We start from the raw sequence: 72,089 nt of genomic DNA, 5'->3' as shown, positions 1-72,089 counted from the left end.
CGACGTCACTCCTGAAATGTTTTAGCTTCATCGACGGGCTCGAGGCTTGGTTCGAGCCGTACATCATCGCCAAGATCGCCATCCACGAGTATAAGGCACACACTGGAAAGGACCTGCCGACAGATTGGAATGAAAAACACCGTGCAGAGTTCGACAAAGCTGCTCAGCTTATTCATAATATGAACAAATTACCTCTGGTAGAAGGAAAGAATTTCGCGTAAGTAGACCAACCGAAAAATCTGTTTTCTGGGGGGGGGGGGGGGGGGGCGCGGGGGGGGGGGGGGGGGTGTTAACATTCTGTGGTCCGATGTCAAAGGTACATTTTTGCATGGCCATGATTTTTGTTTATTCTTTAATAATTCAATCTATAATAAAAAGAAAAAACCTGTACACTTTGAAATTATTACAAAAAGTGGCCAACTTTTATGAAGATTCTCTTACATCTTCCTGCTGGCAATGAAATAACATGATAAAGAAAACATTAATGAAGCAGACCACGTCAATGCCCGAACACGAGGTGGCGGGCTTCAGAACATTGGTCATTTCTGAATTTTCTGGAGGGGGGGGGGGGGGTCGAAGCCCCCTAGCTCCATTCCTCATCCGCCTATGTGCATTTTCAGAACTTGAATATACATTTTGCTGGTGCATTCAGTACGATCCACATTTTTTTAAACCAATGCTGCAGAAAGAGCATCCAAGAAAAGAAAGAGAGAGAAAGACATATATATATACAGAGAGAGAGAGAGAGAGAGAGAGAGAGAGTTTGCACTATGGACAGATGAACGATACAAGTTCTCATTGCATGGATCCTCTCCATTCATTTTGCCAAATGTTCGCTAACTTCTTCTCCCAACACACAACCAACCAACCCCCGATAAAAATGATTTAACATTTAGAGAAGAGAAGAAGAAATTATGGCTTCCATTGTCAAAGTAATCAAAACCTGACAATTAAGAAACTCGTACAGTGTTTGATCCAATCGAATTATAGTAACCAGTAACGGAAGAAGAAAACCATCTATCCCAACAATCTTGAATTAATACCTAATATTTAAGTTTTATACAAATTTGAAGTGCGTCGTGATTTTTATTCTTAAGCCTGTGATTTTTCGAGAAATCAGCAAGTAATATATAGGTTTATCATTCTTTTCAGTCTTCTTGATTTAGAAATAAATGATTTAGAGCGGATAACATCGAATGGTACAATACAATTAACTGATATTACTAACTTTCAAATAATCTTTGTCGGCAGGTTTTCGGAAGTCAAACGATCCATTGACAATCTTGATAGTCCCCAGGTCGTCGTGAAGGACATGGGCAGCTCATTCTGTGGTCCTCGAAAGCGGTACCTCCCTTCACGTGATAGCGGCTTCAAGTATGTCTTCATTATCCGCGACCCTCAGCTTGCCATGTCGTCTTACAGGAGAGCCTCCCTGCAGACCTCCCTCACCATGCCCGGGTACAACACTGGCAAACCAGAAGAGGAATTCAATCTCCGAGTAGATGATCCATATTACTACTCATCGGGAGGCCACTACTACAACTTACATGCGGCGTGGAAGCACGTGCGAGAGAACCTGGACCCAGACCCCTTGATTGTAGACTGCGAGGACTTCATGGCCAACCCGAAGCCATTTCTGCAGAAGATTTGCCAGGTTGGAGGGCTGGAGTTCCACGATGGCCTTTTAAAGTGGGATGCATCTACCGATATCATCAAGACTTGGAAGAATCCTGGAGGGGTACCCAAGATGCTGGCAAATAGTCTTGGGTATTTCCATCAAACGGCTATCAATAGCTCTTGCTTTCATTTCAGTAAGAAGGAGAAGCCACCGCTTTCCTCTGCGACTAAAGACGTACAGAGAGCAGTTGCAGACGGGACAGAATATTATAATGAGATGTATGAGCTTCGATATAAGCCGTGATTAAACTTTACAGTAATGTCACTCTAAATCTCAGATCGTGTCGAGAAAAATGGGCTTTGTGTAAAGGACCGAATAGTGTTTGTATTTCTTTTTACTTTTGAACAAATCTAGAGAACTTTCATCATTATAGCTTGTACTTTGTAGAGTAATAGTAGGGTAATATTTTCCTGGGTTATACACTGATTATTTTATCATGTATAGTCATCAGTGGCTCGATTATCAACTATCTTATATAAGATTTTTAGACAGGCTACAGTCATTATTACGTTAGCCGATTAATTTTCAAATAGAAATCAATATTCTGGTAAAGCTTTTGAAATTATGTATAGTCATATCACTTTACATTGTAAAAACGGCGGCTGGTGCTTGATGTTTTACATTGCTCTTTAATGCCAAAGATGACAAGTCTCAAATCTTACATTATGGACATCTGAAAATGAAAAATCTAAGTTGTCGATAAATTTCTGACAGTTTTGAATAATTAATTATCACCCTGATACTGATAGAATGGAATAATGTCATATTTAATAATGCATAGTTAAATCGAACACAAATTTTTCTTAGAAGCAGTACTCTTTATTTCGCATCTCGGCTGTTCAATCATCTATCTCAGTTAACCAGAAAAGAAACTCGGCTTTCAAACTTTGTAAAGGCGATCGATGGTATCCCCCCCCCCCACTGGCGTACTGGTGGGGGGGGGGGGTCTTGGGGGCGCCACCTCCCCAAATAAAATTGAACCATGACTTATTTTCACAAGTAATGTATAAATGTTCGTGATATCACATGATTTTCAACAAAATGCTAGTTTCTCCATTTTTGTTTGCAAACTGACCCATTCCCAAATAGCCAGGAAGAGCATATGTTTTTTTATAGTCACTAAGGGCCTTATAGTGGCCACTAACAGTAACACTAATTCCTTTCCAGAAGCTACTGTGCAAAGCACTGCCGGGAGATAACATGCTACCCACCACTCGGGCTGAGCATGCACAGATTTGCGAACGAGCGTTCCATACTTACATCATGTAACACTGCCGTTAAGCGTCATATTACTCCAGGAAGTGCCTGAAAATGCGTCTAATTTGGTTCTAAAATTACAAATGCTTCTTACTCTGGGAGTAACACTGCCGTTAAGCGCCCAGTGGGGGGAATTGAATTCAGAAAAGATTAAGAGTAGAGAACGGTACAACGAATCGTCTTCTTTCTCTAATAATCTAATGAAACGGCAAAGCTTCCGCGCTTCGCGCGGGAGGGGGGGGGGGGAAGAAAAAAAAAATTCAGACTAGGATTAAGAGTCGAGAACGATCCAACGAATCGTCTGAATCTTTCTCTAATAATTAATGAAACGCGAAAATGATTTCAGACAAGGATTAAGAGTAATAATTACATGAAACGACAAAGCTTCCGCGCTTCGCGTGGGAGGGGGGGGGGGGGGAAACTGAATTCAGACAAAGAAACAATAAAACAATTCGTCTTCTTTCTCTAATAATTTAATGAAACTTGAAAGCTTCCGATTTTCGCGCGGGATGGGCGAAAATGAATTCAGACAAGGATTAATAGTAATAATTTATTGAAAAGCAACGCTTCCGCGCTTTGCGCCAAGGGGGGGGGGGGGGGGGGGGAGGACGGAATCCAGACAAGGATTAAGAGTCAAGAACGATTCAACGGTGCAATGAATCGTCTTCTTTCTCTATAAATTTAATGAAACGTGAAAGCTTCCGCGCTTCGCGCAGGGTGGGCGAAAGTGAATTTAGACAAGGTTTAAGAGTAATAATTTATTGAAACGTAAAAGCTTCCACATTTCGTGCGGGCGGCGGAGGGGAAACTGAATTCAGATAAGGATTAAGAGTCGGAACCGGTACAATAAATCGTCTTCTTTCTCTAATAATTAAACGAAACGTCATAGCTTCCGCGCTTTGCGCGGAAGGGGCGAAACAAGCTTTAAGAGTTGAGAACAGTACAACGGATCGTCTTCTTTCTCTATTAATTTAATGAAGTGTCAAAGCTTCTGCGCTTTGCGCGGGAGGGGAAAAAACTGAAAAATAACTTAGTTCTTGGCCCAGGGATTATAGGGTTAAATTTGTCGACATCTGGACATTGGCATTTTTATATTTGTCGGTGATAATATTGGTGGCTCGTTTTGTCGGTAATCGGCGGCCGCTTCACACCCCCCCCCCCTCCATAGGCGCCGGAAGTGGGGGGGCAGGGGGGGCAGTTGCCCCCCCCAGTCAAAAAAGTGGGGGGGCAAAACGCATTTTTGCCCCCCCAAAACGCCCCCCCCCCCCTCCAAAAAAAAAAAAAAAAAGCAGTAAAGGAATAAACATGGTTTGTATTTTTAACCCAAAAGAACATAACAATAATAAAAACCTGAATTAAAGCACATATACCATTCCATTCAAAGAAAAGGAAAGTTCACAGGAATTAAATTTTTATAAACATTGCGCATGCTACCTATACGGTTTATAATAGCGATACGCGCATATCGTGGACATATTGTGCGAGAATGGGAAAACGTGTCTGTTTTTTTGGTTTTGTTATAGGGGTGAGAAGACATGAGCCCTGAACGCTGGCGTACTGATGGGGGGGGGGGGGTATATCTATACGATACCAGTGATTTACACATGTTGCTGTTATGACATGATTTTCCGGTATTTTTTCTTCATTTTTTTTTAAGTCATACCTTTTTATGCGTTTGTTGGAAAATAAGAAATTCCCAAATTACAGTCGGGCGAAAAATACGCTTATTTAGAAGCCTTTATGACATGGTCTGCAAAGTGGCTGGGCTCGAGCCCCTCCCCCCTCACTTTTTGAAAAAGTATGTTAAAGAGAAAAAGAAAGAAAGACGGAGAGAAAAAATAAGTGACCTGCCAATGTCACAAATAAGGGATAAAAAATGCTCATCTGACCGTAATTAAATGCCTAAAACCCCAGAGCTTACGGGTGCTCCGCCCCCGGACCCCACCAAGGGCCCTATAAGGCGGGCCCCTGGATGCTCATCTGACCATTATTCAATACCTAAAACCCCTGAGCTTCCGGGGGCCCTGCCCCCTGGACCCCACCAAGTGCCCTAGGGCGGCCCCTGGTTGCTCATCTGACCGTAGTTAAATACCTAAAACCCCTGAGCTTCCGGGGGCTCTGCCCCCTGGACCCCACCAAGGGCCCTATAAGGCGGGCCCCTGGATGCTCATCTGACCATTATTAAATACCTAAAACCCCTGAGCTTCCGGGGGCTCTGCCCCCTGGACCCCACCAAGGGCCCTATAAGGCGGGCCCCTGGATGCTCATCTGACCATTATTCAATACCTAAAACCCCTGAGCTTCCGGGGGCCCTGTCCCCTGGACCCCACCAAGTGCCCTAGGGCGGCCCCTGGTTGCTCATCTGACCGTAGTTAAATATTAAAACCTCTGAGCTTCTGGGGGCTCCCCCCCCCCCCCTCTGGAACACGTCAATGGCCTTAAAGAGGCCCCTGGATGCTCATCTAACCGTAATTAAATACCTAAAATCCCTGAGCTTCCGGGGGCTCAGCCCCTTGACACCCTGCCGAGGCTGGACCCCACGCCAATTTACGCTCTACCTGATCGTTAATACTTCACTTTGAAAAACGTTCCGCTGGACCTGCATGTAACGTGTAAGACTGGTGGTGATGCAGATTTTTCGTCTGCCCCCCCCCCCCTTCCGAACGTTTTTTCTCATTACGTCACTGCCCTCGGAAGGTGAGCCCCCTGGAATGTTTGCCCCCCCAATCCCAAACTGCTTCCGGCGCGCCTGCCCCCCTCCCCATTGACAAAGATCTAGCGACGCCCCTAATAACGACACAGTTTATACACTCGAGATAATTTTTGCAAGTACTACTGGTGAAGTACCGGACCACCGTCTTTGTGCATTGTGCAGCATCAAAGCATAATTTATACAACGTCTCACGACGCGACAAATCACTTTTCTCTAATTTCTAACTAATCAGAAGGCCTCTTTTTTCCATGAAGTGCTGGTGGACATTAATGGGCCAAATATGGTTCTCAAATTGCAAAAGATCCCTACTCTTGGAAGGGGTAGGAAAAAGCAATTTTACGTCATATTACTTCAGGAAGTGCCTGAAAATTCGTCTAATTTGGTTCTAAAATTACAAATGCTTCTTACTTCTTACATCCCCTGCTTGGTCGCTCCGCTCCCTCGCTGTTGAAGCCTCGTTCTGTCGCTTCATCGTTTTACATATATTTCACCCCTTGCCATTTTTTGCCCCCCCCCCGGTAAGAAATTCCCGGATCCCCCTAGACCCCACTTTGAGAAACGTTCAGCGGGGCCTGCATGTTAGAGTGGGGTGATTCGGATTTTTTTTTGTCAGCCCCCCCCCAAACGTTTTTGCTCATTACGCCACTGCCCCCCATACACTCTAATTGTTATTGTCTTTCTTTCTCTCTCTCTCTCTCTCTCTCCCTCTCTTTCCCCCTCTCCCTCGCTCGTTCACTCAATCTACCTCTGATGATTCGTTTTTTATGATAAGGTGCTTGTGATTGACTTAATTGTATTTCTTCTTCATAATTTCTGATGTTTAAAATACTAAGTGTAATTGTTACATGGCAACATTGTTCAGGTAAGAGAAAATGGTGCTAATGTAGTGACTTCAATGCTAGATGAATTAAGGATAATCTGAAAGACGACCTTTGTTAGTATATTGTATGTTTTGCTATCCTTGCAGTCGTTGGCCGTTGATAAAGGACAATCCTACCTTAATAGACAAAATAATACTCTAAAAGAAAGAAGAGCAATCAGAGAAGCAGGCTAGTGAATGTTATCAGACCTTATCAGACCAAAAATAGGAAATTATGAATCTCTGAAAGTTGAAATCACTCTACGCATTGGCACCTTAAATGGGCTGAATCGTTAGAGTCACCAAGATGTAGTAGGAGACAATCTTCTGGGATGTTTCAACTCAACAATGTCTAAAATAACAATTTTTCAAAATGTATGTCTTACGAGGGTCTATCCTTTGAGATGACCTATACAAATAATTATGCTATCCATAATGTTGAGTCACTGCACCAATTTCTTTTTTAAACTAAGGTTTCCTACGGAATTTAGAATTCATTTTCAAGGAGGGTTGTACGAGACATGCTTCAGCTACACAATAGACCAGTTTACCAACATATTCAAATGTGTGGAATCACCAACTAATTTCCGAACATCACCTAAACCATACCCAGCACCCCGAACCGAATCTGAACCCCATTGCAACCGTAACCCTAGTTCAGATTCAGGCCGTTCTTTATTTTTATTCTTCTATCACATGCATCTATGTACACACAGTGCGGTTTCTCCACTGATCGCGCAATCGAGGTCCAGATTTAGAGGAATGGCTAGGTCCACTTTCAACGTTGAGGGTGTGTTATTTTATCAGCTGATTGGGTGCGCTAAACGGAAACGGTACAGAAGCTGGACTACCGTATCCCTTACCCTATATCTTTGATAACATAAAACGAGGATCAACAGTGACCGGATTGAATATCAGAGCACCAGTCAAGGATAAATGAAATTATAACATTTTACCTAGAAGGAAATATTCAGTGTACTTCAGTATGAATCTTTTTTAAATGCCGTACACCATGTGAGACATAGACAACAAACCGTTTTGTAAGGAATAATTGAATGAATCAATGAACATATCGCAAATATCAGGCCAAAATACTATGTAGAATTCAAATGGAAACCCATCAAAAGGGTTCCTCTAGAATTTGTTTTTCATCTTCAGATAGTTTGGGGATATCTAAATTATCAAACAGTTCTTCATTAAGATCTTCATTTTGTATATCTCTACCAAAATTAGAATATAGGTTAGAATAAAATAATTGTATTTCTTTAAAATTTTTATCTGGGTCTGAAATTATATTGCCTTGTACATCTTGGACTCTACTAATGGTTTTCTTTTGCCAGGATCTATTTTCTAAATTACAAAAAAAAATTGAACATTTTTATCCTTCTTCTAGCCATCTTACCCTTGATCTTATTATTAATCCTTTTGTTTCAAAATCATAAATTTTATTCAATTTATCTTCCAATTCTTCGAGTTTCAACAATTGAGAATCATCATTGGATGTACTATTACCTAACTGTGATTTAATTATATCTATATCATACATGAGCTGATCTTTTTTCTTTCTTTCCCTCCTTTTTCTTCCTTGTAGAATACTCAATACTAATTCCAGTTAAAGGTAATACAAAGTTTTGGGAAATTTCGAAAATTGGGTGGATAGGGAATCTTTACAATTTTGATATATTTGGATGCCCCTGTGGATGTATTATAAGCACCAGAAAATTTAGCCCCTCAAACACTTGTGTTTTCGAGAAAAATTGAATATAAAAATTTACCGGTGCTCCCGGTAAATTGTGATAAATTTCAAATAGCGCATACGGCCAAACAATGGTAGCTGCGACCATGAAAATCTCAGAAATTGTAGTTTTGATATATAATTTCCAAACGGGAATAGCCAACCGGTCGATTTTAGTCAAGAAACATTGTTTTATAGCTTAATTAATATCGTGACCTTGAGAGGGAGCTATACATCATACAGAGTTTATTATTTACAATTTCATAACTTAAGACTCGGTTTCAACCGCGACAACAATCACTGAATATTGTAGGATCGCATATGCTTCCAATATGTTCATTTGAACCAAATTCATGACCCCATACCAAAACTTTGTATTACCTTTAAGGTACATGTACATTTCAGTGAGTCCCATAAGGTGTTTGGATTACATTCTGAATCTTTATGAATTTGTTTGAATTCTTTTATTTTATCTTTTATCATTTTAATAAAATCAGTGTCATGATGTAAATAAGAACAGTTAAGTTTCCAATAACTTCTACCTCTCAAAGGTTCATTACATTGAACTGGATAAAAACAACTAAATGATCTGATTGGATGCCTGGAAGAATTTTTGATATTGTTTACAAAATTACTCGAAACCAAAACGTAATCCAACCTTGATAGTACCCGAGGTGTTTTTTGATGTCTTGTATACTGTCTTAATGTTGGATGATAGTGTCTCCAAACATCGACTAAATTATAGTCATTAATGATGATTGATAGCATGTCGCTGACCTTACTATTATAATGTTGTTGTCTAGTACCTTGATAATCTAAGTGGCCAATTACTGCATTAAAATCTCCACCAATAATCAGAGAGGAATTGTCAAATTTATCTATTTCAGCGAAAACTTCCAATAGAAAATCAGGGTCATCAGTATTTGGGGCATAAATATTCACCAGGGTCACTGGCACATCGTTTAACTTATAATTTAATATTAAAAATCTACCATTGGGGTCATAAAATGCTGAAATCACCTTGAATGATATTGGGTTTCTAATATATGGCTACACCTCTACTATTGGAAGAAAAACTAGCGAACCAGGCAGATTCACCCCTTTGGGACTTCCAAAAAATCTAGTCTTTTTTATCAGAATGTGTTTTTTGCAATAATATGATATCATTTTCAATATTTCTCATATAATGGAAAATCTTCCTTCTGTTGACATAGTCCTGCAATCCCCGACAATTAAAAGAGCTCAGTTTTACTAACATGGTTGTTGTATTTCTAGAACTTACACGCAAAAATACCTTTCTAAACAGCCTACAAGTACAAGTACATAGAATATAGTGCTTTGATCAACAAACAAGCAAACAAATATTTTCAAATCCAATCCTAAGCTAATCTTGTCACAAAAAAGAGAAGAAAAAAAAATCATTAAAGAGAACAAAACAACGAAAATGTGCAAAGGCACAAAGATTAAACTAAACCAAAGGCTTTAAATCAATCACAGCCTTGATCAATAGTACAAACAACGTAGAAAACGTAGTACCGATTTGAAGTGAAGTCAAACTAAAACTTTAGACTCAAATCCACCTCCCCCCCCCCAAAAAAAAAAAAAATAAATAAAAAAAAAAAAAAAGCAATTACTACTGCATAGTGCAATGATGGCATTCCTATGGTGCATAATACTTACAAGGCAAATGATAAAGAGTATATACCTGTTCTAGGGGCCAGAAGGGCACCAACATGCCCCACCCCTTCATTTTGCATCTTTAAGGACCGTATCAATGTACTAAAAAAATAATCAAATCACAAATCACAAAATCACAGGAGGGATTAGACCGCCCTGCAAGATCACTGGACAGGTGGTTATCTCATCAACTCAGCTCTCAGTTAACATAAGAAAAAGAGGATCATGGGGGACCAATGGTCACCGATTAGGCATTGTTTGTTATATAGAGGGCGCAAGTAGCTACAAGTAGTGCAGTGGGCCTTTAATGCATAACATTGCATAATGCAAATCCAATTTTAAAGACTAATAAAAAACAAATTTTCAACATGAGTAATACATCCAAACTACTTTCAAGGTTCCTCATCCCCTTTGTTGTAATAACAAAGATCAAAATGTTTGAAAAACTTAATGTTTCTAACCAGTATGTATTTTCAAAGTATGTAACATTAAAAGTAAAAATAAAAAACAAACATTTTGAACATAATAGTTATTCTCTTCTGGATAAATTGAGAAGTTCACTGATGGTGTACGAAAACTGTTTTTATCTAATTGTTCCTTTCATTCAACATAGTAAGATCAACAGGTGACATCCCTTAAAGGGGAAAAAATGAATACAATGAAATACAACGTTTCAGATTTGTTTCTCCCTTTTTCTTTCTCACTGAAATTAATATGTATGGATCTCAAAATTCCTCACAATCACCGTTTGTCACAAAATTGTTGGTTAATCCTCCAGATTGGTCTCACATCCCAGGACAGGATACTGATAAAAACTAGAATATCAGAAAGATCCTTCATCATGATAGGGCTATTGAATCTGGTCACTCCTTTGACTTGAAAGTGATTAATCTTTCACCTTCGTAGTACTTTATTGTAGATGGGTAGACAAAGAAAGCCTTTTCCCAGACTTCCTCAAGCTATGCAGGTGTGGGAGTAGTTTCTTCCTCTGCATCCGAAGACGCTGGCTCAAATCTTCATCCACATATATTTTTTCCCTTCTGGTCTGCCAGCCTTGAACTCCTTGATGCATGACTTGCGTGATGCCTCCTTCGTTTGATAGGACCAAAATGCAACATGTATGGGTCTCACTTTCACCTTCCCATTCACTGGCTGTGGTGGAGGGCTGGTGGGGGTGCGATGGGCACGTTCTATGTCTGCGAGCTGAAGCCCGCCGGGCTCGAATTGTGACAGGAAGCGATGCATGAAATTTATCATATTATTGACGCCCTCTCCTTTCTCTTCTCCTTCTGAAATCCCGAAGAAGATTAAATTCTTCCTCCTAGACCTGTTTTCCAGGTCATCAAGTTTGTCATAACATTTGTCAAGTTCGTTCTCTAATTTCTGCACTTTCTCTGCACATTCTTTCTCATGAAACTGAAACGATTCACGTACCTCCCATACAGTCTGCATTCTATCTTCAAAGTCAGACAGCCATTTTAGCAGGTTGCCCTCGATGGCGCTGCTAGTGCTACTACTGTTCATCTTCTCCATCTCCGAAACTTCTTCTGTTGCTTTATCCGTCTTAAAAAGTTTCTTTTTGGGATTTCCTTGTAATTTGCTAGGAGTGTCTTGCCTTTTTTTTTAATGAAAGTCCGTCAATGCAGCTTAATAATACAAGATTCTTCGAGGTGGAAATGAAAACGTGTGTTGCTACGCGAGCGCCATCTTCCGTCGATGGACCTCGCTTTGATGGAGTCTGTTAATTCTGGCGAGCGAAGCGAGTCAGAGAAACCGAGCACGAGCGAGGGCCTGCCCGATTTCCTACTGAATTATGCATGCATGCATGTCTAGACCGCAGCGATTGTGTGTGTGTGTGTGTCAGGTGTAGTGTGTTCCGGGATTGCCCAACTAGGCTAGTCTGCAAGCACAGACCCTAATTTGACACTTTATCAAAAATCATTGTGCCTTGAGAGAAGCCTAGCCAAGAAACCTACTGGTACCTACTGGTTGTACCAATATAGGTCAGGAGCAGCTTTAGTACATGGCCTATGGTAGTCTTATAGTGCAGACTCCCTTTTACGACTGACCAGGGTTTGTGCTTGCAGACTACAACTAGGCGGCCAGTCTCGCTCTCACGGAGGGGTTGATATTACGTAATAGTAGCTCTCTCTGATTGGATGACTTTCACAGACTTCACTTGGGTCGGAATATTCGCCGAACAAAGTAAAACATAAGAAACTCAGATTACTTGTCAAGAGGCCCTTGCTCGCGCTCGGTTTCTGACTCGCTTCGCTCGCCAGAATTTACGGACTCCAACAACTCGAGGGCCATCGACAAGAGGCTATTCGCTACCTTGCTTCCCATCTCTCCCTTCTTGGATAATTAAACATGGATATCCTCAGTACTCCACGGTCAGCTCACTGGCTACTTTTATTGATCTGTATAGTGTCCCAGTGTGGGGCAGACTTCCAACTGACTGTACTTCACACGAACGATGTCCATTCGCGGGTGGAACAGTTCAATAAGTACGGATCAGAATGCTACCCCGAGGAGGCGCGGGACGGGGAGTGCTTCGGAGGGGCTGCAAGACGGGGCACCAAAGTCCGAGAGATAAGAGAAAGTGATCCGAATGTTCTTCTTCTTGATGGAGGTGACCAGTTTCAAGGCACCTTTTGGTTCTACATCTTCAAAGGGGCAGTTGTGTCGCATTTCATGAACATGATCGGCTATGATGCCATGGTGAGTTCAGTGCAGAGCAATAACCACCTTAAAGCTATAGACCAGTTTTGGAAACGCCCCCCCCCCCTTTTAACAAATGAAAGGGAAGCTCTCATTACCAGTAATGTAAAAGAATATGTTTTGACTAATACGTGAAGATACAAATGTTGCCGCGAAACCCCCTTCTAATATTGATATATTTGGTAAATTATCATATCGATCCGGCCTGGTAGATATCACGAATGCACTTGAACCTGTTATTAATGAGTTAATTACAAAACTCATTAATAACAGGTTAATAAAGTAACGCGTCACTAGGTCCCCAGTAAAGAAACATCCACACATTTGAATATGTTGGTAAACTGGTCTATATTGTGTAGCTGGAGCGTACTACTTGGAATGAATCCAGTCTGCATGAATCCAGTCTGCATTCATTACTTGTTATTTTGTCTTGCAAGCGTCTGACAAGCTTTCAGGTTGGCAAGAACAACCTTTATTAAAAAAGCATGCACAAAATTTGAATATGTCAGCAAACCGGTCTATTTCTCCTCTGTTAATACCCTATATACACTAACCAATTTCCCAACATCACCCAAACCAATCACTGTGCCTAACCCTACCCAGCACCCCGAACCGAACCTGAACCCCATTACCCCCGTAACCCTTACCCTTTAACCCTTACTCTATGACTTGGATGAAATCAAACCAGGATCGATTGTCATCGGATGGAATATCAGAGCACCAGTCAAAGATAAATGAATTATAACATTTTACTTGGAAGAAAATATTCAGGTTACTTCAGTATCATTCTTTTTAAAATGCCATACACCATGTTAATCAGATCCAAAACTCTACCCCACGAAAAAAATTCTCTCATATTCGCCTAATCATTCGATTATGATGTTGATTGAGATTGAAAACATCACTCTAAATACTATGTCTCAAGCGGATGCACGCTAGAGTTATAGAATATGAATATTCTGACATGTAGGATGCTAATTTGCAATTTTTATGGTCGATCTCTTAAATAAACTCTTATTTATAAGAAATTTTTGTTGGGTAAATTGTAATAATCATTTGAATTTAAGACATATTTTATTTGTTTGTTTGTATGTATGTTTAGTGTCTTTATTTGTGTATTGTAGTATGTTTAGAAAGGAATATATTTCATATTTTTTTATTATAAAAAAGGGTCAACCTTTATATAAGGATTATGTTTCCTTTCAGGTAACAACCTATTCCGTTTGTTTGATGTGCTCGTCAAATATGTTCTTAATGTGTATTTTATGTTATATAGCTGATTGTTATATGAAATGTTGTCTTTTTAACTGAATGAATAAGATTGAATTTAATTGAATTTGAATTGAACATAATTATATGCTGATGTTTATACCTTAGTTACACCAACGAGACCGAAACCCGACCGACACCAGACCAAAAATTAATTACACCCCCCCCCCCAAAGAGTAAAAGTAAATCGATTAGTTTGAAGTCTGTTTGACGGTGTGATTGAGGTCTTAATGTGCCGGTAACAAGGTCACAAGTATCATTTGGGGTTTTAGTTAATCCGTCTTGACTGCCCGGTCCAATATAGTCTAGTTCTGGACCCTATATGATTTTTGTTATTCGCCGACTATAAACGTTAAGCCGAGTGATTGGCGCGATCCTTATTGACCGCCATATCCCCACTATTCTCGCGCGATTAGTGGTGATATGGCGGTCAATAAGGATCGCGCCAATCACTCGGCTTAACGTTTATAGTCGGCGAATAACAAAAATCATATAGGGTCCAGAACTAGACTAGGTACAATAAAGAAATGTGTCTAAATATACATGTCTATATTTGATTAGGCTTCAATACGTCCTCTGAATGGACCCTTTCTAAACGAGGCCTTTTCCCAGTGCCAAAAAGCATTCCGTGCCCTTTTATATCGACTTATTGACTGGGTTCATACTGAAATTACCCTCTATTGATTAAATAATTCGAAACGTCCCTTTATAACGGAATAAAGCAGAATATACACTCTTATTTCCACGGCGTCAAATTTCACTCTAAATGGCGTCAGCTGGGAGTCAACTCTATTCCTAGTTAAAGTGACACGGATTCCGAATCAATTTGACTCGGATTGTGTGGCATCAGCTGAGAATTGACTCAATTCAGAGTCAAGATGACTCCTTTTCCGTGTCACTTTAACTAGGAATAGAGTTGACTCCCAGCTGAAGCCATTTAGAGTGAAATTTGACGCTGTGGAATTAAGAGTGTTATATGGAAACGTTTGCTTTGATTTGTCCCCGCCCCCCCCCCCCCACTCAGTGTTATTTAGGGTACGCATATGCGTGTACCAACCGACCCCCCTCCCCCCCCCCTTTTCAGCAAAAGTCCGGTGTGTAAAGTCAATACGGGTCGACCTTTTTCTTTTGTTACGAAAAGGACATTTTGACAACACGCATGGGGTCCGTCCGTTCTCGGAGTGGGGGGGGGGGGGGGGGGGGGGATTGTCTCATAAAAGAAGTTGACCACAAACTGACTCCCACACGGTGTTGAGTGCTCAGGGGTCACGGGCCACTGGCTTCACCGGGCAGGTAGTTCCATGATGTGAATGGGTAAATTAACTATTACAACATGAGGGGACACATTACATTGTACAATAGGGACACACATTGTTTTTATTGTGCAGAACATACTCTTTTATTGACTTACTTATTGAATGAAACTATAAAAGCAAAATGCATATTTCATTCTAACAATTGGAGTACAAAGAATAATAACAGGTGAATGAAATGCATAAACACCACCCCTGGGAAAGAAGCATTCATAAATTTGAATACATATAGTTGATAAACGACTCCGCATGAAACTATAAAACCTAAATGTAATTTGCGTTCTGGCAATTGGAGTACAAAGAATGATAGCAGGTGAATGAAATGCTTCAACAACACAAACACCAGAGAAGGAAGTATCCATAAATTTGAATAATATAGTTGATAAACGATTCCGCATGTGGACGTTTGGTGGAGCAGAAAGCAGTGGATTCTTAACAACACGAACCCATTTAACAGAATGTCGGAACTTAAATTAAATTTGGCACGGTTGGAAAATGCATCTTTCTACCCTACGACTTTAATGGTACGATCCAGTAAATTAAAACAGTTAAATAGCTCTTATTTTAAAATTACTCATTAAATAAAACCCCAAACTTCAGTGATATCAGACAATTTTTTCAAAATATGTTATATCTTACTAATAATTAAAAAAGATGTATAAACATTGTGAAAGAGTAGCATTTTACGATAAAAGACACCGATTGAGCGAAGATGACGTCATTAGAACCTGTTTATGTGCGCTTGCATCAGGGAATTCAAGGTTAAAAGGTCAATTCAGAAGCTGATAAGTTATTGGTCAAGCCTTTTTGTTTCCTCTATTCCGACAAAATTATACAATCAATAAAAACAAGTTTACTACCAGAAGAAAGCTAACAGTTAGTATTTTCATCAACCGCGTGCCCCAAAGTCACTTGACCACAGTGAAACGAGTTAGAGCTTGCGAGAGCGGCCAAAGTATGATTGAAACTAGCTTTTTACTCTTCTCCAACGCAAAAAGAGACGACATTGTGCTGGATAAATCTATTTTTTCCGACAAAAGTACAGAAAATTTGCATATGGTCTTTTTATATTATACTTTATGAAATGTTACCCGAGTGACTCCCGGGCGCCCCAATGCTGGAAAGAAACGCACATTTTAGAAAACTTCACTTTTTCATGGAAAAATGCTTATTTGTTCTATGCACGTCGCAAGTCAGATTGAGCGGATGATACAACGTTTCCATATGCTACGAAACAATAAGCAAGATAAAGAGAGATAGAGAGGAAGAAAGTGAAGTCGAAAATAATTTAGAACTGTCTGTGTTAAAAAGTGGAATAAGTTGTATCAAGCCATATTATGTTCATGAAAATGTATGATGAAAAAAAGAAAAAAGATGCAGAAACCAATAAATCAAATCAAATCAAATCAAATCAAATCAAATCAAGTTACCCATAATATAATTAGTAGTACTACATTGTCTTGGTTTAATATATCTTGTAAAAAACACCTTTTCGACAGATTGCTATCAGATACATGAATGTATAAAACAAGATGAGGTAGCCATATATGAAGTGTACGTTATGTGTGTGTGCGTGTGGGTGTGTGGGTGTGTTTGTGTATGTGTTGTAATTGGGGGTGGGGGGGGGGGGTATACTCATCTGCATAATCTGTTATGTTGTTACATTGTGACATACACACGAGTTATACTCGTAAAAATGTTACTCCTTGCCATTATATGCCATTATATACCTACTGTATAGCCTACTGTGTACAGGAGCCCCATTCACAAGCTGTGCTTCACTGGGGTCCCAAACCTATCATTCTTGTGTTCCTTGCTGTTATATCTTATACTATTGTTTATGTTTGATTTGGTTTGAATAAACTTGAACTTGAACTTGAAGATACGCACTGTGTGGAGTGTATGAATAGAGAAAGTGTAGTACATATAGCGCCCTCTATCATGGTCCCATATATAGCTTATGTCATAGCAGACGACATTCGGCATTATTTCATGCACTACAGGATTGTAGTACCATCACCAAGGTGGGATATCATAATTTACGAAGGTCATTATACTGTTTGTTCCTAGAGATAGACAGTCTTCAGCTGAATCTCAAATAACATCATGATATGGATTGTTTTCCTTGCTGATCAAAGTCCGAAAGTGCCATTACATTGTATAACAAAACCAACGGATCTTCAAAATAAACTCTGAGCTATATAGCTGCGGCCCATCATTCATTTTTAACTCAACGCACGCTGCTCCTTCTCAACCGGAGAGCTAGCCATTGTCTCCTCCTTCGGCTGGTATTGACTTTCAAGTTCAGTCGTGGATATACGAACCATCTCGCTACCTTGCTTCCCGTCTCTCCCTTCTTGGATAATTAATCATGGATATCCTCAGTACTTCATGGTCAGCTCACTTGCTATTTCTTTTGATCTGTATAGTGTCCCAGTGTGGGGCAGACTACCAACTGACTGTACTCCACACGAACGATGTTCATTCCCGGGTGGAACAGTTCAATAAGTACGGCTCCGAATGCGACCCCGATGAGGCGCGGGACGGGGAGTGCTTCGGAGGGGCTGCAAGACGGGGCACCAAAGTCCGAGAGATAAGAGAAAGTGTTCCTAATGTTCTTCTTCTTGATGGAGGTGACCAGTATCAAGGAACGATGTGGTTCTTCATCTATAAAGGAGCCGCTGCGTCACATTTCATGAACATGATCGGCTATGATGCCATGGTGAGTTCAGTGCAGAGCAATAACCACCTTAAAGGTATAGACCAGTTTTGGAAACGTCCCCCCCCCGGGCCCCTCTCAAAAAACGAAAGGGAAGCTCTTATTACCAATCATGTGAAAGAATATGTTTTGACTAATACGTGATGATACAAATTTTGCGGCGAAACCCCCTACTAATTATTTGGTAAATTATCAGATCGATCCGGCCTGGATAGATATCGCGGATGCACTTCAACATTGAACATTTGGGCATTTATTTCTGCTTTTTGCGAATTTAGATTGAAGTATTGTCATCTAAACCTATGAAGGCAATATTTAAACAATATTGAATGGATATTTTGCACCCACAACTCCGGAACCGCAATTTTACCATGCACTATACCGGTCTTTACCTTAAAGGTAGAGACCAGTATTGGAAACGCCCCAATTTCAAAAAATGAAATGGAAGCTCTCATTACCAATCATGTGAAAGAATATGTTTTGACTAATACATGATGATAAAAAATTTGCCGGGAAACCGCCTACTAATTGATATTTTTGGTAAATTAGTATATCTATTTGACTGTGAGAGATATAGGGTAGTCCCATATACATCTTTCTGTGTATAGTGCTTGTAACTTTACGAAGAATGATGATTGGAGTACACACCAATACTTATATGCTAGATGATCAACCTTTTCTGATCGATTCCACAACGTTTCTTTCACAATGCAATCGCATGACCATAACTGGTCTTTACCTTTAATTGTATGTGAAATGATACGCTTTGGTGGGATAGATAAATATTTTTGTTATGCCTCGTGATTTCTGATCATCGCTTTTACCCCACAAAGATTCATGATTGGTTCCGCGTTATTCGTCTTCTTTGTGAACTTTCTATCGCTTGTAATATTTGCTGGTTAATTGAGTAACGTCATCATGTATCAACTATCATATATCGCTAACTGGAATGATCAATCATTCCAGTTATCAAAATGATGCTAGAGTAAAGGTGCAATGCAACATTTAAAAGCCGAATAAGAATGTAATGACCATGACTATTAACTCATTTCTTGGCACCCGGTCGAATTCGACATTATGTAGTTCGTAATACCCGGTTATTTACTATTGTTTAGTGTTAGATGCACCACTTTTCCTCATACAAGTAATATTTATGTTTTAAATACGAATTAACTTCATCTTTCACAAATGTCTAATAGTATGCATGCCTATGTATCACTCCTTATTCAAGTAATGTTTATGTTGCACATTCGATTTTTCTACAGTGTTGACAAACATATTACGTCGGCCTTATGCCAAAAGGGCCTTAACCTGCTTTTGACCATTCCGAGATAATCGCGTTTGAAGTTTTGGCCTCTCTAATAATCAAAAGTTTGTGGTCGTTTTTGTTTGTTTCTGAAGTCAATTTCGATAAATATGTTAAGTTATTAAGTTTTACATGAAATGTGTTAAATTTGTTTTAAAATATACAGAAGTATTCATGCTATGTGCCAAAAAACATGTTAGGGGCTTTTTGGCATATGGCTTGAAAGTAGCGTATTTATGCCAGAAGGGCCGTAACCTACGCGTACCCCACGCGGCGTTCTGCCAAAAGGGCCTTTATTCAATTTTAGAAAAGGTATTTTTGATATCTGAATATTTTTATTAATATAATGCAGCTTTCGGTGAAGTTATTTTTTAGAGATCGTACATTTAGGACACCTTTTTCGTTGTTTATTTTCATTTATTTATTTATTTATTTCTGATATTTTGACAGGGTAGCCCATTCACCAACAAGTAGTGGTCTTCCATGGGGCCCTGAATGAACATATTTACATCGTTTATAACATTTATACAGAACAGTTACACAAATAATACTCGTTTGCAAAATAAACATAATCATTAACCTAGTAAACAGTAATGTCAATAGGAAAATATTAATTAAGTCGCAGTTATGTGAATAAGTCATGTAAATATTACAAAACATGCACGTAGTGTATGTACGGCTGAGCCATTCACAAATTACAACTTTGTTTAAACAATCTCTTAAATGAATTGACAGAGGAAGCCGTTCTCAATGAATTATCTAGCTTATTCCATTCAAATATGGAAGAAACAATTGGGCTACACTTATAACAATCAGTGTGAAATCTAGGCACACGTAAACATCCACTGTCTATTTGCCTTGTATGATGCTCATGTACATCATTACAGTCCCATCCGTTGACATCTGTGTATTTCATGAGTCAGTTGCATTTCATGCATCCACATCTAACTTAAATGTCACTCAGAATTCATGATCTAAATTCATGACATATACTTTCAGTGATTATTTTAAGTACATTGTGTCTATCGTAGACTAATCGTGTTTTTAATGGTGTTTCTACTGATATTTATTGAATTAAATGGAAACTACGAAATAATCTGTCATTGATAAAAAATAAATAAATTGCCGTGTAGGTTAAGGCCCTTTTGGCGTAAGGAAAAAGATGAGATACGCGTTAAGGGCCTTTTGAAATTCATATTTATCTTCCTACAGAAATCGAATTTCAACAAGTGAAGCACATCATTTTAAAGAGAATGATGAAATCTACAAGGTGATGTTAATAACTCAATAACCCCCAAAATCGGGTTAAGGCCCTTTTGGCATAAGGCCGAATTATGCCACTCTTTCTATTTGTAGTTGCGCTCGATGCTCACCTAAGCTTGGGATATTAATATCATTTTCATTTTATTTCCCCTTTTTTCTCCTTTGGATTGTGTGAATGGGATTGAATTGTAAGCCTACAAATTACATTATCAACGATGACCCATATTACATTATCAACGATGACCCATATTACATTATCAACGATGACCCATATTACATTATCAACGTTGACCTTTATAACATTATCAACTATGACCTACAGTATGTAACATTATCAACGATGACCTATATTACATTATCAACGATGACCTATGTTACATTATCAACGATGACCTATATTACATTATCAACGATGACCTGTATTACATTATCAACGATGACCTATATTACATTGCAGGCCTCGGGCAATAGCACGATTGTAACCTCCTCTTGAGCGTATAAAAACAACTATGTCTCTCAAAGCAGTCATTATTACTATACAGTGCGTCCCAGAAAAAACGAAACCGAGAATTATCGATGTTTTATCATAACTTAGTCCCATTATAATTGATAAATGACACATAATTATTTGGAAAGCTTAGATTCCCCTCTTTCATTTGATGCAACTCATATGATGCATATTTCACGATGTGTGATTAAAATGAATTTGTAGAGAGGAAACCAAAAAGTAATTTTGACTAAGTTATGATAAAACATCGATAATTCTCGGTTTCGTTTTTTCTGGGACGCACTGTATATCAACGATGACCTATATTACAACTGGAAACTTGCTCTGTTTTATACGAACTTCATTCATTCTGCGGAGTAATGAACAAAAAACAATGAATGAATTGACCTGCATGCATGTACCTTCTATTTCATATGAACTTGAGCCCGGAAGATCACGTCATCATTGGGAGGTTAGTATCTATGCGATCAGATTATTCTGGTCCAGAGGATTTCCCGTCGATCGATTGTTTCCGACCGACATCCGTGTCAAGACCACATTCTATAAAAGGTACATTGCTCATTAATGACTACATTATTCTACTGAATAATATCAACGACTGAGGGCTTTACCAATAGGTTTAGAGTGTATAGGGAGAAAGTGTGGGAGGGGAAAGAGGGGAAGGAGAGAATGTGAGTAAGGAGAAGAGTGGAGGGGCAAAATAAATGAGAAAGCGTTGGAGAGTTTTTATTTTTATATAAGTATGTATTCATTATATAAATACGATTTGATCGGGATAAGAATGTTACCATAGCAACAGTACCTCATCTCCCATCTTATTTAAGACGAAGCTGATTATTATCGCAATCCTCTTGACGATATCATCCGAACTGATTATTTTCGCCGTCGAAACGATTATTTTCCGGAAGATTAGGTCTGACTTTGTATGTCAATAATTTTGTCATTTCGGCGACCCAATCTCATAATTGCCTCAATAAGCCCTCTCTACGTTTTCTCATACGAGAGACTTATGCAGACGAATGCATGGAGAAACCTGTTATTAATATGCATTTATTTGATTTACCTCAGTTGTAAGTGTAAAAAAAGACCCATCGCAGTGGCCTAAATTGGAAATCAATTGAACGATGTTTATAAATTCATATCTTTGTATGTGTTTAATTGTAATGAATACATGTGTCATTATGAAGCGGTCTTAAATATTTAAACTATGTAGTAAAACATGAGTTCAAGCCCTGGTTCGGTTAGAAAATAAAAATGTATCTATTTTTGACAATCTGCACTCAGGTGAGACATGGGGACATGGTATGATTCCCCAAGTCAATGGAAACTAAATTGCCCCATGCTCACACCGCGTCCATGTAGTGAGAATAGCCCCAGGGAAATTGAGATGGTCTGATGATTTTGGGTATTATTATTTTATTAAGCATTTAGAGACATATTTGTACTTCATATTTGTGTGTATGTACACATCCAAAAAATGGCGCTTAATATTAAATTGATAAACATTTTACATCCCATATCATAGCCATAAGTGTACAGCGCGGACCTTGAATAAAGAAACTAATATTACTTTTTGACAGACTAATCGGTTTCTGTCTCTTTTTTGATACACGTTCATGAATTTTTCTTCATTTTCCACTCAAACTTTAAAACATGTTGATACTAAGAAGAGCGCGATCTGATAATATAGACAATTGTATTGGAACCGAAAGCATTCAAAGTTTATCTCCCCACACGTTCACGTTCTACTTTTATTGAGATAGATAATTATGTTAATCGTTTGCGGGAATATAGTTTCATCCACATTCTTCTTTGTATTTCTTGGGGTTGATTTACCGATCGTATATACAAATGATGTCCGGAGCAAAAGTATGACCACTAGGGGCATTCACACCCACAGCGATCTACATTTGCCACACTCCACCCAGGTGAAGTAAATGGGTACCTGGTAGGAATTTATTCCTTGAAATGCTAGAACGCCGTATGGCAGCCGTGCTTAAGCCAGGGTAATAATCGGGAGCGCCAGGAGGGTCAAATCTGACTGACATGAGCGCTATACGAGAACCCATTATTATCATTATTATAATTACAGAAAAAAGTAAGATTTAAAAGTCGGTTTTTGTGCTAGGCTGATGATACTTTAATTTAGAAAAAGTAAATTTCCTGTTTGAGGGGAATATTTGTCATTTTTTTGAGCGTCAAGTATAACGCCTGGCTGGAATGCTCCCCAGGGAGTGGAGATTGTGCACACAGTGAGTGCGGGCAAGCACTGAATCCAATGACCGGGGTAATAGTATATTTGTAAAGCGCTTAGAGAGATCGTAGATGTATTAAGCGCTATGTAAAAGCGGAATATTATCATTATTCTAATTAAAATGAAAAACAACACTCCCCATATCATCTCTACTCACCGCATCCTTATATCGTTATTACTTTTCTTTGCCATCGCTTCCTTTTGGTATTATTTATTAGCGGCATTGTTCATGATGTTTATCTTACTTTGTTCTCGAAGATGGATCCACAGCTAGCTTTATTTCCATGTTCTACTCTCCTCCGAGTGTCTAATTCATATTTTGAATTCTTTCCATTAAAATTTCATCGACCATTTTCTGTTTTGAAAAGACATTTTCACATTTTACAAACTACATTATGCTAATACTTTAACATAGACCTACTGAGAAAAATGAAACAATTCAGAAGCATGGTTTAAATACTGGGGAGAGGGCGTCAGATAAACCAAGGGGTTGTGAGAGTTACACATGAGTGCCTGACATGAATATAAACATGTCGGTGAAGAAGAAATGGGTGATGAGAGGAAGAGAATAAGAGAAACGACTGTAAGTAAAGAAATAAAGAAGAAAAAAATTAAGGCAAATATTACGTATCTGCGGCAGGACGGGAATGACATGAATAACAACAAATCGACAATTTATTAGAAATATAGACTGAAGGGACAATAGCAGCTGATTCTACGAACTCAGTCTTTATTTTTCCTGTAGTGGATACGGTTCGAGTGATTGCGTGGACTCAAAAGGACGTCGATCGTAGCAACCCCATTGTCTTCGTGCGAATCTAAAAGTCCCTATTATTGTATATTGGACGTACAGCATATAAAGGCTGAGTGCCACCACGCACATAAGAAAGAAAAAGGTAAAGAATATACTGATAAAGAAAGCAATGCTTTTGTGATTTGATGAGATAGTAAAAGTTCACGGAATATTTTGTTCAAGAAATAGCGCTTCCTTCTCCACAGTACGACGTTGTTTACCCTTTCCGCCTAGTGACCGCAGTAGGTTTACAAGATATGGAAACAATGGAAAACCCCATTTTGTGATAAACAAACATATTTGACAAGGATATGAAACAAAACAATTTAGTAGAGAGAGAGAGATAGAGAGAGAGAGAGAGAGAGAGAGAGAGAGAGAGTCTGAACATCTATCTCTTGGCCATTAAATCATTACGATAAAAAGGTAATAAATCCACAATTATTGTAATAGTAACAAGGATCATTGAATTGAATTATTATTTACTTCATCTACGAAGAAATAAAGTAAGCAAACGACAGTATAAATCAAAATGGTGCTCATTGTATACTGCAGCAGTACAACGAGGGCGATGAACAGACTGTGCGTTGCCTTTCTTGCTTGGTATCAGACTTCCAATTGTCTGGGCCACTTGTAATACTCTGGTTTTATTTGTGAAGGATCGGGGAATGACATGTTATAAATGGAATATGCACGACTTTCAGGTCATCGCTAAAGGTCGTCCATGGTCATACCCCCTGAAGAAACTAGATCTGTCTTTGACCTTTAACACTCCATTACACTGTCATCTTTCATCCAAGGTGTAGGTCACTTTCAAAGAGGGCATCTTGGTGTTAAAGGCATTAGTTAACATTTTCACAAGGATGTGAAGTCAATCAAATTTATTTATAGAATGTAGGCTACCCCCCCCCCTCCCCACCACACACGAAATTTTTAAAATGACCAACCATCAATATCTCAATGATGTACCCTCCACATAACGGTATGTAAACGCTCGACTCGTTGTAAATCAAGTTACACCTATAGAAGCTTATACATCCTTGGTTATTACGGGGTACTGAAACAAGGAGGCTCCTGGGTTGAATCAAATAATCGCATATTCTAAAGTTAGTTTGCGTAATTGTTTTCACCACAAATTATTATTACACATTATATATAGGGGAAAATATATTGGGGACCTTTCGACACTATATTATAGAATATCTTTTACTAAACATTGTCACTGCAAAAGCTATTTCTCTTATTGTATCTTTTATTTGAACATTATTCACTACAAGGTGTATAAATTGCAATCCTTGTATTTCAAATGGTTCAAGACGACCGGCTTCATTCATGTACAGGTCATTGTGGTGTCAGTATATTCCTCAGATCTTCTCAACTTTCACTCGTCCTCTGTCAACGCCATCGCCATCGCATCAGGTAAACAGATGTTGGGATTAAAAGAGATGGTTTGGTTTTGGTGTAAACAATAAAAAAAAAAAATGATTTGGGAGTTCCCCTTTTTCTTTGTTTTTGAAAAGTGATCCAAATGTGAGATCACCTTGCAATAAATTAGCTAACACTTGAGATCGACAAGCCAGTTCTTAAATACTATCTGCGCATGGGCAGATAAAGGTCATTTGTTCTCAAATGGTAAAACCCATCGAGGCGAATACTGGTATCGTGCTCATGAATGAAAGTTATATAATCCCTAATCAGTATTCATTTTTGCACCGACAGTACATTTATTTGATACACAGGTGGAAGTATTCTTCTCAAGAGGCAAACAAAAGGTATTCATGAAGCACCTCCATCACTTTGGCAGTGATTATTCTAAAATGCACAAGTGGGGCGTATTCATCGTGTAAAAGATCTGTGGATATTTTGGGATTATACGCGTTTCTATGCTATTTAAGAACTGGCTTATTGTGGTACGTCTTGCAAATTAGCTTTCTTTAAAGGCACACTGCCATACTTGTAGCTACTTGCTCCCTCTATATAGAAAACTTCCCCAATCGGTGCCTGTTGGTCCCCCATGATCCTCTTTTTCTTATGTTAAATGAGAGCTGAGTTAATGAGATAGCCACCTGTCACAGTGACCTCGATGGCTCTCTGTGTGGTCTAATCCCTTCTGGCCCAGTAGTGGTGACGGTCTTTAAAAGTTTTGATTTCAAATATGTAGTTGTGGCGGCTTATGATTAAAATATCTATTCATTCCCCTCACATGCTTTGCAAGTCTTTATAATAAGGAAGGCATACAGTGCGAAGGTTATAAAGATTATTCCATGCTCAATAACAACCATTTATTTTGTTACAAAAGGAAACCATATACAATCCGGAGAATAGGCCACTTTCGTAATGAAACCATATTTCATGCATACGATTGTGCCTCGTTATCGAACATTTCATTCATCTGTTACGAATAAATGTAGTTCAATTGTCAGAAAGCATAATATTGCACTGTATTACGTTATTGTTAGTAGGGCGAGCCATAATGTTTGTCCTACCCGGCAACAACTATAATGATATTGGCATTCCGGCTATTGAGATAAAATTATTAGTGACATTTAAATGAAATAATTCGAAACGAGGTCATTTACAAAGACGTATGCATTAGATTGATACATTACGATAGGATTCGTATTGATATGCCTTCACTTGAGACTCGAAAGAACTCAAAGTGTAGAGGCTCATTATGAAATCAGACGGTTTATACTTGAAAGGTCCAAAAACAGAAGGAGGGTGGGCTGGATAATGTCACATATTCTATAAAGTTAGAAACAAATAATAACAATAGTGTCAAAGTTCAGTTTAACGGCGAATTTATAGCGTACGAACACAATTCTAGGCGTTTTGTTTAAATGTTCAAAGTCTGGAATTTAGATTATAAATATTAATAACACGAACTGATTTTTGTTGATTTTTGACCTGTTCAAATATGATGGAAGTGGTGTGCTATTCCAAAATATAAACGTGTCTCATTTCCTTGGCATGTCATCTCTTATTCGAGCTTTTAAAGCCCTACCGTACTACTTGTAACTACTTGCTCCCTCTTTATAGACTAGCAAGGCCTAATCGGTGACCATTGGTCCCACATGATCCTCTTTTTCTAAATGTTAATCGAGAGCTGAGTTGGTGAGATAGCCACCTGTTAGTGACCACCCTGGGTGGTCTAATCCCCCTAGCCAAACTAGTACAGACGGCCTTTAATGACGAGGGCTGTTCAGACAGAGCAACTCGAGAAAGAGTCTGGCTGGATAGGTATTGTAATACTCGTTAGGGTGAGAGGGTATCAATGTGACCGTTGTCAACTTGAGCTTGGAGCCGAAGGGAATGTCAAAGGTCAAGGGCTTGATATTAACCTACAAACTCTCGTGTCATGACTTACTGACGAATCTCACTTGAAGATTTAAAGAGATTTATATCATATCATGTGAACAAGTGAATAGTAACAAGCGAATCTGATTTGATACATGTGTCTTATCCCTTTCCTCTCATTCTCTCGAAATGGTGGATGAAGCCAGTGACAAGATGGATGATAATGATACATCCTCATGAAGATGATTTTATTATTCATAGCAATGACATACTACAATAAAATATAATTATGTGGAATGTCAGAGTTACCGCATTAAATGATTTGTATGGAATGTCAAGTCTTTGAACCGTACAAACGGAATGCACTATTAAAGATACAGACCAGTTATGGTCAAGCGATTGCATTGTGAAAGAAACGTTGTGGAATCGATCAGAAAAGATTGATTGGTGTGTACTTCAAGGTTCTGGAATCATCAAAGTAATAAGAAATTTGGCCCAGTCTTCGTAAAGTTACAAGCACTGTACACAGAAAGATGTATACGGGACTACGCACACGTGCGCGACACGTGCGTTTATCTCTCACAGTCCAATAGATAAACTAATTTACCAAATATATCAATTAGTAGGCGGTTTCCCGGCAAATTTGTTATCATCATGTATTATTAAAAACATATTCTTTCACATGATTGGTAATAAAGAGCTCAGTTCAATTTCATTTCTTGAAATTGGGGCGTTTCCAATACTGGTCTTTACCTTTAACATGGTTAAGGAGAAGATGATAACATATATTATTATTTTTTGATATGGGGTCAATTCATAGCACTGTATAGTTAGTATAATGTATATCTTTCTCGTTTTTTCGAGCAGCATTAGTAGTATCGCACCCGTCCTCCTAGTTCTTTCTATCTCCGACTCTGAATTACTTCGTATTTCTGTGACAACTAGAAATAAAGGGCTTCCCTTCTGAACTCTATCTGGCATTATTTCGAGGGCTTTTGGCTGGATTAGACGCCTTGTTTTAGATTGCTGCTGTCTTATGAAGATGGACAAACGACGCTCTAGACAATAAAGAACCCAATAAACGTCGGGATCGGAACCGATGACTGGAAAATTGAGCCTGATTAAAGAGAACCTCGCATTGAAGTAGGTCGTATCATCTACGCTATATACCCCATACAGGCCCATATTATTAAAGTTATTTGAGAGCACTATGGGAGATGTCTTCTCATCTGACTGCTATCGTGACTACACCATATTCAGTTCCGTTCAATTCGAATTAAAATACATTGTATATACGTTTCCGAAAGATCTCATACAAATATCAAGAATATTAACAACGCTCTACGGAATGAGTACGGTAAAACACACAGCGGCAGAGGGACAAACATCCTAGTTATCACTTTTCACTTGCTGAATATTGTTATTACAACAACAGAAAATCCAATTGACAATAAAAGAATCTGTCTTGTACTTGTAGGTTCATCGACTCAATTGCTCTGCTTGCATCTTTGTAAACCATGCGTAATTGTAGGAATGGTAGTCGAAAATGGAAGTGCATTAATTAGGCATTGTTTGGAATGAGGTGTCTTAATTGGTCAAGTGGCTTAAACATTAAATCGGAAATGCAAAGGTTGTGGATTGATCTATACTGCTCTCTCCACCCACATGACCCCGGTGGAATGCTTAAGTCATCAGTTTGCATTGTTTTGGTCTGTAATATGGTGCCTGATTAAAGGAAGGAAGCGGAGAACGTACAAAGGTCACTATCATGTTTGACAATCCTAGATTAGAGTATTTCGTTTTACTTTATTACCCCAAAACAAGAAAGATCAAAAGGGCAAGGAAAGCAACCTATATAGCCGGGATAACAGTTATATCTGAATTACAGATTACTATACTAATGCATATTTAACATGGGCAAAGTATATATTGTAAACAAACTATATCCGATGCCTATCATCGCAAATGGAGTTTAAAGTGCGTATAGGCTTAATCAAATCATTATCTTCGGTTATGTGGCAAATTACGGACAGCGAGTTAGCAGATTGAAGGTACTGCGACAATTTCAAAGCCACTCTTGTAGCGAATTTGCAATCTCCATCACTGAATACAAATTAAATGAACTGAAATCCAAATTAGCTTTGAAAGTTGTCTATTTCATTGACTTAAGGTCTAGCTTTTTGCTGACCTTTACAGCTTCACCACCACCAGTTATATCACTTTCCGTCCATTCATCTTTGATGGGTCAATAGATGATACCTAAGCGTTTCTCAGGTCTACACAACAAAACTTCACAGCTTAAACCGGATGTAACAGGCATGACAGGTGGATTTCCTCGACCTATGGTGTGAAATTCAAACGCGCATGTGCTTCCCCATATTCATGCTCGGAGTACCAATCTGTAATAATTATCGCTGTGGTAATATATCATTACAGAGATGTTATACAGTAGACAGCTTATGTTTTATGTATTGTTTGACCAAACTCTCAATTGTACAATAATAATGTAAAAACAAACAAATACATAAACTAGGTGAAGTGGTGAACACACTCTAACAAGCCGCAAACCTGGCTTTCATTTTGTTCACCATTTTCCAGTTATCCACTAATGTTTGTTTTATGTAGTAGTCTGTCAATACTGAATTATCTATTATACGGTCTACTTTTCCCCTTCCTTCATCTTGTTTCTCATTGAATGATATACCTGTTTTGCCATAGTTTTATAATGTTTTATTGCCCATTGACTGTTTATTGGAAATAAATGATTTGAATTGAATTGAATTGAATTGGAATGAGATAGAGGAAGGGGTTTTGATGATTTTTTCCTTTCAATTTGGGCATGACGCGAAATTTGTTATATATGCTCTGAGCATCATATTGTCCTACGTTACGTTAATGTTTCATATCAAGAATCATTATTATGATCCACGACTGAAGTGATTACTATTGTATCATTACATCATAATAGAAAAATTTAAATCATGGTATATATTCAAACACTTCATTACATAAATACATAACCATGATAACTGTTCGTTACACCTATCTATCTATCTACATGCGTAAGTTTTGTTTGTTCGTTCATACGTCAATGTGGTTCATGTTTATGTAGAATATTTATATGGGGAGGGGGGGGGGGGGGGAGGGGGTGAGGAGGAAAGGGAACACGAGAAGAAGATGATACCCCCTCCTACTACATTCCCTCCCTATCCATGGGCTTATATCTATTCGTATTTGATGGGCCTGGTAAGACAGGTGCCCCTCCCCTTCAACGCTGATGTCTGTGTCCGCGTCATAGCAAGATCCTCGCCACACCACTGTCCACAGACAATGTTGGCGCGATTTGATTAGCTCTTAATGAGATGACTTTTATCGACTCACGCCCTGACTCACTCATTATATAAGAGGGAAACATTTAAAGAGAATGTTGAGATATTGGAAAGGTAAACAATGAATTGTTGCGCTTTTTGGTATGGAAGAGTAGCAGAGAGAAACGGTCCCCTGGTGGCCCTTCAAATGCCCCGATATTCGAAGTATGACAAGTATTAGCCAAGATCGTGGACCACTTTTATGCCACATGTTTGTGTAGTCCCATACAGTGCATGTGACTTTGAACAAGACTGGGCCAATTTCTTATCATTTTAATGGTTTTAAAACCTCGGTATACACCAATATTTACGTGCTTTACGTTATCAACCTTTTCAAATCGCTTCCGTACATTTTCATTCATTAATAAATCGCGTGATCAAATCTCAACTTTACCTTTAACTAGGTGATTAACTGTAATTAGGTGAATGCCATGAGACCTGTTATTAGGGACTTTTAGATTCGCACGAAGACAATAGGTCTATGCTACGCTCGACGTCCTTTTAAAGCACTGCCTAATTGAATGGACGTCACACGTATTAGTCCACGCAAATCTAAAAGTCCCTAATGAGCCAGTGTCACCGAACCATTGCGATATGGTTTGTCATGGTGGTTGGTTCAGTGTCACGGTCTAGAAATAGCAATTAATTGAAACGATAATGATGAGGGCCAGATATAGAATGATGAATGTGAGGAGAGAGAGAGAGAGAGAGAGAGAGAGACGGAGAAAGAGAGAGAATGGTATTAAGGGAGAGGAGAGGAGGGAGATAGAGAGAGAGAGAGAGAGAGAGAGAGAGAGAGAGAGAGAGAGAGAGAGAGACCGAGAAAGAGAGAGAATGGTATGAAGGGAGAGGAGAGGAGGGAGATAGAGAGAGAGAGAGAGAGAGAGAGAGAGAGAGAGAGAGAGAGAGAGGTGAAGTGCATTAAAATCAAACCACTCTTGCATCACATTTTTAAGTCGTAAGTTCCCATGCACTCACCATGCATTTCATTGACTCGAATTTCTAAAGGAAACCTTTAAAATAAATTATAAAGCTGAAGTGCATGCATTTGTGCATGTTTAAGAAAAGGAAACTAGGTCCCAGAAATACGGAAAACAGTCATTAGCACATCATTGTAAAGGAATGAAGGAAATGAAATATTGCTGATCCGTTTACAATCAAGCAAACCTTGCTTTTCATTTCATCCCTTTCATACATCAAGTGCGGTTTTCCCGTTTCGATTATTATTATTATCATATCATAAAGGGTTCATAAGATATTTTTAACAAAGTACGTAAATACATACAAGGACAACTGACGCTGAAATCAAGTGGAGAAATACATGTAAGATGAAATGATTTGCCAGGATGTAAATTGGTAAAAAGTAGCGAAACATGAACATTTGTGCAACATTGGAATGAGTAAATCACGAAAGATATATTTGTCGTGTTTATTTTAAATGGTGACACATTATGTCGCCGAAATCGTAATGTATATGACTAAGTTAATATGTTGATAAGACGTGTCTTCAGCAGACCAACTCTTTCTCGTAATCAAGGAAGCGTATAAACATTAGTTTCCAACCTTCTTCATGTATATCACTCTCATTTTCTCTCGTAGGCCCCATTTCACAAAACGGGTCATCAGTGACAAATGAGTGTCTGTTAAAGGCTAGTGAAATCCTTGCTTCTGATTAGTTATCAGCAAAATTATCACAGATCTTTGCCATTTGTCATTGAAAAAAGGCTTTGTGAAACGGGTCACTGGTTTCCCTTCTTCTTTTAAACGTAATACAAAAAAAATTGGGAAATTTTGAAATTTGGGTGGATAGTGATTCTTTACAATTTTGATATATCTGGATGCCTCTGTGGATGTATTATAAGCACTAGAAAATTAAGCCCCTAAAACACTTCTGCTTTTGATAAAATCTGAATATAAAAATTTACCGGTGCTCCCGGTAAATTTTGATAAATTTCAAATCGCGCCTACGGCCGGACAATGGTAGCTGCGACCATGAAGATCTCAGAAAATGTAGTTGTGATATATAATTTCCAAACGGGAGCAGGTAATCGGTCGATTTTAGTCAAAAACATTGTTTTATAGCTTAATAAATGTTTGACCTTGAGAGGGAGATATACAACATAAAGAGTTTATTATTCACAATTTCATAACTTTAGACTCGATTTTAACCGCGACAACGATCACTGAATATTGTAGGATCGCATATGCTTCCAATATGTTCTTTTGAACCAAATTCATGACCCCATACCAAAACTTTGTATTACCTTTAATCTAGCTTACAGACCCATGTCTTCTTGATCTAAACAAACTATAATCTTACTGTAGACTGTGTTTAGGTATAATCGTCTTCCCGTGTGGGTTCAGTAAATAAATGTTAGCGGGAAAAAAAACACATTACTCAGTGATGCACAAAGTCTTTGTTATTGGTGACAATCGTCGAATCCTTGCTGATCTTTAACTCTATATACATGATTCGGTGAAATCTTGAAATCGAGATCTTTCTCATACCATGCCCAAACCACTAGCGAAATACCCACATGTAACTCGTAAATAGTTGGTATGGTTTTAGTTTCCGTATGAAAACATTATACACATACATATGAACATAAGAAAATAATTAATATTTTAGAAATAAAAAAATGTATGCTGTGTGTATTACAAGTACAAATGTTTCATATGCAAATTCATATTTCTTTGCAGTACAATGCAAATCTCAAGGAATAGGCATAGCTGATATGCATTTAGAAGCGGAAAGTTGAAGGTAGAGACCAGTTTTGGAAACGCCCCCTCTCAAAAAATGAAATGGAATCGTGTTAAAGAATATGTTTTGACTCATACGTGATGATACAAATTTTGCCGGGAAACCGCCTACTAATTCATATATTTGGTAAATTATTATATCTAACCGGACCGGATAGATATCACGCACGTGTCGCGTAGTCCCATATACATCTTTCTGTGTACAGTGCTTGTTACTTTACCAAGACTGGGCCAAATTTCGTATCATTTTGATGATTCACACCAATACTTATATGCTAGATGATCAACCTTTTCTAATCGATTCCACAACTTTTCTTTCAAAATGCAATCGCATGACCAGAACTGGTCTTTACCTTTAAGACATGTAGAGAGATCGATAAATTATAGCGCTTAGGGAAGGCAAGGTTTTAGGATGGTAGTATGTCGGAGTCATCAACCGCAAAACATGAATGAACGAAATCGCAGCACACGTTCGCATTTACCATCTACTCATTAGGGACTCTGGGGAATGATGAATGAATGGGGATTGAACCGGGGGGTAACGTCATCTCTTTAATGATCAATGAGGGGGTAAAGCAAGGGTTATTAACAAAGGGGCAGGGAGGGGATTTGCGAAAATAATCTTAATTAAACATGCTCAACTGCTCATATTGATTTGACTGCTTTTCTGTACGGAGTTCTCTGCAGGAGTTGCGTATATTTAGAACTGGCGCCTCTTCCCCGCTTAAACAAAGAGTAAACAGGTTGCATTGCACTCCGCAGGTATCAAAGTCAAGTGTTTTATTGATGTTTCGAGACTCCTTTATGCTTTTTGTTTATTTGAGAGTAAATATTGTTAGATCTAGGCATTTTATGTGTGTGTCTTCTCAATTCAAAAGACAAATAATTTAAGCTTATGTACAAATCTCGTAAGCTTACAAAAGAGATTTCCCGAGTTCTTTTTGTCTGGCTAGTGTAAGCTATTCCTCAAAGTACTAACACTTCCAGGCTATTCCTATTTCGTCTTTTTAAAACAGTAAAAAATAAATTTGGGTAGCAAGAGGATGAGAGATGGAAGATAATTTAGCTCCTGATAGGGACCCGACCGTTCTCTCTTCTTTATCTATTATCTTTTATTGTATTACCCTTAGGAGCCTTCAATCAACAAGCTATATGCTTGTACTTTGGGCTTCTTTGTATTCTCATTTCCAAGTTTACTTAGTCCCTATTTTGCAAGTAACTACAACTTACAAGCAAAACAAAGTGATATATTGTATCACCTTCTGTTTATTGAGAATACATGTGTATTATTCTTATAACTAGTTCGCCTTGTAAACAAAACTGACAGTGTGCAACATGAAATGTGAAATATGAAAATAAACCGAACCTTCAACCTACATCCTTGATTCCTTGGCATGGCTCTAGGCTTTCAATCCTTTCATTTTGAATAAACGATGTTTGAAAATGTTCATATCCGATAGATCATGTTGTACTGCATGCCACGACTGTACGCATTGCTGTTTAAACAAACCTCCGTTTTGCAAGCGTACACCTACCCTTTAAATAGCTTGTTGTTTTTCTTTGTGTATTGTTTGCTTCTTGTAATATTACTCTCAATTATCATCATTAATCTTTTTTATGCCTCCGCCACCGAAGGTGGTGCCGGAGGCATCATGTTTTCGGGTTGTCCGTCCGTACGTCCGTACGTCCGTCCCGTTTGACCGTTATCACAATATCTCAAGAACCATTTAAGATTTAAACTTAAGACTCGGGAATAGTATTTATCACCATAGGAAGACGATCTGATTAGATTTTGGAGTACGTAGGTCAAAGGTCACAGGTCACAGAGGTCGACTTATGAAATTCCTTGTATTGAGTTTGTTAGCGCGATATCTCAAGAACCATTGGAGATTTTCACTTCAAACTTAAGGATAGTATGTATCACCATAGGAAGACGATCTGATTAGATTTTGGAGCACGTAGGTCAAAGGTCAAGGGTCACAGAGGTCAACTTATGAAATTCCATACATTGAGATTGTTATCATAATATCTCAAGAACCACTGGAGATTTAAACTTCAAACTTAATGATAGTGTGTATCACCATAGGAAGACGATCTGATTAGATTTTGGAGCACGTATGTCAAAGGTCAAGGGTCATAGAGGTCAACTTATGAAATTCCATACATTGAGATTGTTATCATGATATCTCAAGAACCACTGGAGATTTTCACTTCAAACTTAAGGATAGTATGTATCACCATAGGAAGACGATCTGATTAGATTTTGGAGCACGTAGGTCAAAGGTCAAGGGTCACAGAGGTCAACTTATGAAATTCCATACATTGAGATTGTTATCATAATATCTCAAGAACCACTGGAGATTTAAACTTCAAACTTAATGATAGTGTGTATCACCATAGGAAGACAATCTGATTAGATTTTGGAGCACGTAGGTCAAAGGTCAAGGGTCACAGAGGTCAACTTATGAAATTCCATACATTGAGATCGTTATCGCGATATCTCAAGAACCACTGGAGAATTTTCACTTCAAACTTAATGATAGTATGTATCACCATATCATAATATCTCAAGAACCACTGGAGATTTAAACTTCAAACTTAATGATAGTGTGTATCACCATAGGAAGACAATCTGATTAGATTTTGGAGCACGTAGGTCAAAGGTCAAGGGTCACAGAGGTCAACTTATGAAATTCCATACATTGAGATTGTTATCATGATATCTCAAGAACCACTGGAGATTTAAACTCCAAACTTGATGATAGTACATGTATGTATCACCATAGGAAGACAATCTGATTAGATTTTGGAGCACGTAGGTCACAGGTCAAGGGTCACAGAGGTCAACTTGTGAAATTCCATGTCTTCAGCTCGTTATCGCGATATCTCAAGAACCATTTGAGATTTTAAACTTCAAACTTAAGGATAGTATATATATCACCATAAGAAAACGATCAGATTAGATTTTGGAGTACATGTATGTCAAAGGTCATAGAGGTCAACTTGAAAAATTCAGACTACATGTATAGGACTTGTCATGATATGTCAAGAACCACTTGAAATATGTTCCGTGTCTTAACCCGTACTTAACTGGGCTATTTTGAGCACCTCCCTGACTGGGGGGGGGGGGGGAGGGGCCGATTGCCTCGAAATTTGGCACGCGTCTTGAGAAATTGCGCAAAGGAAGAGACCTCACTATTATTTTGCTGAAAATTGCTTATTTTATCAATTATGCTAATTTATGCAATTGCATAAAGGAAGAGACCTCACTATAATTTTGCTGAAAATTACTTATTTTATCAATTATGCTAATTTATGCAAATCAAATTCATGAATAATGATTTTTATTAACAATTACATACATAAAGCTTTTACAGAGTTGATTTTGTGGCAAAAAGTTTCTAAAAAGCCTATCGGGCATTATCACATAAAAAAATTGTCCATGTCTATTTCAATTCTTATGTATTTCATTGTTTTATGAACTTCTTTTGTATTCTATTGTTATTAATTCTTAATCTTATGTATTGTATTGTTTTAGGACTTCTGATACTTGAGGTTGTTACGTATCAATATTTTGCTTGAATAAATGATAACTAAACTCTAAAGAGTAAAATTATGCTGATTTATAGACCAAACTAGAAACTTCACTTTGCCTTTCATTTTGTACACAAAATGACAAATTTCTCAATTTTCGGCTTGACCTTAGGTCACAATAGGTCAAGTAACTCTCTAGTTTAAATTGCTCTATGGCGGAGGCATCATTTTCGACTGCGCGCAGTCAAAATTCCATCTAGTTTGAATATATTTTTTAAGGAAACCAATTTATTACTCATTTATTTGATGTTTTCAAGAGACCAATAAATGCATATATTTATAACAATGGTCGAGGTCCCTTGATAAAATGTGCATCTTATTGTGTGATAAAACGCAGTGATCCAGCGAGAAAGTTTTAGCATTTTTTAGTTTGGATTGTGTTATTATTATTTAAAGCGAATTAAATCCAATGAGAAAAAAAATTGTTTTCTTCAAGTAAGCACCAATTTTATCTGTTGTCCTGATAGGATTGGGCAGCATTGAATCAAACAATTTTGGGGGCAATTTTCTTATTTTTCGGAGGGGACGATCCTTGAACACGTTCCAGGGACAGACGCCCCTCCTTACCTTGATTAGTCAATATTACAATGTTAATTTGTGCATAATTATATAAGACTGAACGAACATTGTACATCATAGTATCTATGCTATAATATACACAGTGTATGAATATTGTTTGTGAGAGAATATGAGTTTAAAGGGAAATACTGTATGTGGTTAATGTGTAATTACGATGTATCTAAGTTAATTTTTGATGCTACAATTATTATAATCATGATAGTGAAAATGAGAATGATGATAATAATTATCATGATAATGATAATGATAATTATAATAACAATAATAATAATACTAATATAAGCCATAACGGTAATAATAATTATAATGGAAGTAAAAATAATAATAATGATAATAATAATAATGATCATAATACTACATGACTACTTCTAATAATGTTGATGATGATGATGAAGAAAAAGAAGAAGAATCACAACCCCCAACTAGTTATTCAAATGAACAATTAATGCTCTCGGATGATATCAAAACTTGGGGCAGAGTCCCTGAATCCGCTCCTCCCCTCGCTCCTCTACCCCTCGTTATGACGTCACAAGCGTAGATATTTAGGCTGAGTGACATGGGTCATTAGCTGACCGTCTGTGATTTAAAAGCCTAATGGGCTCCTGTCAAGACGTTAAAGTGCATCGGAATGGCATGGAGGTCTTAGGATAATGGCGATACATATGCGTTGCTAACTGCGCTATTTAACATCGTCAACCTTACAGGGGATTTCCATTACGGGCATAAGCGGATTTGAATAATTGCATGAAAATCAGAAAATTATTTTAGTTTAAATTTCTGATGAATCTGATGAAGAAGAAGGAAATTAAAGTATTTTTTGTTTATCAAGGTATCTTCTTCCTGCTCGGATATTGATCGCAACGTTTACTCTTTGGTTTCTGTCATTCTTGTAGTGTCATCTACTCCGTGTCTTCATTTGGTTCTTGGTTTACCTCTGTAGGTCTGAAAACTTCTAACTTCCTTTTTACACACATTTCAAGAGACTCTGACCTCTTTTCATGTGGCCAAAGTATTTCGCCATTCTTTCTTTAACCATTCCTCTCACGATGCTCTGTTTTAGCCTTGCTCTATGGCAGTATTGAAAAAATACAATGCAATATTGAAGTATTAAACCCTATGGCGTACCCTTCTTATTCACTTCAGAGTCAATACAAAGATGTTTATTCAGTAAACTCAAACTGAAAAGAATGAGAGATATTGAATTTTGCACCATTCGCAAACACGCCCGTGATATAATTCAAATACTAATCTTATTTCGGTTCATATAAATAGGTCTATTTGGTTTATGGCGAATAAAAATCGATAAGGGGCGTTTGATTCGGTGTGTGATATGAAAACCATAATGCTCCCATCTTTATAGAGTGTATAGAGTGTAAATGATGGCAACAGATACAGGGCTGCCCTAAACAATTTTTGTTATTTGGTTCTTATCATTAAACTAACACGGAGAGATATTATAGAGGATGACATCATCACCTATTGTGTACAAAACCCTGGTCCATATACAAAGTTCATATCATTGGGACCTTATGAGGGAAGATAAAAGAGGATAGCACTTTAAATAGGTCTGGAGTAGAAAAAGGACAAGGGCTTTAGTCCAGCGGAGGGAGTTCGATCGTGGAATTGATCGCCGTTAGCCGTGATCTGATCAGAACAGACGTTATCAATGATAGTTAATCGGAGGGCCACTTACCACCAAACTAAAACGCCCCATGTCATTAAAGTGAACTTCCATTGAACCTGTATTAACTATCTTCGGTCTTAGACTGATCATGATATCAAACTTTGGCAGTGGCGTAGCCTGGTCTAGCTATTGAGGGGGGGGGGGGTGCCCCTTGCTTCAATTAAGGATGATGGGGATTTAATGGCACTGATCTTACTCGCTGAGTAGAATGCGAATAAAGATGGGTTTGGATTCGGGGAGGATGTGGGAGGGGGGTCCTATAATTTGTTCCTCCTCTCACTTTCCTTCTCTGCCCCCCCCCCCCCCACTCTCTCCGGCGTCTGTCTTTATTTTTCTGCTTCAGTCATTCGGTGGTGTATATTGATGGAGGTGCCCCTTAGTACCCTCGTAGCTACTGTAAACGATCATAAGAACATTTCAGAACTGACACATAATCTACCAATCTTATGTGAAGTTGTAGTGTTATTTTTGGTCGAGATCCACGATTACATGAGGGCACTTATCAGATAACCTCGGGATATGTATTACCAAAATATATCTTAGTCGCATTTTTTCCATTGGTATTATTCGTTTAATGAAAGGGATGAGAGGCACCGCGCGAGCTACCTGAACCCCTTCTTCTTTTGATCCTGTTCAGTCATTATGACTGTTATAATTCTAATTCGATTCTTAGCAGTAAAATCTCTTTAATCCCGCTTTCAATAATAGACATTACCTATGTCCTCATTTCATCTGAAAGCAAAGAAGCTTTAAGGATTACAATGATATTTTAATCTATCTCTTGATGTCAATCAGGCTGAATTAGCAACACATGTCTTGCTGTGTATACATTTTGTATTTGGACTCTGTTTTAAATTCCTAACAAAGAGTTTTAATCGCAGGTTTTATCATATAACGTTCATTATTTACTGCTCTTTTAATCGCCCTAAAATAATTGATTTACATTTTGACTGATAAAAGTAAATGTTATCAGACATTGCATTGATGACCACAACAGATATGTATACTGGCTGAGTAATGAGCATAGAAAGATAAGGAAATCGAGGTAAGTAGGCGAAGAGTGCTTGTTACTTTACCAAGACTCGGCCAAATTTATTATGATTTTGATGACTCCAGAACCTTGCAGGACACACCAATACTTACATGCTACATGATCAACTTTTCCTGATCCATTTCACACCTTTTCTTTCATAATGCAATCGCATGACCAGAACTCAACTTTATCTTTAATATAGGCTTTCAAACATGGGGCTGGAAAGGTTCCTGGAATTCGCCACAAAAAAATCTGTATCTTATAATGATCAACAAAAAACCTACTTCTGAACGAGCCCTTAGAAGTGATGAATACAGATGAAACAGGATGAACAATGGTTCCGAATTTAGTGCAAGAAAGCTGTCAAATTTCCAAGAAAAAACCAGGGGAGATGGTTATAAAAGCGGCGAACAAATAAAATCCATTCACGATATTGAACTAACCTTTTCTTATCCGTGAGATAAAGAAACAATCGATTTCATCATTGGCAGCATAACGTCTAATTATTTAAGCTCTTCTACAATATATAGCTAAATGGACATCCACAGGGGTACGACAAAGAAAGAAAGAGATATAAAGAGAGAGAAAGAGAGAGGGGAAAGAGAGAGAGAGAGGAAGGTATAGAAAGAGAGAGAAAGAGAGAGAGAGAAAGAGAGAGAAGGGTTTTTTTTTTGAGGGGGGGATAATACAGCCTTCATAAATGTAGAAATGGCAGCGGGATGGACTATCTGTAAATCTTTGAATCTTATGTAATATGCTTCACGTCGCAATTTCATGGTCACTACAAATCAAATGCCAACATTTTCAGCTCGCTGGCTTCGCTTGCTCGCATTATTTAACAAAAACTAGCCAAGTTGATATTCTGGCTATAGACATCATCTCCCGGGCTTATGTGTGCATAGGTTGTATGTGTGTGATTCGATAAGTCTCATTCTATCGTTCGGCTCATTGAATGATATATCGACTAAACCGATTTTTTTTGTTTTGTTAATATAAACAGATATTTCATAATAACATGCGGATAACACCAAACGCAAACAGGTCTTTCGTAACCGAATCATGAATTTGGAGGGGAAAAAAAGTCCTGTGGACTCTTTCATGATCTTGATCATCAACATTTTCATCAATTCTCACTCGTATTGATTTAAGAGCAAGTTCACATGTACTATTATCTTGAACAGGTGCATTGTGATAATAACATTCATTCTAGCGTGTGTGTATTTCACAGCCGAATACTCCTTTTTGTCACAAAGAGTACATTGAAGTACATTCCTTTTGGCCATTGGGAAATATTTTCCCAAAGCAACTCTCTTTTTGACACACCATGCAAATATGTATTTAAAAAAAATAAAATATAAATGTGTACTGAATAGTACAATTTGGGGAATCATTGTGCCGTCTGTTTCTGTTCTACATGTAATTATCATTATAAATTGCCCATTATAGTTAGCCTATTACTACAGTATTCTCTTTCCAATTTAATACTTATAAAGCTTATGTGTTATTACAGATTTTGTACTCGTTTTGTTGTGTAATGCCTTGCAAGCGACAGTTTGCATGGCATTACACAAAAAAGTTATTATCTGTAGATTGTAATTCCCAAGACTTTACTTAAATATAAAGTTGAGTTCTGGTCATGCGATTCCATTGTGAAAGAAACGTTGTGGAATCGATCAGAAAAGGTTGATCATCTAGCATATAAGTATTGGTGTGTACTGCAAGGTTCTGGAATAATCAACATGATAAGAATTTGACCCAGTCTTGGTAAAGTTACAAGCACTGTACGCATACGTATGTAAATGGGACTATACACGAACATGTGGCATACAAATCTGTCCCGATTTTTGTGCTGTTACATACCATATTTAGAATATTAAGGCATTTGAAGGGCCATGCTTTTCAGGGAACTTTTTTTTTCCTGTGTTCTTCCACACTTGCATAATAGAAATTAAAACGCCCACAAATTTTCTTTCACCTCTTCCCAGAACTCAAACTTAGAAGACAACAAGAAGAAAGAGATACAGATCATCCTAACTCGTCAATTGTATTATCAGATTATTGACGTCTAATGTTTGAGAAGACTCTTTTGAGATCAGTTTGAAAAGGAGAAGTGGAGCAGAAAAAAAGAGGCTGATGAGAGCATTTTCCCGCCACTTCCCTTTAATAGCTTAGCTTCAGGAACTCAACCATGCTCTTCTACTTCCCTTTCAAGCCTAATTTGTGATAAATACATTGTTCCTGTTCTAACGTAATAATTCTACAATTCTATTATGAGGAAATATTTTTTTGTGTTGTATACCGTTTGTAATTAATTAGGTTAATGCACTTTTTATTCTAAAATCATTTGTAATTTAGCTCTCGAGCTGCGTTGGTGAATATTGAATAAATACCTTCATTATTATTATTATTATTATCATTAATATATATATATATATATATATAAATAAGAGTACGAAAACACGTTGTTCCACATTTTTGTTTCATTATCAAAACATGATGTGCGGGGATAATTAAATCCTATTCTTATCTGCTCATATATCCTTTAAAAAAAATTATAGTATACACATTTAGTAGACATTTGAATAGCTTACCCTGCTATACTCGACGTGCTTTATACGCTGATTGCAATATCGAATTATAAGTCAAATTGTAGAAGATGATTTATCTTTGACAATACAACCTAAGATAATTTACGTCACGATACGTAATAAGTGAAAGGTGCTGCTGATCATATTTATAGGCCTTCCACTAATACGAGTACATGATATTAATGTAACAAATTAAAGATCTAGATATTTGATTTGATTTGATTTATTTATTTATTCACGGTAAAAGCCCAGTTCAGCTGTTAAGCTGTTTTACAATGGAGCCGTGCATATACAATAAAAATACAAAGTAAACATAAGAAAACATATATCATATAAAGAATAACAAAATAGTAGAATTACTGATGACACACCAAGAAGAGATAAATTATATGAGTTCGTATGCATGTATACAGGTGAACGTAAATATAAGGTTTGTTATGAGTTGGTTTTTAAACCACATATTGTAAAGAAATATCAAAGAAATATAATCATGACATAAATATGATCAAAGATGCTGTAATATTTTATAAATATAGAGGATTTACATGAAATACGGGTTTTTCTAAATAATGAATCATTGTTTAATACCAAAAAACAACAATGCATTGCCAAGTTGTATTTAGGCCCCCCCCCAAAAAAAAAAATTTTTTTTTAAACCTATATACGCTCGAGGGTGGTAAAAATTAGTATTAGTAAAAATACATACATACAATTTAGTGTACCTTTCCATCCTGCTATCACTTTTTGTAACAAAAAATAATTTGTGGAGGGAGGCATCTATTGTATTTAGCAAATTATCTCATTGAGAGCTGGTGAAATTACACCTTTTTCTTCTCTGGATTGAGGAAAAATCATCCCCAAGATTTTCCCTGGCCTTTCCAGCTCTTCATTTTAAAGTCCAGGTTTCGGGCTCTGTTTCATAAAACTTGTTATCAATAAGAAGCAACGATAGTTGTTATAAGCTATTGAAATCATTACATTCGTTTGGCCACGACCAAATTTGTCATAGAATTTCAGCATTTCTTATTGAAAAGAAATTATATGAAACAAGGGGCTGTACCGCAACTGTTTCTTCTTCATTCTTTCATGAATTTAAAACTTGTCACCAACTTTCATTGCACCACTGGAAATAAGCTCTCGAGCTTTCGTGGGTTATCCTGTTCAAGCTTACTTAATTTTGATCTGTTATTCTTGTATATTGTTGTATGTTGGAAGCTTGACGAATAAAATTCAATCAATCACCCATTACGTTTAGGTTATTCTCCTGCTCTCTCCTATCTCTCCTAAGCTTTCTACTATCAATCTTAAATATTCGTTTCACTCTCCTTCCTAGTATCTGATTATTGCCATCTAAGGAACGAACATCATTGAGTCTCGGTCTCCTACGCTTTAAATAGCATTACAAACTATCTTTAACTCCTGGTTTTTCCCTCCTTATTCGTAATTTGGTTTTCATGATTTAGTTTGTTGTAATGTGACTCTTTTCCTAATTTCCTTTCATCCCTTATCTTCTTTGCTCTAATCCCACCTTTTTCTTTTTCTCTTCACACTTTGGGCCTCCTCCTTCTTTCATTCGCTGTGTCTGATCTGGCTCGAGCTAATCCTCTTTAATAATATTAGTTACTAATACATTTTACAAACTAAATTGTTACCAAATATTCTAACGGTATGAGCAAATAATGTGAATATTTGTGAAAACACGATCCAAAAAACGATCGCAAATACATTAAAAAAATCAACCTAAGCGGATTTCCAATAGCTCTGTGCCTTACCTTGTGAAATACATGGACGTAACAAAATAGCATATTACGTAACCCGAATATGATTTCCATAGGTAATACAACATTATCCTCGAGTTGATTACTTGAAATTCGTGGTCCTACGCTCCAATGTTCCAGTTTCTCAATTTGTGTCTCTTTATTTACAATTTGTTTCCCTTTTTTTTCCTTTTTTCACTTTCAGGCAATTGGAAATCATGAATTCGACAACGAGCCTGAAGGCTTGAGGCCATTTCTTTTAAACACAACTTTTCCTGTTTTAAGTTGCAACATCGACGCGTCAGCCGAACCCTCCATCAACGGTCTTTTTCAAAAGAGTGTCATTCGAGAATTAAGCGGAGAAAGGATAGGACTAATTGGTTACACGTACTTCAAAACTCATGAAATCTCATCGTCAGGTAAAATCATTTGTCTATGCAATGCGTGTTCCTCATAAAGTGTCTGTTTACATTATTCATTCCATTATAGATATTTAAAATGTAATACAAAGGTAATATACCGACATCTTGTGCACACAACTCATGTAATAAACATTGTTGTGACTTATTATAGGAAATAAACACAATTTATTCTGAATATGACATACATTTCTTTTAACGAAAGAAGCCGGTGTATTTAGGATACAGGGAAGGAATTTAGTGATAAACAATTTTATGAAAGCAAATAGTTATTAGTCTATTTCTCCTGAAGATCTATTTCTCCTGAAGAAGACAAAACAATTCGCTTGCTCGCTGTATAAGTATTATAATTGTGCATAAGCGAGCATGATACAGTAGGCATTACCTATTCATCTTACAGAGTGGGGTTTTAATAAAACGAAGAAATTGGGTACAGGCCATGGGAGCCATTATAGTGACCCAGTCTGTGATATTAAAACCTTCTTAGTCGTATTATGTCTACATGTTATGGATACCCAGCGGATATTGAAAAATTCCACCATTCACGGTTGACTATAGGCTTACTATACACTGGCAATTGGCGCGGGTCTCACCCAATTTTATTTTTTTGTCTGAGACATAAAATGACCCATAATATATTTTTTTTCTGAAACTACTGGCCGATTGTGTTTGTGTCTTTTGGCGTGTGTGCAATTGGAGAAATAGGAAAGGAAATCAAGGAGCAGAAAATAGAGAGAAATTGAAAAAGGTGAAAAGTTACATTTAACTATTTAAAAACGCTTTCCAATTGGATCTGAATTATATGAGAATCCCCCCCCCCCTCCGCTATAAAACGAGAGAGAGAGAGAGAGAGAGAGAGAGAGAGAGGGGAAAATGGGGAGGGGTAGATCGACAGAGAAAGAGATAGGGAAACAGGGTTTAAGGACTAACAATATTAAAATACACAATGATAATTCCAAATTAAAGTTATGATTGATCTATATATCTTAAAGGATGAGTTTATGAAATTAGAATTCTAGAAGTATGTACCCTATACCGACCAAGAAGTAGAAAGAAAAAACAGATTCGATTTCCTAATAAACCATATGTCTAGGGTTAGAAACCACTCCAAAATTTTATATTAACAGCCCCATCAATGATTTACTGTAGTTATCGTATAGTAACGCTTATTTTCTTTCCGATGAACGTAAATGATTGATCAGACTGCCATTGCAAGCATAGCAATCATTTGTTATAATTATATGGCATTAAATGAAGTCAGGGTAAAGAATGCACTTAAAACGTAAATTAAACCAGTCAGGAATATATTACACCTACACAGAATCTTACGAAAGTTGACTCTTACCACACGCTGCCAATGAATATGAACAATCAAAGACCACCGCTCTTTTTATGTCACCTGTTTTAGTAACTCTTTGAGATTAACTTTAAGGGCCAATCTATTTTTCGTTCATGGTACCCCTGTTCTGTACTTCTGCCTTCTATTAAGATTCATCTTGTTCCAAACAATGTTTTAATGTGTTTATCTTTTGATATCCTCTTTCTCACCTCAGGCGAGTGCATCTTTTATCCCGAGATTGAGAGGATACAGATAGAGGTGGATGCTTTTAGACAAGCTGGCATCAATAAAATCATCGCAGTAGGACATTCAGGGATCAAAACTGATTTGGAGATTGCTCGGATGGTTGAAGGAGTAGACGTGGTCATCGGTGGTCATACAGATACATTCTTATATACAGGTGAGATAACGTGATGTTACATCGGTCATAAACATCATCTTACATAATATTTTGAAGCAATTTTGTTATAACCCCATACCAAGAAACATGCAGGTACCATGCATATACGAACAATTCGTGAATTCTCTAACGATGTCTTCGCCATTGCAATCATGCTACCTTATACAGTATTAAAGAAATCGAGTTTTATAATTCAAGTCTGATATCGTATGAGATTCTTTTGTAATTGAGTGAAAATTTACATATTTCAATTTTTATTTTTCTCTTTAATTTTTAGTAAAAAAAAAGTGTTTGTATTCGCGTTCATATATATATATATAAATTAAAAAATAGCTACTCGTTGATCGAGCGTATATTGCATGTATCATAATAAAGATAAAATCGCTATTAATTTATATGCATCTTAGAGCATTTTCTAAGTCCTTTATTAAATTGCTCTGTTCGCATGCTGATAAAACTTATATTGACGCTTATCTCAGATGTGTATTAAACTCAATTTAATTTAATTCTTTATCCACTTTGAATATACCGTTCATTCATCATAATCATTTGACTTCGCCTGTACCCCTTTATCATATACCTATTTATTCGTTGCACTCTGCAAAATACCCTTGCGGTGTTGCCATCAACCAGTGTTCTATCTCGCGTGAGCTTACAATACGACCCGGTATTTGGTTCCATTATGAAGATTTCTTGTGGCTCCGGTTCTTGACGTGAAGACTGTCCTGGAAGTAGAAGGGCAAACATTAAGGTATCGATTTGCATCTTGCTAAGCAGCGGTAAAGGTCAGCGTTTAGATTGGATCTTTGAAATAAACCCTCTTTAATCGAGGCACCTCTGAAAGAGTTCACTTCCAAGCAACCCTGTATAAACCACAATAGACGTCAATAAACAGTGGTGTAGCGATATGATTATCAAATGAATCAAATCTTGATCGGAGACCTTTGGTATTCACCCTTTCAAAAAATATTTTGGTAATGAATAAACAAGAAAGTACAAAGAAAGCATTTCGCTTTCCTTTCTGTAGCAAATTTTATTACCCTTTTAGAAGTAGCCGATCATTTCAGCAAAGAGAGCGTATATATATATATACGCATGGAAGAAAACCGATGTCAAAGTGCCAATATTGCACAGCTAAGAGGCAGTGTAATCAGTACAATATGTGATGTTATCCATGATAATGGCCGCCTTCACTGTTTTTGTTTTACTATATGGTATATATATATATATATCATACTTAAAGATAAACTCCAGTTCTGGTAAAAAAAAAAAAATAATTCTCACAGAATCAAACGAAACTTACACTGAATGTTCAAGATTACAAATAAATGACATGTGCCAAACAATTTTGGAAGAAAATGTATACTGGCTGAGTAATGAGCATAGAAAGACAAGGAAATCAAGGAAGGTAGTACTAGCCCCGACACCATGTGTGTTGTCCCATATATAGCTTTCTGTGTACAGTGCTTGTTACTTTACCAAGACTTTGCCAAATTTATCATGATTTTGATGAATCATGAACCTTGCAGTGCACACCAATACTTACATGCTACATAATCAACTGTTTCTGATCCAATCCACACTTTTTCTTTCACAATGCAATCGCATTACCAGAACTCACCTTTATCTTTAAGCACGACAAGACAACACATCATATACATGCGTAAAGCCTTTAAAAAAAAAAACCTGGACATCTTATTTCTTCACAACCATGAAAAGCGCATTCAACTTGGAGCGAACCTTTTTAGAGGTTGCGGTCTCCTTTCAATTTGTGTATGCTTATCAATTATTTTGAAAGTTAAAATGATCAGAGAAATCATTTTGTAACCCACTCGAGTTTTAACCCTTTGAGTGCGAGTCCGCGCACGGCGATTGTTTACCCTGTGACGGAGCGATTTCGGTTACATCACCAGTAATGGAAAATTTGGCGGTGCTTTCTACTTTCATTGCTCATTGCGCCTCATACAGTCATTTTCGGGATTTTTAGTAAATGTAAAAATGAAAGATCAGACTTTTTTCTTTCTAAAAATATAAGTTTTGTTTGTCAATACGAAAAATAAGGTCTGTTATTTTTGAGGGGAATTGCCGTCTAATTTTGCTGAAGCATCACGTCTTTCCTTTTCAATACACTCACAATACAAATTGCGTAAGCACCGCCGCACGCGCAGATCGGTCGATACCTCCATTCATTTCCCCTCTTTCCCCTCTATTTGGGAAATGAATTTTGAGATAAACAGTGTTTTTATCATCATCATCATTACATGTATACATTGTTTTATTCTCGAGAACGAAAATAATATTTACTTTGAATGCTTTCGACTTCGTTTCTCATAATTTGAAATATTCACTTTGTTTTAGTTTTTGCCTCCCGCTTAATTTTGTTTATTTTTTCCCTATCTATACATCTCTTAGAACCCTATTTTGATAAGAGGTTGCTGTATCAATAAAATATTTATTGAATTTGTATACGCATATTTGATTTGTTTTGTTTGTAATGGAAAGAGCTAATTCATGTGACAGAGATTAGAACAAAATCATAATTCATCACAATCATCTCTCTCTCTCTCTCTTTATCTATTTATCTATCTATCTCTGTATGTTTCATATCTGTCTTTCTCTCTTTCTGTCTCCCTCCTCCCCCTTCCTCTCTGAATACTTCAGGAATTTCGTGAACTTGGAATTGTGCTTCAGTGTGTTTTATTTCTGCATCGCGTTGTTGTTGTTTTTTGTTGAAAGGGTGTGGCTAATAAGGAGCTAATATCGCCCTAGTCTTGGTAGTCGTCTATTAATTCGAAAATAAATTATATTGAAAAATATATTAATTCATTATATGTTATGAAACAATAAAGAAAGAAGTGCAAACAACGTGAGAATTCAAATAATTTGTCTTCGTCTCCATCTGTGTTCTCGTTCAACCTATCGTGTCAATAAAACTTTGATAATCCTCGTTCCATGATCAGTTCTGTAGATGGCATGTACATGTATACATGAAATGATGATGATGATGATGATGCTTACATTATTGTAATAAAATAGTAACGATAATAACAATTATTTTCTTCATCTTGCACTCGCTTTTCTTCATTGCCAGAAAACTTGCTTTTATATTGCCTTGCATTTTTTTTCTTCAACAATGGTAGCATCTTTGCCCAGGAAAAGTCTCGTATTCGTGGCTATACCGCCGGAGTTGCTCAAGACAAGAGTGATATTCCGTGGGGAGAGAGAGGAAGAGTAAGGGGTCGTTTTTCAGAACATAACATTTTGACATTTTATATGCCGCTCAAACCAAGACCGGCTTTAGGTTGATCAAGACATTTTACTCAAACCTGCTCTAAAATGGTTACATACCCTCGTAAAGGTATATAAGTTAGAGTGGTTGTTTGTATTGTCATGTAGATTGACCTATTCACCTACGTTTAGGCCTTCATCCTCTTCTTTCAAAACGGTAATCTTCCAGAGTAGTTACTTCTTTACATTCTTTTGTTCCTCTTAGGGTGGGGGATAAGCCTTTCATGAAAGAGGTCCATACATGAATGATTCGCTAAATTGGTCAAGTTTATAAAATGAAAAGCGTATTGTCCTGTAAATACCCTACATCGATAAGGCTTAGATTAGTATATGATGAAAAAATGCCACACCGGTAGGGTAGATAAATATAAATAAGTAATCAGGGTCGAAATCGAACTGATGAAACAACCCGTAATATACGAATATCTGAAATGCGAAAGGGTGCACTGCATGGAACTTGGGAGTAGCGTCAAGCAACAATCCTGGCAAGAATATAGAATGGACGCGCGCGGACGCGTCCGTCTCCAGCTGTACGGGTATTTCGGGGCCTTTTTTTTCGATCCGAACACTAACTTAGAGTAAAGTTGAAATGAAATCACTTTTTCTCGATTTTTTTCTACGTAACTATATTGTGTTTTTTAATAGATGAGATGAATGAATATATCTAAATAATACTTCAAAGAACTTTAGCACATAATAGCTAATAATAAGCTGGAAAACTTTGTCAACATATTAGGGATATATCTCGGCTTCTGCAGAAGCCCGTCGTCACAGACTTAACAACTCGCTCGGCTTCTGTAGAAGCCCGTCGTCTCCAAAGTGTTAACAACACGTTACCTTCAACATTAAAGGTATGCTTGCCATGCTTTAGTACAGTGGTAGGCGTGGTAGCCATCACAAAAATGACCAACAATAACATTCGGTATAAAAAGTTTAACATTCTGTGTTTCCCTTTTATAACAATACCTCCTGGCTGTGTACATTGTACATGTATGTACTTCCAGGTTTAATGGATGCTATTGCCACTCCCTTGTCAATCCCCGGTGTTTTCATTTTTTGGCAAATACATCGTTTTTCTAAAGTCATACTTCAGAAGCGAGAGCAGTTTGGTATATTGGTGAAGGCTCTCTAATTCGAGTTCGATGGGTTCGATCACAGCTCAGATCCTTGGACAACTTTAGTCTTGCCCCCCCCCCCCGCATTATGTCCGTCTGTACCCAGGTGTATATTAGTACTTGGCAATTGCTCGGGTAATAATTGCAGGGCCTGGGGAAGAGCATACTGGTGTGGCTACCCAGGGTAAAGAAAAAACAATTAACTTATTCGCGATCTTCATCGGACCAGTCGATGTTTTGGAATAATCAGAAAATAAAGATAAAGTAATTACGCGCGTTTTTGAACTACAGTATACCTTTACTGATGAGGGAAATGCTTTTTGGAATAATTGAATCATATTTTTTTTCTTCTGGAAGATGCATTGTAGGGGGCCAAGGGCTCTGGTTCAAGTAAAAATAACTTTTGTTCATCAAGTTAAATACACTGACCTAATCAAAAATCCTCCTCGATATCACATTTTACCAGACTTGCCGAAGTTCTTATATATTGCAAAACGTCTTAATCTCAATCTGTGTCCAATGTAAACAGCTTGGTACCTGTCATTCTAGTTCGCAGCCAGTCATGAAATTGGATTATGAACAATTTCTTTTGTACTTCATCGATGGACAATAGTCTGAACACAGGTGGACACATTCACTGCATGTGAGAGCATAAGGTTAAGTCTTTCTTTGGCAAACAAACTGTTCGCATGTTCTCAAGACCTTCATAAATCGTAAATAGCGGGAAGGCTTCACGTACAGGTGAAAAAAAAACACATACACCTCTTAAAGGTAGTACATAGCTTTGGCGAAGTTTGTAAATTTGATTGACATAATGTAGCCCTTTTAGGATCTATATGGAATAATACAAACGGCATTGTGTTTCTTCAGATAGAGCTGTAAGAGGGCCATAGATGTAAGTGGAATGACTTCGTCGGAGGGGGGGGGGGGGGGGGTGTAAGGTGATGGAGCTTACGTATGTTCCCGGAATACGTTTGGCAAGGGAGCGAAGCGAGTGAGCCGAAATTTTACTCTATATGTTAGTGAAAATCGACTTATCTCATAGACATACATGATAAATAAAAAGGTATAAAAGTAATGTTTCAAATAGACCTTCTGGCTCTCCGAACTTGAGGTGATGAATGCCAAATATATTTTTCTTTTTTACATAAGAGGGGTTCGTTCGTTTGTTTGTTTTATTTATCTAACCACGGTTAAAACACATGCCATCGGCCATACGGCTGTTTTTTCAGCAAGTCCGTTAAAAAACATTCACACAATATACATAAACAAAACAAATATAATTCATAATACAAATTAAAATAACAAGAATACAAATGTGGAAATAAATCTTAATAACAAGAATACATATATGTGTAAAAGAAATAATCAGAGGTAGATTGAGTGAGAAAGCGAGAGAGATGAGAAGATAGGAATAGAGAGGGAGACAGACAGAGACAAAGATAGACAATGACAATTAGAACGTAGGGGGGAAGATACCATCGATCGCCTTTAATGGCCCGAATTTACAAAGCAAGGTTTGAGCCCAGACCAAGGTTTGAGCTCAAACCTCCTTTTGTTTCGCCAAACCTCCTTTTGTTATTTACAAACCTTGGTCTGGGCTCAAACCTTGCTTTGTGAATTCGGGCCATAAAGTTTGAAGGCCTAGTTGTTTTTCTGGTTAGGTTATTGAATAGCCGAGATGCGATATTACTGCTTCTTAGAAAATTAGTGTTCGGTTTACCAGTAGGTATGTTAATAGTACATTCCCTGTTTCTAAGGTTATAATTACTTTAAAAAAAAGATTTTAGTAGAGAAAAGCTGTAGCCCCAACTCACGCCTCGTTTGCCAACGGAGAAAATAGGAATAGAGAGGGAGAGTGACAGAGGCAAAGATAGACAATGACAATTAGAACGTAGGGGGTAAGATACCACCAAATGATTTTAAAAAGTTTGAAAGCCGAGTTTCTTTTCTGGTGCACTGGGGTAGTGATTGAATAGCCGAGATGCGATATAAAGAGTACTGCTTCTTACAAAATGAGTGTTCGGTTTCTAAGGTCATAATTACTTTCTTTAAAAATGACTTTAGTAGAGAGAAGCTGTAGCCCCAACTCATGCCTCGTTTGCCAACGGAGAGGACCAATAGAAAGATTGATCAGGTCTGACCGGTGGTCATATCCGTATTCTGTTTCTAAATTTCAATATTCTCCTTCAAACTGGATTTGACATCCCGAAGAAAATCTCACTTGCGAATTTCAGGCTCAGACTTATTCCAAAATGAGCTCCACGTACGTGATCAGCAACTAACTCTATGCTTAGAAATCAATTTATCCTTCACAACTTCAGCCAGAGCTCAATATAGTCGACCATCGGAGCCCGTATGGGCAACACTGTACATTTCCTCTTTTGTTTTAAAATTGGGCATTCCTAAATGAGCCTTGTAAAAATGAAGCCTGGCTGGAATCCTCCACAGGGAGTAGAGAATGTGCATATACTGTGTGCGGGTAACCATCAATCCGATGACCGGGGTAATACTGTTTATCTGTAAAGCGCTTAGACACATCGTTGATGTATTGAGTGCTATAATTATAAAAGCCGAATAATTATTATCAAAATATGTACATGATTTCGTTTTGGCACCCTCTTCTTGGTTGGAGTAGACTTTATACCGCGGTAATTGTCCTAGAATAGTAAACATACATTATGAAATACGGTCTCAAATCTTAGTTGGAGCTTGAGATCGGAGCTTCTTCGATGTTCGAATGATACATTATGAAGGTAAATAAGTGTCCCCAAATCGCGTTAGAAGGATTCTAATCTCATGACCGTATGAGCAGGACCTTTATTTTACGATGGATATACGAGTTGGTCTAGTGTTAGCTCTCTGGCTGCTTCAATCCACATCGGACGGAACAAGGCTCGAAACTGGGCACTTTTTCCGTTCCAAGACCTATCCATTTTGAATTCGCGGCTGAGAAACTCAACTGCGCAGAGTGTTAAAGCTTATCTGCCATAGTTTACAGGAGGGATTAGACCGCCCTGCAAGGTCACTGAACAGGTGGTTATCTCATCAACTCGGCTCTCAGTTAACATAAGAAAAAGAGGATCATGGGGGACCAATGGTCACCGATTAGGCATTGTTTGTTGTATAGAGGGCGCAAGTAGCTACAAGTAGTGCAGTGGGCCTTTAAAGTATTTCTTTGCCTCGATGGGTACTTTGAAAACTTGAAGGTCGGGGGTTCGAGCCCCCGGTGCATCATGACATATCCCTTGACATGTACCACTCTCTCTCTGTCTGCTTTGTGTTGTAATAAACAATTTGGGCAACAGTGTATTTCTTTTATTCGTTTTCTTCTTTTTCGTTGCAGGTGATCCTCCATCTTCAGAGATACCATACGGTGATTACCCACAGGTAGTCAACGATCAGCAGGGCGGTGGTCGTGCCTTGGTTGTACAGGACTACACATTCGGCAAGTACCTGGGACGTCTTAATATCACCTTCAACGATGAGGGCGAGGTCATAGCCTACGAAGGGAATCCCATTCTAATGGATAGCTCCATTGAACAAGGTTGGTACCTCACTTGCCCCTGATGGCGCCAAACTCATTATTTATTTGTTTAATTTGTCTTGGCAAAATATTGCCGCATCATCGGCGAATAAACATATTTTAGTATTTTCAAAATAGGGCAAATTACAGAGTTCATTAATAAAAACATCAAAAAGAAGGGGGCCCAATATTGATCTCACTTTGTCTCAGATTCTGAAACAAAATCCTGGATTTAGCTCATGCTGCAATGATGATTATAAACCTTTAGATCAGTAAGGAATCCCATGACTTTTACAAGCCGATCGCCTGTCTGATTATCAAGATATTTATGATTGAAAATCTAAATTTTTATTTTGCGTCTTTATTACGGTTTCGATAACACTATAGTCAATTGGGGGAAATGAGTATGGTAAAACCGGTCACTCAAATGTTTTTACTTTTTTTGAGGCATTTCGTGATCATTTTGAAGCGCAATATTTTGTTAGGGCTTCAATATAACACGACGCATTGTTATCGATCACTTAAGTAACTTTTAAACCAGGCCAATTCTTTTCCTTTTACACCATATTATTTTGTCTAATTTGTAGGAAAATATCGTGATTCACCGAATCGGACGCACGTTTCAGGTCCAAAAATAATGCACCGGAGATACATGTAAGACCCCTATCTATCCCCTAGTAAGAAATCGTTTACATCAACTAGCGCCGTTCCTGTTGAATGAAGCGGTGGGAATCCGGATTGCCTATTACTAAGAAGACCATTATCATTGAGATAATCGTCCAATTGGGAGTGTACTGCCTTTTCTAAAATCTTAACAATATGTGAAAGAACCGAAATCCCGCCGAAATCATACAAAAGTTGGATGGCCTCTTATTGTCTCCGCCCTAAAAAAATAGGCATTATCCTTGAGCTCCTCCATTTAACAGGAACAAAACCAGCGGAAATTGAATTTTAAAAAAAATGTTTAAGTGGTTTTGTAATGAATGGTGAAGCGAGCTTCAAAAGACGTGGATGTAGATTGTCAATACCACTAGATTTAAAAATAGATAATTTGGAAAGCTCTTTGAGAACAAAATCCTCTGCTATAGAAACACACGAACATATTTTATCAGTTAATTCATTAAAGGTATATTCAGTATCATATCGACTAGCAGTTTGAGTGAAATATTCATTGAATATTTATGTAATACACTCAGAATCATCAATTACATATCCATCTTTATCAACTCGATTCTATCTCACGTTCTTTAAAGGCATCGTTTAACAATGTTAAATCTGAGATGCACGGCCCTACGTGTTATCAGTGTATGTGGCATGGTGTAATATTGAAGCCCTACAAAATCGCACTTCAAAATGATCAAGAAGTGCCTCATAAAAATAATATCTTTGAGTGACCGGTTTTTACCATACTCGTTTTCCCCAACATGTAGTGTTACGAAAACCGAGGACTTTTTCTTTTAACTTGTTTGCTATACAATTGTGAATGTCAATCTTGCCAATAATAATTATGCAAGGAAACTCGTTTACTTGCTATACTTCACTGTCAGATAATATTGAGTGAATGACGGACTTCTTTGGTAATACATAAATGAGCTGTAAAGGGTACATGAGCATTTGGTCTACATCAAGAACCTACTCATTGAATCTTTGCGCAGCACAAAACATACGACCATTCGGTACAAGGGTCTGAAATCAGACTATTTCATTAAAGGATTGCAATCCCTAAAGTCGATTCGACAACCAATGATCGTTATTTTTCAACAAAAAGACATTTTCAAGCCCTTTCGTTTTGAAGGAAGTTCTAGATTAGTATGATATTCGAATTGCCATTGGGCTTGACTTTTTCATTTTTTGGCCTGCAAATGGGACAAAGAACCTTACCTAAACATTAAGTGAACAAAATATTTTGAGATTGCATGTCACGATGTCTTCAGGTTATGCCTTAAGAAATGAAATGAGTCATCCGTCTACATCTTGACCCTTCTCCACCCCAAACGTCAACTCTGTATGTATACATGTATACAACGTTTGCTGAATGATATGTCTTTATTGAACAAAACAAAAAAGATTGTAGGGGATAAGGACTAGTGGGGTAGGCACTGTGGTACGGGGGCACATACCCCCAATCTAATTGTAGAGAAAAGGGGGAAATGAAAATATAAAAAGAAAGATATAGATGAAGACAAATAGGTGAGTTGATAGATAGATAGATGGATAGATAGATATCTATCTATCTATAGATAGTGGATAGACATATATAGAGAAGAGTGAGAGAGAATACGAGAGAAATAGAAAGAGAGAGAGAGAGAAAAAAGAGGGAGAGAGAGAGAGGAAAAGGGAAAAAGACGATTTGGAGAGGGACGGGGTGGGGGGGGGGGGGTAGAAGAGAAATGAGAGAAAGGGAAAGTGAAACGCAGACGCTACGACCGCTCCTACCCTTCTCCCTAATTAGTCCCCTTGATAACTTGATTTTCAATCAGCGCATGAGATCCACGCCCCCCCCCTCCTTCACCTTTATAATGCTGGTTCCTCTTCAAACGTCTTGACTCCTCGATGCGTCACTTGTTAAGATTTGGCACAAAATTGCATTTTTTTCTTTTCTTTGAAACAATAACTAAAAACGAAAAACTTGTTATCACGCACCTACCCACCAGACACTGCAAAAAAAGCCAGTATAAAGGAAAGTGAAAGGAAGCGACAAACAATTTGATTTATATAACTATGAATCAGTTGATCCGACGTAAACCATCTTGCCATCGAAATGTATGTGTTAAGTTAAAGAGACTATATGCCGAGATGTGTGTGATATCACACGATTAATGTTTGCCTAATCATTGCCGCCCCCGTTTAGCTACCACGCATTTTGCTCTTGTTTTCTCGATATACATCCCATCACAATACATGTCTGTCAAACTCGTTTTGTCAAACAAAAAGACAATGCGACACAAGAATGGTTTAATATTTGTTATTTCAAAGTTCAGCAAACTATGAAAATGACTATAGAAGCTTCAATATTTATTCAGGTAGCCTAACAAAAAATGTCTTGGGTATGATGTGTACCGTGAAGTGAAGAAAACAATTCGCGCCGAGCTGCTTACAAAACTTTTTGAAAAAGAAGTGTTTGTCGAGGTACAACATGTTTATGAAATACTGAAATGTAAGATTATAGAATTACATTACTGTCGACACGTTCGAGCCTGCTTGAGTTTTTTCTTAGTCACGATCATGTTTGATAACCATGATAACTTAATGAAATAAATGTTCTTGTTCTTATTATGTACTCTTAATATCAGGCTATATTAGGGAAGAGGAAGTATGAAATACAATTAAGTGAATAACCGTTAAGCCAAGAGTAAAGCAAATGTAAAATGATACATTTATATCATCGGCAATCCTTTTTTAAAGATTGATTTAAACGTCTGTTTTTCAATTTTTACAATTTTTTTTACCACAGCATTCGTGATTATTTTCCTTAATCATCATCATCACAATAACAATCTCATGGACAGGATCGTGAATATACATGTATACATGGCAAATTGAACATATTTATTTGGAACTTTTTTTAACTTTCAAAAGCAGAGCGTTTGAAGATAATCACCAGAAGGTTTGTTTTCACTGTTATGAGGTGAGAAGAGCAATATGATTTTAAGCTAAAAGCTTGGGAACGTGAAACAAAATATCATGCCGAGTATGCATAGGGCGTGAAAGAATTTTGAATGACAAAATGAAATCATTTATTTGAAGTTGAAGTTTAAATGGAATTTTCACGCCTTGTATTCGTCACTCGGTGCACTTGTGATTCAGCGCAATTTTGAGAGTCTTTGATGTCAATCATTTGATGGGGTGTTTGTCAGGAAGTTGAAAGCAGAAATACGTATTTTTCTCTAATTTCCTTGTAAGAAAGTGCTTTGCCGTGTTAAAGACAGAAACCGGCTTTATCATCATGATATGAGATGGATATTCAAATGGTCAGCGCAAATTATTACAGCATTTATGATTAGTAGAACACATTGAAAAATAATAATGTTGCATAAACTAATGTAAACAGCAAAGACACAGTGGTCTTAAATGCAAAGTGAGTCCGGCCTTTACCAGGGGGGAGGGGGGGGGGGGGTGATAGGAGATGACTATATGGCAATTATAGCTTTTAAACTATCAAAGTCAAGTGAATTCAGGACTTTGGGGAGGGGCCTCTTGGAAAATTATCAGCAAACTCTCTAGCAAATATGATCCGATTCACCTGTCAAATTGAGTGCAATTACGCCCCTGTTTGATAAGAGTTGCTTAACCTACTAAATTGGAATCGAGAAGAGATTTGACTTAGTGGATGCATAATTCAGGGCAACGTGTCTGTAACAGTGTCTCGGATATTACTCATTTTTGTTGGATATACGTATTTATATAAATGACCCCTCGTAAATCATTGAGCATGATGGAAGGCAGGTCTCAGCATGAAAGAAATTGCTCATCTGAAGTACATTTATATCTAATCAATTAACATTCCTGGACTTTCTTGTTACATGTACATCAGCACAGTGTCATAGTATGCATTAAAACTTATCTGTTCCAAAGTATATCATCTATAAAGTTAATAATCTTAATGTCTTAAAGGCCAAGTCCACTACAAAAACTTCCTTTAAATAGACGCAGAAAAGCACAAACCAATCAAAACAAGTTTGAGTAAAATCAGATAACTAATAAGGAAGTAATGAATTTTTGAAAAAGTGTGAACAAGTATGTAACATTGAAAATCACTACGCAAATTGCCAATTTGGTTATCAGATTGTGACGTCATTGCTTTACTATTTAACAATTTCCTTATACATTTTTATCTCATTAATTTACACTTTTATCCCCCAAAACTTGATTTCCCCATGCCTTTGCCCAAGCTATATGATTTGTATCATATTATGTGCATGAAATTAATTTTCACAAAATCTCTTATAAACTTTGAAGAATTGATACTGTTTCTGAATATTGTATATTCATAATTATTGATTCTGAAATAAATAGTTTATCAAAATTCACATCTTTCATAATCTAACTGAAGAAAATCCTCTATGTTAGTGCATCCACACAGAAAACATATTACTATCAATATAACTTGGATGCTGGTGTGAAGAATAATATTCTTAGGGGGGAAAAGGGAAATTTGTATTATCAATATAAAGAAAACAATTAGTGGATAGTGAGGCAATGACATATTGACTCATGAGTAAGTTGCTAATATGTCCTTGTGATTTTCAAAGTTTTGTATGTCATTAAAAATTCATAACTTTCTTATTAATTATCCGATTGGTTTGTCTGATTTTCTGCTTCTATTATGAGTAACTTTTTTTTTGCAGGGGACTTGGCCTTTAAGATACTATGTATTGGCAAGAATGACGGTTGATTGCGATTATTTTCTTTCACCTTTTGCTTCCAAATATAGATCAAGCGATACTCGATGAGATAGAGGAATGGGCCGGGGTCGTTCGGAACTCCTCGGTGATGTTCGTTGGGATATCCCATGCCTTCCTAGAAGGAGAACGTACGATGTGTCGAGCTCGTGAATGTAACCTAGGCAACCTGGTCTCAGACGCTATGGTCAGTCAGAACAACAAGAACCCAGATGAACTGCGATGGAACGATGTCGGGATTGCGCTGATGAACGCTGGCTCGATCAGGGCTTCGATTAGTCAGGGTAAGAGTTAGTCTGGGACCTACGGACCTGCTGGTTCTACAGCTTTGTTAAGGTATAAATAATGAGGCGGCGTGGAAAAAAAACAAACAGACAAGTTATCGAATTAAAAGGGAGGGGGGGGGGGCGGGGTAGGGGGAGGGTGCAAGCCTAAGTGCAAGCACAACAAGGACGCATTGTGAAATCAGAACATGATTTCTATGGTATATACAATTATAAATTTAAATTGTTTGGGGTTTTATTTCTCGAAAGTTTTTGGCGATCGACTTAAATTTACTTTGAATGATTATTTCGATAAATGTTTCATGATCACATTATCCTTTATTACCGCAGGAGACATCACGATCGGTGACATCGCTAATGTTCTTCCATTCGGCAACACGGTTGATGTTTTAGAGCTACGTGGTATTCATCTCTTAGAAGCCTTGGAGAATGCTGTCATTATGTTCGACTTGGACACGCTGGATGGAAGATTTCTTCAAGTTGCAGGTCAGTTGAAGGAGTGTTTTTACCGGTAATGCGTGAACGTCTTTTCAGAACCGGGGTTTCCAAGTAGGCGAATTAACAGCCCATGAGAGCACAGTACGTAGGTACAGTGAACCCTCAGAGAAGTCGTTAGAGGCCTGCGAGACCGACACATTGGTCTTTTGGGCCATCGCTATCCTGAACCAAATACATTTAGTCTGATAACTTTTCAGAAGGTGTCGCGAAACTGACAATGTCGGTCTCATGGCGTGTCAGTTCCGTGGACTGTCGTCTGGGAGGCTGTCGGTCTCGTGGGCTATATTTGTTGGTGAGGGTTGGATGTTATTTTTTAAAATTTTAGTTATGCACTCCACCCACGCCTTCGTCTATACCATTCTTGTTATTAAACCCCGATGTTTGAAAGCTTCTTATACTCTGACATCATATTGTTGCAACAGCCATGTTCCACTCGCATGTTCCAAACCTCAATTATATTCCAGCCTTTGATACCTCTTTGTTTAAAAAGCCGTATAATTATCTCGACACTTCTATGTTTCGACACTCATTAGTTTCAACACCCCTAAGTTCTAGCACCACCATATTCCCAGCCGGCGATACACATTGTTCCGACGCAGCTTTGTCCTAAACGTCTTTCATGCCAATTATATTTTGGAATAAGGACATGATGATTTCCCCACAGATCCAAATATGAATAAGAATTATGCTGCGATGACCTAAAGATGTACCATTATTATCATATTATGGACCTATGGAAAGAAATGAGGGGGGGGGGGGGCACCATGTATATCAGAATGTTTTTTTCTCAAATCTTGCTGACGCCCTCAATCATGGTCACATTTAACTCTTTTTTTGTAAAACCCATTTTCGTCTTACATTTCGTCTTCTTTCATTTATCCAATTCTGAATACTCGGTGGGGATGAACGGGAGGGTGGGGGGGGGGGGAGGGGGGGGGGGGTACTTTCATGAAGATATTTGTTATAGAGCCAATCCCATCGTACTTTCTCAGTTATGGTCTAATTTGACTTTATGCCCTCTTTTTTGTTGGGGGTGGGGGAGGGGGTGCTTTCCGTAATTCAATCCTGAATACATCAATCAGTATTGCTTTGTATAAAAAGAAATTGAATACATTGAATATGTGCATGCGGGATAATGGAGAAGTCTGTTGAAAGCCACGTCGACGTGTAAGTTGAATGAGGTTAAACCTTCTAGCACCTTAAAGGCCTCATGAAGGTTTGATAGGCCTATGATTCATATGATTTATGGACTAGTAATTACTGCTCGTAGTAATATGTTTTTTGCCTACATCTTTTTCTTCATTTTCGTAATGTAATCAAATTTATAACGAATTAATTGATTCATCTGTTACGAATAATTGTACCTCAATAGTCATAGGTAAAATTGGATATATTACGTGTTCTTCGGTAGCGCAAGTCTGTAATTTGAATTCTGACTATTTAGATACATTTATTCTGACTATTTAGATACATTTATTCGGACTATTTAGATACATTTATTCGGACTACTGAGATACATTGTTCGTAACAGGTGAATAAAATAATTCCTATCGAGGCGCTTCACAAGGGCATATGCATAAATTTGTTTACACTACGAAAATGGCCTATTAGGTTAAATTTGGATTTCGTAATTCTACTTCCCGTGCATGTCAGCTGATAACCAAGTCACACCAACGAACCGACCTATAACTCGATCATTTGAGTTTAATGTTTGACGGTCTTGGTTTTGCTTCATCCATGTGCCTAGGGTAAAACAGATGCAGTAATTTCTCGTTGTATTTCAAATACACTGTTGGTCATAATGGTGGAATATTTATTTTCCCCCCAGTTTAGGGAAGGATTTTTAAAAATTATTTATTTCTAATAGATCTAGATAATGGCATACATTCTCAGATTTTATTGAATATTGATTTGCGAGTGTTTGTTTTGCGTGACTGCTTAATCATATGTGTGCTACTATGCTAATCAGATAAGGGACCTACGTCCTTAAGTCATAATTGACAGTAATGAGGATTAATGCCTCACAAAAGGGCACTAATATATAGCTGATCGACACGATTTTTATGCTGGGGCCTCACAGTAACGAGGCCATTGCTTAGCCCCTGAATCATGACTGTACGCAGTGTTTGCTAGGGTACGCGGCCCCTTCCACAAATCCCCCAAAACGAAGAAAATGCAATGAATTGTCAAAAATTCATTGCATTTCCCCCCGGCCCCCAACAGGAAAAATTCCTCTGTAGGGCCATGCCTTGAACCATAATGCATGGCCCTACAGAGTAATTTTTCCTGTTTGGGGCCGGGGGAAAATGCAATGTATTTTTGACAATTTATTGCATTTTCTTCGTTTTGGGGGATTTGTGGAAGGGGCCGCGTACCCTAGCAAACACTGCGTACAGTCATGATTCAGGGGCTAAGCAATGGCCTCGTTACTGTGAGGCCCCAGGATAAAAATCGTGTCAATCAGCTATATTAGTGCCCTTTTGTGAGGCTTTAATCCTCATTACTGTCAATTATGATTTAAGGACGTAGGTTCTCTAGCTGATTAGCATAGCAGCACACATATGATTTAGCAGTCACGCAAAATAAACACTCGCAAATTAATATTCAATAAAATCTGAGAATGTATGCCATTATCTAGATCTATTAGAAATTTTACAAAAAATTAAATCCTTCCCTAAACTGGGGTAAAAATAAATATTCCACCATTATGACCAACAGTGTAGATTATGCTGTGATACACACGGGTGGCAAACATGTGATGATGAGTGAAACGCAGGCAGTTATGTGTAACATTCACCATTTTACCATCTCCCCATGTTTTTTTCTTTGATCGAATTACAGGTTTAAGAGTTACGTACAGTCTGGCCAGAGAGCCAGGGAGTCGTGTAGTATCAGCCGAGGCTATCTGTACCAACTGCACGGTACCGCATTACGAGCCGCTCGATGTGGAGCGTGTTTACAAGATCGTCACCAACAGCTTTCTTGCTGGAGGTGGGGATGGTTACACCGTCGTTAGGGACAACAAAATGAATCACGTGACAGGTATTTGAAATATTTAAAGGCGGATTTCTCCCCTTTTGGTCTTGACCATTATATGTAGCTTTGACATTAAAGGCGTACTAATAAACCGTAATGCCACCATGAATATGACGGACAACGTAAGAGGACAAAATATACAGTTCCTCATTCTACCCTTAACAATTAATGTGGTAGACAAAGGAACATCCCTTCACTGCTATTATGTAAAAATGTGTAGAACAGGGGAATATGCATGTGACACCTGCTCTACACATTTTTTTTTTTTACATAATATCAGTGAAGGAATGTTCCTTAGTCTACCTGAGGAACTGTATATTTTGTCCGCTTTCTTTGTCCGTCATATTCATAGTGCGTTGCTCCTTCGACACCGTAGTCGAATCCTTAAATTAAACAGTGGATCCAACATTTCACTAAACCATGATCCTCACCCTAATCCTAAACTTAAACCCAAGTGCATGACCCGATACCTTTGGCATTATAAATCCCGGATTAAATGTCATGGGAGCATAATTATGGCTCATCACATGAGAAGCTTGATGTGCTAGTCTCCAAAGGGTGCTATAAAGAAATCTAAGCGGTATGGCTGCGGAAACAAAGCGGTATGAATGCGGGAACAAGGCGGTATGAATGCGGAACAAAGCGGCATGAATGCGGAATCATTCTTCTGAGCTGTGTGTAACGACTGAAAAGGCAAGCCGAATACCATATGCGGCACGTAACCTTAACACTACATCCATATCGTGTGAATACCATCACTTGCTTCCAGTCAACACATTTTAAATCCAATCATATTGCGGTATATCCATCATGTGGTCCTCAGGATGACATTTGTAGGTCAAACATGAACACATTACGGCCAGCTGATGGTTGCAGCATTCTTGAAATTCAGATGGCAAATTACATTATAAACATTGAAACTGCCATCACAGTAACTATCATCAATGCTGATGCACGCTTTTGTACGGAAACGTGTCATCTTTATCAAACATCAGTTGCCGTTAAACTCGAAAGGGATGTCCACACTGTCTTGTGATGCGGTTATTTGTGTGAAAGCAGAGAAAAAAGATAAACAGAATGGCGAATGTTTGAGCAATATCCGATTAAAAATTTCAATTTGCTCTGTACAGAAAATTCTATTAAATTTCATTTCCTTACATTATTGATAACGGAATATATTTGTGTCATACAGGGGTTGTATGAAAATAGATTTGCAATAATTTACGGAGAATTTGTGATTGAAAAGTTCTTAAAGGAAATCTATATATTGTAATGTTTTTAATTCAAGGCAAATAGGAGGGGAGCTCGCAAGAAACGTTACAGAGTTGCCAGTTTGCGTTTGAGTAATCGTATCACCTGAGCGAATGCATACCTTTAATCAGTTTTTGCTCAAACGTTCACTGACCTTTTCCTATCATTTTTCTGCTTCTATTCAAACCAACTTAATACCAGGGTGGACTCCCCCTTTAAGTATGCCCCGTATACGTGACATTTTGTATTATAAGCGCATGGCTGTGGTTAGTAACCCCGATGAACCGCGGCATACATGCATACCATATCATAATTATATGAGTTTGTGCATACAGTCTCTTAATTGAAAATGAGATTGCATTGTGCAAACCAAGGATATGACATTGCTACTTTCCTAAGATAACGATGGTTTGGACTAGACCATAACGTACAACATCACCTTTGAAGTGATTAATTTTCCCTCTCAAATCAGTTTCGACATAATGATGATAATGATTAATCGTCCGATATTTAATTGCATATGATACATTTCCCCCCTTGAAATGTAGGTATATTTCTAATGGGTTTTGAAAGATACAGAGCATACAAGAAGTATTTACTGGATAAATGAACGCAAGAAAAGGTATCACTGTCATATTGATGGACTTGTTGAATTAGAGCCTTTGTTGAATATTTTGTATATATAGACTTTTATATGTCACATTCAAAAATGAAAATCTGAACAAATCAATTTTGTACACATACTTAAAACATTACAAAACTTGGTAAGGGTAGGAATAATTTGGTTGTCAACTGTACATACATATAATTATATGCGTTGTTCTGTCGCACAAGCATCAAATGGTTGTCATGGAAACAACACCCAACCGAACTGAAATATCATTAATTATGATATAAGGGAAATGTTTTGGTTTGAAATATCCTTGGTATAAATTGAAATTGAAATTGAAATTGTATAACTCTTAGAACAGCCGGTTGTGATTGAGGTCTTGTATAATAATTGTCGTACCACATCCTGGTCATGACTGCTCAGTACAATTATGCTGAGTGGTTGGAAGAGTAGAAATCCAACCTTGATAGCAAACTACTTGAGAGGAAAGCAGAAATACCAAAGCAGTATACAGACTGGTGAAAGTTTGAATAAAATTGGACAAAATTGAGAAAGTTATTGATTTTTGAAATTTGTAATCACTGTAGGAATGGGCCCTTAAATCGGCTGAATCGGTAATGTTTCTGTGATGCAGTGGTGGAAAACTTTCCCATTTGTTCAAACACACAACATAACTAACATTTCGATTGTGAATAAATTCCTCTGGACGGTATATTCTGTTTAGAGGACCTTATGGACCTATAATAATATGCTATCAAAAATATGTTTGAGTGGTGCTCCAATTAAGAAGGCATTTCGGAGAAGAAAACAAATCAGTGTTACGTTTGCACACGACACACGGGAGAGTTATCCGCGACTACTTCCCAATCCAGTGACCAAACTAAACTGCCAATCTAAGATTTGCATAGACCTAGTGATCTCATAATTATTTCAAATACTCATAACTCTCTTCTTATTAGTTCGATTTATTTCAAACTTTTACCATTCTGCATATCTTATTTTTCTGCTTTCATACAAATGACCCTATTACAAGATTTTGACTGCCTGTTAATGTTCCATGAATGGTTATGACAGGAAAGTATTCATTTCATGGATTGGGAAGAGTTTATTGGTAGTATTAACCATGTTAACAGAGAATAGACGTATACGCCGGTCTGAAAGTTGTGTTTGCCTCCTCTGTTCGAACGATGGTGGCGCTAAAGAACATTTTGAGCCGTGCAACTTGACTGCTGCTGCTCATCAGAATACATGAAATAGTTGAACCGCTGTAAATAATTATTGTCAGCTTATGTTCAACACCACTCCAAGTTTAAATAATGATATGACCAATATACTTACTTTAATTTCGTTTCATTCTTCTCATTTGCCCAGGTAACTTAGATTCCGCTGTCTTCGCTGAGTATATCCAAAGGTTGACACCCGTAGCGCCTGCCCTGGAGGGGCGAGTGATCGTACTCGAAGAGGATGTCATAGACTGTACCGGGCTTGCATCAAGATTTACACCATCTAATGTCATAGTTTGGACTTCTTTACTAGCAATAATTTCAAATCGGCTTAGCACCTTATAATGAAACTGTAAACTCTCTTAATAAACGGGGGAATAATGAAATTCCATTAATTATTTGTTTTGGTTATTATTAACATAAAGCTTTTTCTGCTCATGTGGTCACTTTATAGTGCTGTATTCCGTCATATTTTATCTTTTAGATTATGCACGTTTAGCCTCCGAACCCCATGTGTATGTATGATAATAATACGAACAATTTATATAGAGCTTGTGACATAAACAATTTAAAGCGCTGTACACATATCAAGATTACTTCAAGAAAAATCAAAATGATATTGCTATGGAATTAACATTACTTAAATTACCAAGAAAACAAAATATCACTAACATAACTAACAAATTAACATTACTTAAATTACCAAAAAGATCGAATACTACTGACATAACTTAACAGATTAGCATTACCTAAATTACTAAGAGGATCAAACATTTACTAACATTACTAAAAAAGATAACAAATAAAAATAAATTAACAAAAATTAACAAAACATGTAAATTCCATTATATTAATAATAGCAACAATTAAATAAGACATAATGTAGGCATTGTAATACTATTTCAACCTTATTTTATAGTTATTTGGGTTGTTTTTGGAATAGATGAGGTTTTAGATTCTTTTAAAAAATGTCAATGGCGGGTGAGTCCTGGATATGGGCGGGGAGACTGTTCCAAATAGTGGGGGCACAGACTGAGAAGGCCCTGTCACCCTAGCGGTTGTGGGTGCGAGGAACAAGTGCGAGCTGGGGTCTGGATGATGAGCTAAGGTTCATGCCGGTAGTCTGTTTGGGTGAGATCAGTTCAATCAGGTATGATGGTGCGCGATGATGGATGATGTTGAACGTGAGGAGAAGGATCTTGAATTGGATACGTTGAGGGATAAAGAGCCAATGTAGGGTGCGGATGACTGGAGTGATGTGATCGTGCTTTCTAGTGCGAGTGATGAGACGTGCAGCGGTGTTCTGTATGTGCTGAAGTGGGGCCAGATGACAAGCAGGTACGGTTGATTAATAAACTATTACCATAGTCCAAATGGGAAGTTACCAGAGCATTAACGAGTCGTTCAGTAGAGCTGCGATCAAGGTATTTCCGGATTTTCCCAATCCTATAAACACCAAAGCTAGCTGCCTGACACACCTTTCGGCCGATGTGCTCCCTCAATTCTAATGAGTCATCAACAATAACACCAAGATCTCTTTAAGTCCTTTCTAAGGGACTTAGTAATAAGGATTAATACCTTACCTAAGGGCACTTGCGCATCGACTTTGTATCGAACCTGCGACCTTCCGGTTACGATACCACTGCTCTACCACTGAGCCATCACGTCTTCTTCTGGTGTGCCTGGTGTAATCCATATACGATGAGTCACTGTAAATCGACGTAATGAGACGTAGTAACATGAATTAGCTTAAAATGAGCTTATGATGAATGATTCTACGGAGTTGAAATTGACAGTGTCGGTTGGAACAGTGAATAATTTATATGTAAATATATATTTTTTTCATTTCTTTAGATATCTTCTCATAGTTTTACCCTCCCATTTTATCTTGAATGAGATCATAACGTCTCCTTACAAAACAAACCTGTGAATATTGTTTCTTTTTAAAAGCTGCTGCGTATATAATGTATACATATTGATGATAAGGGTAATTTTGTATATATGCGTTATAATTTCATACAATGCTGCTCAAAAAGTGCCATATGAATTTGGGTATTAATCGGAAATATGTTGTAACTTATATCCAGTAAACGTTTATCTGAGGGGTAGAATTTTCTGGTATTGTTGAAGAGGAGAAACAGTTTTTTTTTATTTTAAAGACTTTGAGAAATTTAAAATTGATGAATTTGAATGACTATGATTATTAACAACGTCAGGAAATCTTGTACTAGCATCAATAATGTGTGAAGGGGATAACCGTGGTTATTTCTCTTACTGCTGTATTGCATAGACAATATTGATAGGCAACATTGAATACTATGGTAGTTTAATAGTCTAGTATTTGAAGAAGAACAAATTGTATCTTCTAGGTAATTGTAAAAAGTGATGTATATAATCTTTTATTCCGCCATTTTCCAATCTTACTGTGTCATAAATTGTTGGATTTATGAATTTTCGTCTGTAAATTTTACATTAATTTGTATAAACTTGTAACCTTCATCGTATAGTAATTGTTATCTGGTACTATAAGCATGTACATAACACATATACGGTAGCTCATTAAGTCCGAAAGTTTATTCGCTTGTATTTTTCTTAAATGTTCTGATGGTTTTCCGTAATCTATCGACTACAGAATATTGGCTCTTTCAACTTTGTTGGTAAACAAATACATAGAGTATGAGGGTACTCCACATTTGTAGTTAGATGCGACTTCAGTTTTATAATTATAAAAGAATATCTCTCATGCAAAGACAGATTTATAACTTGCAATCGAATAGTTCAACTTAGAATCTAACTAAAAACATCGTATGAAGTTGCCAAATTCATTAAATTGAAAAGTTTCTTTTGAAGATGAAAGGACGATGAGTGATCCATAATTATGCCTCCTCTGTGAAAATGATCTAATCATTCATAGTTGATTTTTACTTATAGTGCTTTTGATAGATTGTGATGTCTCATTTCATGCTGCTCGTTATCTTTGGTATGTTCTTATAAATCGGTCTGTGTAATGTTCATTAGTATAAGTGAATTCATTATTAGTAAACAGAAAGCGAAACTGACTTTCAAAGCTCTGTTAATGGGATATTTCCTGTTTTTTTATCTTTTATCTGTTCTCGGTTTTATATTTGTTCTATCTTTAGCTGTATTTGTAAGGTTTGTGATTCTTGTAATGCGAAGCGAGTTGATTTTTATAGAAGGCAAAGGCCCAGTCATATACCAAATGATAACTCTGACTATATACTTAGTATGACATCTAGCCTATCAATAGATCAATATTTAAACATTGGCTCTCTTTATTGGTTTTGAATAAATAACATGACATTGAACTTCAATAAAATATGAGATAAAAATGAAATTATATTTCAAAGAGTCAACCACAAAACCTTAGGGAATGAAAAAACAATACCAACTATGTCTAATTTATGATCATGTTGTACTGTTCATGTATACATAAATTGTCAGAGTTTTCATAATAATACCAGGCTTTAATTAATCACTAATATCAATTTGTTTAAAAAAAATAAGTCACCGTAGAGAATTATGGGGAATGGTATCATGTGTGTGTGTGTGTGATGGTGTGTGTGTGTGTGTTTGTGTGTATTGGATTTTTGCAGACGTGTATCAATCAGATATGATTATTTACGTCTGGGGACCAACCTTTAAACGTCACTATCCGAAAGACGTGACTCATTTTCGAACCTGCGTCCTCGGCTGATTCAGTTTGTAACTTCCACTTTTAGCTGGATTACAGGCGCACGCCACAACACCTAGTTAAGATATTTTGAGATAAAAACTCTCTGTGCACATGTATTACATTGGCACCGCTCCTAAAAGAAAGAAAAAAAAGGAGATGAAAAAAATATGAAAAGGTGTAAATGTGATAATAGCGCTAGGTATATCAATGTTTTTATTGTAGAGTTAAATGTATTTCTACTTGAAAAGCCTATTGATTAAAGACGAACTAATCATTTAAAAATGAGTTTCCGACTTTTACTTTTTGTATTTCCCCCTCGATTATTTCCCTAACTCGTATTTTGAAAGTAGGCCCGAATTATTGACTTACATAGCACACATAAACTTAAAGTAGGCAGAGTATACGTCTTGGTATTAATAGCGAAGGAGTAGGCCTATCACATCACAGGCAGTATCTTTTAAGAAGAAAAAAAGGAACTTGGTCTGAACCGTATGGCACAACGTTCCTAGTTTTTTTTTTTTAAAGCAATGAGAACGTAATTATATTTGTCTAATAGCGCCCTCTTCCCCCCCCCCTCTCTCTCTCTTTCTCATTCCCTCAATTTCTGTCTTTTGTATCTAATCCGCTCCACCTCTTCCTCTTCCTCTCCCCCTCCCTCTCTCTCTCTCTCTCTTCCCATCTCCTCCCGTCTGTTTCTCCTTATCTCCTTAATCTCCGTCTATTCCTTTCTGTTACTATCCCTATATCGCTCTCTCTCTCTCTCTCTCTCTCTCTCCATCCTCTCTCTCTCTCCCTATCTCTTCCCACCTCCACCCGTCTGTTTCTCCTTATCTCCTTAAAGGTAAAGACCAGTATTGGAAACGCCCCAATTTCAAAAAATGAAATGGAAGCTCTCATTAACAATCATGTGAAAGAATATGTTTTGACTAATACATGATGATAAAAAATTAGCCGGGAAACCGCCTACTAATTCATATATGTGGTAAATTTGTTTCTCTCATGGTCTGTGAGAGATATAGGGCAGTCCCATATACATCTTTCTGTGTATAGTGCTTGTAACTTTACGAAGAATGGGCCAAATTTCTTATCATTTTGATGATTCCAGAACCTTGCAGATGCTAGATGCAAGATGATCAACCTTTTCTGATCGATTCCACAACGTTTCTTTCACAATGCAATCGCATGACCATAACTGGTCTTTACCTTTAATATCCGTCTATTCCTTTCTCTTACTATCCCTATATCGTTCTCTCTCTCTCTCTCTCTCTCTCTCTCTCCCTCT

The 72,089-nt window shown here is 37.5% G+C and overlaps 1 protein-coding gene across 1 annotated transcript; it reads left to right on the top strand.

The window, feature by feature from the left end:
• The first annotated feature begins 16,949 nt into the window (after nucleotides 1–16,949).
• LOC590091 (5'-nucleotidase) lies at nucleotides 16,950–70,195 on the top strand. The gene is made up of 8 exons (XM_030998258.1): nucleotides 16,950–17,944; nucleotides 44,928–45,141; nucleotides 46,695–46,880; nucleotides 54,630–54,830; nucleotides 60,244–60,495; nucleotides 60,826–60,981; nucleotides 63,835–64,035; nucleotides 67,262–70,195. Exons 1-8 carry the CDS (start codon nucleotides 17,594–17,596, stop codon nucleotides 67,456–67,458), a joined length of 1,758 nt encoding a protein of 585 aa, XP_030854118.1. The 5' UTR covers nucleotides 16,950–17,593; the 3' UTR covers nucleotides 67,459–70,195.
• The last annotated feature ends 1,894 nt before the right edge of the window (nucleotides 70,196–72,089 follow it).

Source organism: Strongylocentrotus purpuratus, unplaced genomic scaffold (genome assembly GCF_000002235.5).
Source record: "Strongylocentrotus purpuratus isolate Spur 01 unplaced genomic scaffold, Spur_5.0 spur5_contig_859, whole genome shotgun sequence".
In the NCBI taxonomy this organism is placed as follows: domain Eukaryota; kingdom Metazoa; phylum Echinodermata; class Echinoidea; order Camarodonta; family Strongylocentrotidae; genus Strongylocentrotus; species Strongylocentrotus purpuratus.
The sequence above is the reverse complement of the archived record's forward strand: the minus strand, read 5'-3'. Positions and strand labels throughout refer to the sequence as shown.

Excerpts from the sequence above, each read along its gene's own strand:
- LOC590091 (XM_030998258.1), top strand. The coding sequence starts at position 17,594 with ATGGATATCCTCAGTACTTCATGGTCAGCTCACTTGCTATTTCTTTTG. Across the intron at positions 45,142-46,694 it reads TCATGAAATCTCATCGTCAG|GCGAGTGCATCTTTTATCCC; the intron begins GTAAAATCATTT and ends TTCTCACCTCAG. Across the intron at positions 54,831-60,243 it reads GGATAGCTCCATTGAACAAG|ATCAAGCGATACTCGATGAG; the intron begins GTTGGTACCTCA and ends TTCCAAATATAG.